We start from the raw sequence: 72,089 nt of genomic DNA on the forward strand, positions 1-72,089 counted from the left end.
AGCCTGTCCCGATACAAGCTCTTAACCTTTAGCTTCCAATCGTACTTTGTGATTTAAATTGTACATTTCACAGCGCACGTCAACACAATTGTTCAATCACAAGTACACAACCTATTCGCATGCTCAGAAAGCAGCATAGACGCTATCTGTACTAATAACAAATTAAGTATTTTGTTTGAAAAACAAAAAATAATCCGTTTGGAGCGATCATTTTTAAAAAAATAAGTTTTTTATATATAATATTACAATAATACACAAACAAAAAAAACTAAAAAACATCAAAAGTATAAAAAATAAGTTCAAAAACATCAAAAAAAATAAAAAATTTTCACATATATTATTACAGTAAAATATTTTTAAAATACTTTCAAAAATAGTTAATTCAAATGGAGCAGTAAGAATTGTTTTATGTGACACTAGTTTTTAGTATTGGAATCATTTATGTGACATAAGTTAATATAGACGTCTTAAATTTTCATGTAGAGAAGATATGTCCCCTTAACTAATCTACTACTTCCTTCGTACTATTTTAATAGTTTTGATTTTTTCTTCACACAGTTTAAAAATAATTAGTTAATTTTATTGAAAAAGTAAATTTAACCGATTATTTTTCTGAAATGCTTTTACATAAATATTGGTGGTATATACCTTTACATTAATTGCAAGAAAAATATTGATGAAAAGTTGAGCAATTCAAGATATAAATCAATGCAATTAATGATTAAGGTGAGGAGTTATATTCACTAATAACAAAGTAAATTAAATAAGGACGTTTAAAAAAGTCGAAAGTAACCTATCAAAGTATTTGGGGTATCATTTTCGAGTATTGACGAGCAGTTAATGACACGTAAACTATGCAATAAAAACAGATTATTTGTGCATAATTAATACCTTGATTGGGATCAAGGACGGTCATTCGTCATTCGTACTTGATGAACATGAATGAACAGTCACCCTCCATGTATATAGATGGTCTAGACTCTAGACGCTCCCACTCCCTACGAGTTTTAGAGTACTGACATGTGTAACAAGGGATTTCTTTCCATTGGCTAGGCACTTAGTGAAATAAATGAATATCAAGGTCTCGAAACTTTCAACCCACAAAATTTGACAAAATATTAGAGCCAGTAGCATTAGGCTCAGCTAGGTTTTGGCACCATGTACATTTTTCTACCATTTTCAATTGCCAAATGCATCGCACGTATAATGACAGAGAGTATTTGCAAACTAAAATGGAATCTAATGGCTTCACAAAATACAGATTAATATAGCTTTCATTGCCACTTTAAGTGTGGAAAATGGATGATGGAAAAGAAGAAGGGGAGAAAGCGAAATCCACAGTGGAAGAGGCCCTAAAAAGATATTATTATTATTTCCCTTGTGTAGCTTCATGAGAAAAAGGAAAAAGAAATGTAACTTCATGAAGATTTCTTATTCAATTTTCCCAGAAATTTATAATTATAGATCATTCAGCTCCATGGAGATGTTTTAAACTAGCACCATTTTACTTGGACTTGATCAAATTTTGCGTTCAAATTGCGGTCAATAATCGAGAATTGCAAATGGTTTTTGATTCCACCTTTCCATAAACATATAGGGGGGAGAAGGAAGAGAGTAGGAATTTAATTTATTGACAAATCAAATTAGAATTCTGAGTTCTTAGGCCGCTTAGGTGTCCACCCTCTAGTGAATGTATATGTACCAACCTACCTTTTTTTTTTCCCTCTTGTTTTCTATACTAAACGTACACGCAAAAACACAATGGACACATTTTCTCCAAAGAATAAAATGAGTTTAGAAGGAAAATGGAATTGACGAAAATCACTTTGACATTACATGCAACCAACAAAATGAAAATCAGTTTGATATCCAAAATTTATTGGCTTATTAGTTAATTTTGCAATCATGAGTTTGTTGGCTCATATTCAACCATTTTTAAAAAGAATAAAAGGGAAATGGTGTTAGAAAAATGAGTTTTCTTGCATAATCCTCACAAATCAGAAACGAGTTTTTGCAATTTAAATCTTTGTTCTTAGGGTTTTAATCAATTTTGTTTCATTTAAAAAGCTAAGAGAGAGTCTTTAAACTTATCTATTGCAATTTAGGCATTCAAATACCCTCCAAATAATCATCAAAATTAAATAAAATAAATAAAAGTTTAAAATAAATAAAATGAGTAAATAAATAAAAGAAAAAGCACTGTCAGCCCTGGCTCAATTTTCTTTTTTTTTTTTGCAAAAATTTTTTCTTTTCTTGCCTTCTCTCTCTCTCTCTCTCAGGTACTGCCGAATTTCCAACACCCTTTCCCTTTTATTCTTTTTAAAAATGGGCCACTACAAGTAGGAGTATATATCCGTTAACATCCAAAGCATAAAAAGGTTGGTTCAGTTTTTGAGTGAAGAAAACAAAGTTCTGTCCAATTGGTATCAAATGAAATTTGCTCCGTGGATATGTCAAACTGACATGTTCCTAGACTTTCCAAATCCTCTAATTCCAAAGTATTCCTTCATTTGTCGTGTACGGCTCTCGTATCCATTCAGTCCAGGTTACCTGACACTTTTTCTTTCCTTGAGGAGAAGATATACATAAATTGAAACCAAATTTGTTGTCAAAAAGAATTGTTTTGACACCAAATTTGTCCCCAGCTTGGTCCTGATGGTGGAGTTCCTCTTGCTCGGGAGTCCCATGATGGTCAAGTAGTAACTGACAATTTACTCGTCTCAATACATTATTTGAATTCAGCTCTATCCCCCACACATTTTTTTTTTCCTCAAGTTAATTAGCCTGTCAAGTGTTCCAATTGTTTCATCTAAAAATTTGTTGCATAAACCTAGACCAAGTTTAACAAAAGAAAGAGAGACTAACAAATGGTTTGGATTTAAAATTTTTTCATCACCTGTAAGTATTTATTACTATCACGTAAAAAAGTGTTGAGATAACATCACAAAAAATACTACAGTAATTATCTCAAATAAATCATCCAAATAAACTCCTGTCCAAACAAACTCATTAGCTTTAGATCCCTATGCAACTGAATTTCAATAGTCTTAAGGTCTTTTCCTTTTCTCCTTTGAAATTGAAATTGCAAATGGGCATCTTCTCTTTCACTTTTAACTACTATCATAGATGACAGATTGTTGTCGATTGCAACGGTTTTCTAACTTGTTCTACAAAGGAATCACGCATGGAGTGGCAGCCGACAAAAATAGAGTCCACTAGGCCCCAATGATCGAGTTTAGATATATAATTCAATCACGTTTTAGAAGTAGCTTCCGTAAACTTCATCACTTCATGGTTCCTTCTCCTCCCCGCAGGCCAATTCCATGATTATATATCAGAGATAATAGCAGTGATTATGACAACCAAAAGACAAAGGAGTAGAATGTTCAGACAAAATGCTAATTGTATTGCCAAGGGTCAAAAGCAAAATTGGGTTAACTCCAATTTGCACTAATTCAACTATACCTAGATTTTAAAGTGCAGCACTTTAATTTCTGAAGTATAAAATCTGTCTCAGATTAAATAGACTGCTCTTCTTACCTTGATTAAAAGAAGATTTAATCGCAAATTGTCCCCTTATAATGAGGGCTGAGTGGCAAATCACCCTTTGTAATGAGAAATCATACGAATTGTTTCCTGTTGACAAAATGTCAAACTCGCGGGTTAGGTTTTTTTTTTTGTTTGTATGAGAAGTGTAAAAGACAAACATACCCTTCATACATAGTACTTTGATAGTCTTATTATTGTGAAATAGTAGTGTTATTATAATTTTTTTTAATTAAAGAATACTGTCATGTCCAGAAAATGGTGACACAATTGTAGATGTAAATAATCAGAAAATTACAAAAAAAATGTTACTATATAAATTTTTTAGTTGCTTATGATAATTTATGCAATATAAATATTTTTCATAATAAAATACCAATATATACTTAAACATTGAAAGGACATATCAATTAAGACAACGAAATAAGGGTGAAAGTGAAGTGCTTTTCATGTATATTCAATCTCCATTTTCTACAAGGAATTATATATATATATATAACTATTGAATTATACCAAAGTTTTACATATATTTCACTTTTCATTTTCTGTCTTTGACAATGTGTCAGCAAGGCTAACATATGTTTTTCCTAATTGTAGGGGGCAATTGCTACTAAACCAAAATTAGGGAGGGGGGGGGGGACTTGCTATTAAACCTTAAAAGAAGGGGTAATTTTAAAAACCTCTCTGGAGGTTTTTGACAAATTCACTAAGCTCCCTTGAGACATTAAAAATTACACCTACCTCCTTTTGTTTATCTAAAATGATAATACCAGTTTTAACATTTCAATAAAACCCTCTTGTTGGGTATACTTATACACAAAATGAGTTTTATAACTATATTTTATTTCCTTTTGTCTCCTTATTCCTCTTTCTTTATATTTTTCCAGTAAAACAACAACCATAATATTGACCTTAGTCCTATCATTTCTAAACGTTGAATTAGTGACAATTTTTGTTTTTTACAACTTTGAATGTGACCCAATTTTTTATGGATTTTTTTTAATATCAAGAGCAACAATAACTCAAAAAGAAATGGCCCAAAACTATGATAGTTTTATCAATTTAAAAATCCAAAAATTCTAAAAAAATTATAATGACACTTTCTTCTCTCACTTAAAAAGAATATGTATTGCCTATAAAACACTATGAAATGTAGCCTATCATAGTGATTTGTCAAAATTACTTATCAAAGAATAAATCTATGTATTGAAAACCACACTCTTTCCTTATATTTGTGCTAAACATTGTGCAATTGTTTTGCAAAGTAATTTAAACATTATAAGATAAGGGTGTTTTGGGGCATTTATTTAAAATTTTGACTGAATCTAAGATTTGGTTACCAAAAATGTTAACTTAGAGGGGGTAGTCGTAATTTTTAAAATCTCAAAAGAACTCAGTGAAATAGTCAAAAACCGCAGAAGAGATCTTTTTTTTTTTTTCTTAGGAGAGGTTTATGAAATTGTCACTTAAAAGAGTATAAACTATACACATATATGCCATTATCATATTAATCTTTTGCAACCAATACTCATAGTTCTTCCATACGATCAACAATGCAAAAACTTAATCAAATCTTTTCTTTTTATTTTTTATCATGTCTCAAAATTGAAAAACTTTTTTGTATTTTTGCAGGAAAAAAGGAAGAAAATCTCAATTGACCTATGGGGGCTAAAGCTAACGGAGCCTTCAAAACTCATAGATAAGAGATCAATTCAAATTGTGGTAAAGCAAATTGGAAATCTAAAAGCATTTAGGATTGCTTACCAAAAATTTACTAATTATATAACAACAATTTTTTAATAAGAAACTGAACTGTTATACAAAACTTTCTAAAACAATTATTTTGTACGTAACTTGTTCCTTTTTTTTTTTTGGTTCATGTCGCACATAAACTAATGAAGATGTACAAACTACGTTGTACTATTTGTTTTTATTTAAAAAATGTGAGAGACACAAAAGAATTTTTGTGGATAATTGATGATGTAGTGGAAAAGAGGAAACTTAATATAAAGTGGCTGTTGGAAGCTGTGGGAAGTTTACTTACACCGGGGAACTAAAGAAAAATAGAAAAAGAGTTAAATCTACGTGCTACCCCTCCCTTTTTAAGTGCCTAGTCTATTCAAGGCCGTCACTAGTCTGCTTCAAAGTTTATGCACAATTACAAAGGAATTGTTTCCGATTATCCAAACAACTACCCAAAAAAAAAAAAAAGAAAAAAAAGTTACAAAGGATATTATAGGATTTAATTGTGATTGGCCCATGGGTATATTGTAAGGTTTATAGCCACCTTTGTAACAGGGTAACAAATATTAAAATTTTGGATAAAAAATTTACTAATGCTTTATTAAAGTAACCGTACATGGTAACAATAGTAGTAGTGCCATAAAAAGTAAAGAAGGATGATAATTAACTAAAATCATCAAAACCAGACACTTTTTTGACTTCCTTGAGTATGGAAAAACATATACATAGTGTTAGTGCATACAAGATAAGGATAGAAATAGAAACTGTGTAATAATATTTTTTTTTGACAAGTTAAAAGTCTTGAATCAAGAATTTTTTATTTACAATTCTTTATTTTCAAAACTCAACCCAACCCTCCCCGTATAATAGTAATTTATATCATCATACACGAATAGAATAGAAATTTTATGATAATAATTCATCATAGATCAGAAATTTTCTACTTTTTTGTTTTATTTTTCTTTGTCAATAGGTTGAAAATTTCAAAATGTAAAGCATCTATTATTCAAGTCAATATTTTTCCAAATCCAATTGAGATGGTTAGAGAATAGATGGGGCTACATATAAATCATATACCTCTTCCTTTTTAAATATCTAAGTCAAATAAAAATAAACAAACCAACCTATTGCCAAGTGGAACAAAAACAAACTCAAAAGTAAATTACACTGCACTAAAGGAGAACTAGATGTTTATGCTTTCCTTAAGTATTTACACAAAAATCCTTTGGTACCATGAATCTACCCCTAATCTAATCTTTGTCTTTACGTTTTCGGTTGGGCGGCTTACGTGTCTGATTGACTACGACATCTGTTGCAAAACTCCCCCGACAACGTTAAAATCTCGTAACGCCTAAGTCAAGTCTCTCAAAACCTCTCTTCTACAGTTCTTCCACCTCCCCTCCGCCGTTCACCTCCTCCTGGTTGCTCAGCTCATTCCCTGCTCTTTTTTTCCTACATCAACTGGTGGGATTTCAACAGAATATTTCGTAGATGGGCAGAGATTATGATGCATTACAAAATTGATCAGAGAACCGAAGTATCTTTTGGCCTGAACTTCAACCTTGCTGCCGTTGAAGACCAAAAGGTGCACAGGAGTTTGATGTCTAGATACTTCAACGCCAAAGGGATAGGGATAATGGTTGTTTCGACGTTGGCTCTCTTGTTGTTGCCGCTGGTGTTGCCGCCACTTCCTCCGCCTCCAGTGTTGGTTTTGTTTGTCCCAGTTTTGTTACTGGCCCTTCTTCTTTACTTCGCTTTTTTGCCTTCTAAAGTACCTACTCTGGAGATTAACTCGGGTAATGATCCTTAGAAGATAGAAGAAAGAAATTGATCCATGGAGGGTGCACCCGTACATTAGTTCATCTGCATTTGCAGGTTGAATACTAGTATTAGTCTTTGCTGGAAATGCCTTTCTTGGTTTCAGTTTTTTGGTTAATCAAATTTTGTTGACAAAAACAAGATCATGATTCAGTATGTGAAGTTTCTTGTTTTGAGTTTAACTCTAGGATGATGACTTGCAAGGTTGTTGATAAGAACGGCTTTTTTTTTTTTTTTTAGATTGCTCTTTTAGCTGGATTTTAATTGAATTTGGTGAAGTTTACGCTTGCCCTTTACTCTACTCTATTGCCTTTCTAGATCAATTAATTCGTTTTACAATATTACACTTTCAAGAAATGTGCAAATTCGTTTATGAAAACACTTTTTCCCCTCCTAATGTACGACAAAGTTGGCCATTCACTGAAACTTTTGACAGAGGCAGGAGAGAAAGAAAGAAAGGAAGATGGTGGCTATGTAGTTTCCCAAGTCAAAGGCCTGATGCCTCTATGCAGCTGCAGCAATCAATCTATTATATTATGCTTTGACCTTGTAGCTTCTGAAATTTTGTGCTTTTAAACTTTAAAGTCTTTTTTTTTACTTTTTCCTTTCTCCCAAAGAGTGTAACAGGAGCAATCTAGGACAGAATTTTCCCAGGTGAGACGCTTAGAATTTTAAACGGTTGTTAGTCAACTCAAACGCGTTTGGCCCAGGTAGAGAAGAGGTGAGAAAGCAAAATACTTGCTAAATGCAATGAATGTTTAACAATGTCAATGTCTGGAGGAATATAGACAATATAGGAAATTCCAGAGGTAAGTGAGGTGGACGGAGTACACGAGGCAAGACATTTGGCATCAATAGCTGGTGTGTGTTTGTGTGTGTGTGTGTGCATTTTTTTTTTTTTCTTTTTCTCCCCTTTGGTTGGGGTTTTTGGTTGGGGGGGGGGGGGGTGGTGGGTTGTGGACCTTTTGGTGGGTTATTTTGACCACTGCATTTGCATGCTAAAAATAGGGAGACACGTGAGAGACGAATTTTCTAGGTAGGGTGATGTTTTTCAAGAAAAAAGAAAAAGTAGGTTTTTTTTTCCTTTACTTGTTTTTGGGGGATTGGGGTTGTATTTTTTTTTTTTTGGGGTTGTTGAGGGGGGGGGGGGGTGTTGTTCTGTGGGCTATAGATGCATCTGTATTTGGCCAAGCAATTCATCTTTACTAGGTGGTTTTAGGAAACAACCCTCTAGTGTTTATGACTTTGCTGCTGCTGATGTTAATTTATCCTCGAGTCTTGATCAAATAGATTCATGCATGAAATTTTAGGAGGTTTTGACTTGGGAGACACTTCTACATTTGTACGGCTGTACACTACCTGGATTTGCATCTCCACACGTACGGCAGCAAAATCTAACGAGCTTTGTTGTTCGAGCTTTCTTTACCTTGGATCTTATAGCATGTGAATTAGATTAATTATTCGTATTGGAGGGATAGATTCATCATTATTTATTGAATGATGAGGAATTGTAAAATCTGCTATTTTGGCTGTTTCTGAAGCACTAAGTCCTTTGAACTTGCATTTTCAATTTCATGAGCATCAGAAATCAAAATTGTAAAGTGTTCATGAACGTCATGGATAAATAAATGCTTCGAACCTTTTTAAATTTATGTAGACTTTGACTAAGAAGCTAGACCAAGAATATGGATGTTGATGTATGCATATTGATCTAAGGAAAGGAGCAAAACAATTGCTACAATTGAATTGAGTCAAGCGTTTCTTTAATTAAGCCTACTAGCTGCTACACACTGATCTTCTTGGTTTGTCCGTATGAAATGGCTAGCTGTATTTATTTTTTTTTTCTTTACTTCTTTTTTGAGGGTATTATTTTCTTTACTTTTAAAAGCAGTTATTGTAACTGGTATTAGGCTAGCTAAATACTCTTTGTCTTGTTCAGTTGCTCACTTTGTGGAAGTTATGCTAGATAACTAGGATGAACCACTCTTCACACTTCCGTTAATCACGCTTATAACTTTAGGCAACTAATAGTGAATAAAGTCAGGGTTAAGATCGAAGAGTGAATCCGAAAACCTTTCAGTTTGTGGTTCAGTCGGTTCAATTCCGGTTTAAAGGTTTAATAATTTCTTATTTATATTATTAGTATTAAAAATTTTGAATAAAGCTAAAATATTTATTTTAGAAAAATAAAAACTAGTTGAACCTTCTAAATTTTATTGATTTTTACCGGTTCATTGTTTGGGTTTGACTGGTTTAATTAATTCTTTGGATTTTTTATTAAACTGGACCGGAAGTATGGTCGATTTGCGGTTCAATCGATCGAACCAATCTATCCGATCCGATTTTCAAAAAATTGATTACAATTTATCCTCCAAAAGTATATCTTAATTCTTACTTTATTCTCTAACCTTTATTTTGTGTCATTTAATCCACTAAGAGACACATATATCCCCCTATTCTACTAATTTTTTATTTCTAAATTTTCTACTTTCTTTCTCCAATGAATTTTAACAATTCAATTTTGACCACTCTAGTTGATGGTGGTGAAGTTTGACATAATAGAAATATAAATATATTAGAAATTATCCTAATACTCTCTCTGTCCCATTTTGATAGTTCTAGTTTTTTTTTTTTTACACAGTTTAAGAAAAAATAGTTAACTTTGTTGGAAAAACAAATTTAGATTGTTATTTTTCTAAAATACCCTTCATTAAATAAAGTTGGCTTTTCATATATCAATATGTTTTGGAAAATCTAAATGCATTAAATGGGGTAGGTTATATTCAATACTAACAATCTATATTAAATAAGGTAGTTTATAGTAATAACAACTTACATTGAATAAGGGTATTTTAGAGAATTTAAAAGACAACTACAATCTTCAATTAGAAAGTGGATTACAATTTGGAACAGATGAAAAAGGAAAACAGGACTATCAAAGTAGGACGAAGGGAGTAATTAATTATTCTTAAAAAATTACCAAGAAAATATCCTAATAAGCAACAATCTATTGCAAGAAAAAATAGAAAAAAAAATCTAAATAACAAACATGTGAATGTGTGATTGTAGATCTAATTACAAGGAAATATAATACAAATTTTTTCTTAATCTCTTAAATCGGAGAATAGATGAAATCAACATGTAATTAAGCTACTTATGCAGAAAAATGATATAGTTCTTCAATTCTATAAATTAGAGAAATGAATATCCTAAATTTTTTGTTAGGCAAATTTTTTATTTACTTAAAAATAAAATTCAAAGAAAGAAAACTAACTTGGAATGAACAAAAAAAAGAGAAGAAAAAAGTCAGCATAATAGAGGGGTATTTTTGGCTCTCAGAAGGTTAAGTTATCCAAAATAAATATTAGGGGATAAATGAGAATTAGAATATACCTTAGGGGGATAGGATAAAGTGTAATTAACCCATAAAGTAACAATGAACAATAGAACACATATAGGATTTTGACTAATTAACCATACATCTGAGAGCAAGACCCAAAGCATGCTAGTAGTGACCTAAATGACTTATATGTTGAAGGAATTCTGCAGTGGAACTATGGCCAAAATCAATGCAATTAGACTTGGATATGATGAGAAAACAAGAATTTTGCTATATTTTTCCAAATAATGTTGTCCATCCTAATTTCTGGAAACATTAACAGTTTTTCTAAATTTTCTCTTTTTTGGATAAATAACCTACATTCAACCTTATGCCTGAGGAACCATATTTTTCGGCAGATCATTCTGAAGAAAAAGTGAAGTTCTTTAATTAAATGACCTGTTCTAATGCTAACGTCATCTTCTAACCAGCTTTCCAAGAAACTTTAATCTGAAATACCCCACTATCCACTATTAATACTAAATTTCTATATCCGTTATTGGACACTAAAACAGATTCAACAACGCCTCAAAAACTGCTTATCTCAAATAGTAAATTCCAAAGGTCACGGCCAATTTGTAACTGCAATTAATCATTATGACTCTTGAATTTGTAATAGAATAATGTCTAATAAATCTCACTTTTTTCCGTTAGCCTACCTTAATTTATTACAAATTAAATGTCTTATAAATCCTGCTTACGTGCCTTAAATGCTGTTCGAAACTGCCAATGGACAGGAATAAAAATTTGGACCCTTAATTTCGTACAGAGTCTAAACAAAATTTAAACCTAAGTTGCCACTTATAATCTCTTAAGGATTGCAAGTGCTTCCTTTACTGATGTATTGTGCACATCTCTTCCTCAAGGTATTGGACATGCATCTAAAGAAACAGCTTTTTTCGTAAATTTCATGTTTGGATTTGCTCTCATCTCATGTCTGCATTTCAATCCTCAACCCTGTCTGGATTCTAGTTTAGTGTTCATTACTTTCATATCTCAAGAGGTGCCAACTTGTTTTCTTGCTTGAGCATATTAACAGGCTAGAATAACATCAAGTTTACTGATGAATTTCGGGTATAATGTTTTTTTGAAAATTAATGTATAAACGGAAAGTGGACATAGTTGCTTAATGAATCATGAATTACTGATAAACGTTACTTCCTATTAAACCATGCAAAAGCAAATTTACGTCTGGTTAATAGATAAACTTTTAAAGCACTAAACGGCTAATAATTATCTTCTGTCTTCTCCTATTCCAAATTGAAGCGATTTTTGATTTAGCAAAAGTAACTACAGGAGACTTTGACGTTACAATAGAGAAAATTGGTTTTTCCCGGTCGGCCAGCATAACAGAAACAATATAAATTGAAGGTTATGCTGCTTCTTGGTGTTCCCCTATCTTGGTGGGGGAAGACTTGAAATCAAAGTATTTGCTTGACCGTTCAAAGTGGTATCCATAGTTAAATTATAGGAAGGAAAATATGCTTATGATGTATGTAATTTCATATATGAGATTCTTTGATTGATAACCTCAAAAGTCCAGTAGGTGCAAACTTCTTCCTTGTAAACTTTTTTTTTTATAGCAAATTTAACAATTTTATTGATATGCAGTAAAGCTTTACACTGGAGAGTTCCTCATCCTACTGCATCACAACTATCATGAGTGAATCAAGCGCTGTATAACACTAGACCGTGACCTACATTACTGAATGATCAAATATATCAACCCCTTACTCCTGCAAACAGTCCATATTCATCCCCCACCTCAAAGCTAAGCGCCTATTCCTTTCAGTCCTAGGAGCTTTCTGTTGTAAAAAATAGGAGTATTTTAAAATTTTGTCCCACATCGGAAAGCTAAAGAGATTCTTCATCATTTATAATACTTACTCATTTATTGGGTTTGTGTTAAGTTGGCAACTGGTGTGGGCTCATGTGCATGTAAGAGGGCTTGAGTTGGGCCATTTTTGTACAAACTAATGGATTTGAGCCTCCTATGTGCGTGGATTAAACATGGTCCAAGTTGGTTTTGCTATGAGTAAAAATAAAATTTATTTTTTTTACTTTTACATCTTACAGATCAAAGTTAGGGCACGTAATCTAATAACAATTTCTGCTACTAGAAATTAGCCCACATTTTTGTTATGTTATTAGATGTTATCCTCTCCAACGTATATTTTCTAATACCTATAAATAGTAGCTATTCTCCTTTTGAAAAATTACACCATTTTCTCCCTCTGACAGTGGATACCTTCCTGTCAGCTTTCTTCTTCTACTTCTACTCCTTCTTCTCTTCTACTGGATTTACGTTACATTTAACTAGTTCTGATCCTTCTTGTTTATAATAGGAAAAAGGCTTGTTTAATTTTGGAAAAATATTTCAACCTCATGAAATAGTTTTTTAGAATAGTGCTATAAAGCACGACTCAAGCTACATTATATTAATTTCAGTTAAAAACTATTTTTTTTTTGCTATTTTCTCCTACAATCTAAGAAACTATGGCCTCCGGCAATGTTAACACTTCACAACTTGCATTCACATCAGTTGTTGTTGCACTACCGTTGGCTAAACCTTTTCCAGACGTCTCCAAAATTGAAGTTTTTGCCAATAAAAACTTCAAAAGATGGCAAGAACGTGTGCATTCTCCACTCGACATTCATGGAGTGGCCTATGCACCGACAGATGCACAACCAATTGCGACTACAGATATCAAGACGCAAGAGTCCTGGCAATATGCCAATGAGATATGTCGGCATACTATTTTACAAACACTTTCAAATGTTTGATGTGTATTGTACCTGCAAGGAAGCTAAGAAAATTTGGGAAGCATTGATAACAAAATTTACCGCCGAAAAAGCCACCAAACAAAAATTCATCGTGGGAAAGTACAACCAATGACAGATGATAGAAGACAAAGAAATGAAGGTACAAATCACGGAGTACCAAATGCTGCTCGAGGATCTAAAAAATGAAGACATAAATTTGCCTGAAAAATTTGCTGCTGGCATGCTAATTGAAAAGCTGCCCGAATCATGGACAGACTACAAAAATAACCTGAAACACAAGTAGAAAAATTACACCATTGATAAGCTCGTGAAACATATTTTGATTGAAGACTCCAACAGAAAGGAGTTAAAGACTGTCAAAACTAAGGAGATGACTTTCAAAGATAACCTAGTTCAAAACAACAATAAAAGGTACGCCAATAAATTCCAAAATTACAAGCCCAAAAATCCCAACTTTAAGAAAAAGAAAGGCATTTGCTATGTTTGTGGAAAACTAGGACACTATGCTGCCAAATGCAGGCACACAAAGAAAGATGACAAAGCAAATGGCAATCCTCCTAAGGTTAATTTAGCTGAAGGAGATGACATAATTGCTGCAGTAATCTCTCAAGTTAACATTGCAGCAAATATGAAAGAGTGGGTAGTAGATTCTGGGGCTACTCGGCACATATGTGCAAATCGAGAAGCATTTTCCTTCTATACTCCAATAGGGGATGATGAAGAAATGATCTATCTTGAAGACTCATGAACTGCTAAAGTTCTAGGTAAGGGCAAAGTTCTCCTGAAACTTACATTTGAAAAGACTTTGGCCCTCAATGATGTGCTGCATGTGCCGAATATTCGGGCAAATCTGGTTTCTGTAGCATTGCTATGAAAAATTGAGGTGAAAGTGTCATTTGAATATGACAAAAAATAATGTATTTGTGGGCAAGGGCTACTGTAATCAGGGACTCTTTGTACTCAACACTTCAAATGTGATCAATGAAAATGCATCTTCTTCTGCTTATATTGTTGATTCAATTTCTTTATAGCATGCTAGATTATGACATATTAATGTTAGCTACATAAAGAAAATGCAATCAGTTGGGTTACTTTCTAGTATTAATAATAATAATATGGAAAAATGTCAAATATGTGTAGAAACTAAAATAACAAAGAAAAGTTGCATAATTGTTCAAAGAGAAACTGAACTACTAAATCTAATTCACACAGATTTAGGTGATTTAAAACAAACTATGACTAGAGGAGGAAAAAGATACTATGTTACTTTTATAGATCATTATTCTAGATACACTAAACTTTATTTACTTAGAAATAAAGATAATACTCATAATGCCTTTTTATCTTATAAGTTTAGGTAAAAAATCAACTCAATAAAAAGATAAAAAGAATTAGATCAGATAGAGTAGGTGAATATTTAGTTTTAGATAAGTTTTGTGAACATGAAGGCATAATACATGAAATAACACCTCCTTACTCACCATAATCCAATGGAGTAACTGAAAGAAAAAATAAAACACTAAAAGAAATGATGAATTCTGCGTTAGTTAATTCTCATACTCCAGATAACTTATGAGAAGAAGTTATATTATCTGCTTGTCATTTACAAAATAGAATTCCACATAAAAAAACTGGCAAAACACCTTATGAGTTGTGAAAAAATTATAAACCAAATTTAAAATATTTAAAAGTATGAGGGTGTCTTGCTAAAGTGTTATTACCTGAATCTAAGAAAAAAAATTAGGTGCTAAAACTTCTGATTATATGTTTATTGGATATGCTGAACATAGTGTCGCATATAAATTTCTTGTTTTAAGAAGTGACGTACTTGATTGTAATACAATTATTGAAACAAAGAATGCTGAATTTTTTGAACACATTTTTCCAGTGTCCAATAAAATTTCTCATACACCTGTTGAGAAAAATAAAGAGATAACCTTTAATGAGGAATTGAGAATGAGTAAAAGGCCGAGAAAAGAATTTGCCTATAGAAATGATTTTCAAACCTTTCTTGTTGACAATGATCCTTTAACTTATTCTGATGCAATTTCTTCTTCTGATTGCAAGTTTTGGAAAGAAGCAACTAAATCTGAAATTGATTCTATGCTGAAAAATAAAACATGAATTTTGGTAGATTCTTAGAAAGTTTGAAAATTATCATGTGACACCTGTAAGTACTCCTTATGATGCTAACACTAAATTAAAGAAAAATAATGGCGACCCAATTGCTCAATCCAAATATGCTCAGATTATTGGGAGTCTGATGTATTTGCTGAATTTCGCAAGATCTGACATAGCTTATGCTGTGTGTACACTGAGTAGATATACTCACAATCCCAATAGTGAGCATTGGTTTGCATTAGTCAGACTAATGAAATATTTGAGAGGTACCATGAATTATGGTATCGTATATTGTGAATTTTTCACTGTATTAGAAGGGTACAGTGATACTAATTGGATCTCGAATTCAAATGAGACAAAATCCACTAATGATTATGTATTCACCCTTGGTGGTGGTGCAGTAGCTTGGAAATCAGCTAGATAGAAAATCACTACTAGGTCAACTATGGAATCAGAGTTTATAGCTCTGGAGTTGATTGGATCTGAGGCTGATTGGTTAACAAACTTCTTAGCCAATATTCCTCCGACTAAGGATCTATTGCCTCCTGTATCCATACATTGTGATTGTCAATCGGCAATTACTATTGCTAAAAATAAATCATATAATCGTAAAAGTCGACACATGAAATTAAGGCATGATGTCGTAAAGCAGTTGCATAGAGATGGAATTATTTCCATTGATTTTGTGAAGTCAGATTTGAATTTGGCCGATCCTCTGACTAAACCTGTAGGAAGGAAATTAATTCTTCAAACTACAAGGAAAATGACACTGAGGCCAACAAGTTGTCAATTGAGACAATAACCCAACCTATGTGATTGGTGATCCCATGAAATAGGTTTATATGGGTAATAACAAATCAATATTGACAGTAAAGCACTTTCAATTTTAAGTCCATTTGGAGATAAGTGCTTTGATTGCTAGTAATTGTGAGGGTGAGTTAAAACTCTTAATGAATTCATATTCCTTTAGGGAGGTGTATTTAAAGCAGTATACACTTGATGAATTCACCTATATGAGAGTGGAGTGGAGCCACTTCTATAAGATTCATTGGCCGAATCTTTGGAGCTCTCATGAATAACCAGGCAAGTGCACAGCCTAAAATTGCAAAACCACGTTAACAGTAAATCATGGGTTGCAATGTGATTGATAAAATCTCTATCATACATCAAGAGTTATTTGTTCATAAAAATTTATATTTCACCAATAATTATGTAGGTCATGTTTTATCAATCTAAGTTTGGTTCATAGTCCAAAAGACACCAAACTAATTACATTTCACACAAATAAATCCAGTAGATTATTTTCTTATATTTTGTCCAAAATCTTTTGAAATAGGAAGGAGATTGTTGTAAAAAAATAGGAGTATTTCAAAAGTTTTGTTCCACATCAGAAAGCTAAAGAGGTTCTTCATCATTTATAATACTTACTCATTTATTGGGCTTGTGTTAAATTGGTAACTAGTGTGGACTCGTGCGCATGTGAGGGGGCTTGAGTTGCGCAATTTTAGTACAAATTGATGGATTTGCGCCCCTCCCGCTTGTGGATTAAACACGGCCCAAGTCGGTTTTGCTATGAGTAAAAATAAATTTTACTTTTTACTTTTTCATCTTATAGATCAAATTTTGACTCTTTCTATCGAAAGTTAGGGCGCGTAATCTGATAACAGTTTCTGATACAAGAAATTAGCCCACGTTTTTGATATGTTATCAGATGTTATCCTCTTCAACGTATACTTTCTGATGCCTATAAATAGTAGCTATTCACCTTTTGAAAAATCACACAATTTTCTCCCCCTGACAGTGGATGCCTTCCTGTTAGTTTTCTTCTTCTATTTCTACTCCTTTTTCTTCTCCCTCTGCTGGATTTACGTTACATTTCCTAGTTATGATCCTTTTGTTTATGATAAAAAGAAGACTTGTTTAATTTTGGAAAAACATGTTAATCTCATGAAATAGTTTCTTAGACCAGTGCTATAATGCACGACTGAAACTACATTATATTAATTTCAGTTAACACTTTTTTTGCAGCTGTTTTCTCCTAAAATCTAAGAAACTATGGTTTCCGACAATGTTAACACTTCACAACCTGCATCTGCATTAGTTGCTGTTGCACTACCGTTGACTAAACCTTTTCCAGACGTCTCCAAAATTGAAGTTTTTGCCAATGAAAACTTCAAAAAATTGCAAGAACGTATGCACTCTCCACTCGATATTCATGGAGTGGCCTATGCACTAACAGATGCATAACCAATTGCTACTATGGATGTCAAGACGCAAGACGCAAGAATCCTGACAATATGCCAATGAGATATGTCGGCATACTATTTTACAAACACTTTTAAATGAACTGTTTGATGTGTACTGTACCTGTAAGGAATCAAAAAAAATTTGGGAAGCCTTGATAACAAAATTTATAGCCTAATACGCCACCAAACAAAAATTCGTTGTGGGAAAGTACAAGCAATGACAGATGACAGAAGACAAAGAAATGAAGGTACAAATCACAAAGTATCAGATACTGCTCGAGGATCTAAAAAATGAAAACATAAATTTGCCTGAAAATTTTGCTGCTGGCATGCTAATTGAAAAATTGCCCGAATCATGGACGGACTACAAAAATAACTTGAAGCACAAGTAAAAAAATTACACCATTGATGACCTCATCAAACATATTTTGATTGAAGACTCCAACAGGAAGGAGTTAAGGACTGTCAAAGCTAAGGAGATGGCTTTCAAAGCTAACCTGGTTCAAAACAACGGTAAAAGGTACGTCAATAAATTCTAAAATTACAAGCCAAAAAATCCCAACTTTAAGAAAAAGAAAGGCATTTGCTATATTTGTGGAAAACTAGGATACCATGCTGCCGAATGCAGGCACAGAAAGAAAGGTAACAAAGCAAATGACAATCCTCCCAAGATTAATTTAGCCGAAGGAGATAACATAATTGCTACAGTCATCTCTCAAGTCAACATTGCAGCAAATATGAAAGAGTGAGTAGTAGACTCTGGGGCTATTCGACACATATGTGCAAATCGAGAAGCATTTTCTTCCTATATTCCAATAGAGAATGATGAAGAGGTGATCTACCTTGGAGACTCACGAACTACTAAAGTTCTGGGTAAGGGCAAAGTTCTCTTGAAACTTACATCTGAAAAATCTTTGACCCTCAATGATGTGCTAAGTATCAAGCGGCAATTGCTATTGCTAAAAATAAATCATATAATTGTAAAAGTCGACATATGAAATTAAAAAATGATATCGTGTAGCAGCTGCTTATAGATGGAATTATTTCTATTGATTTTGTGAAGTCAGAGTTGAATTTGGTTGATCCTCTAACTAAACCTATAGGAAGGAAATTAATTCTTCAAACTACAAAGGAAATGGGACTGAGACTAACAAGTTGTCAATAGAGACAGTAACCCAACATATGTGATTGGTGATCCCATGAAATAAGTTTTCATGGGTAATAACAAGTCAATATTGACGGTAAAGCATTTTCAATTTTAAGTCCCTTTGGAGATAAATGCTTTGATTGCTAGTAATTGTGAGGGTGAGTTAAAACTCTTAATGAATTCCTAAAGGGAGGTGTATTTAAAGTAGTATACATTTGATAAATTCACCTATATGAGAGTGGAGTGGAGCCGCTTTTATAAGATTCATTGGTCGAATCTTTGGAGCTCTCATGAATAACCGGGCAAGCGCACGGCCTAAAAGAGTAAAATCGCGTTAACAGCAAATCATGTGTTGCAATGTGATTGATAAAATCTCTATTATACATCAAGAGTTATTGGTTCATAGAAATCCATATTTCACCAATATTTCTGTAGGTCATGTTTTATCAATCTAAGTTTGGTTCATAGTCGAAAAGACACCAAACTAATTACATTTCACCCAAATAAATCCAGCAGACTATTTTCTTATCTTCTGTCCAAAATCTTTTGAAATAGAAAGGAAATTGTTGTAAAAAAATATGAGTATTTCAAAAGTTTTGTCCCATATCGGAAAGCTAAAGAGGTTCTTCATCATTTATAATACTTACTCATTTATTGTTGTTGTGTTAAATTGGCAACTAGTGTGGGCTCACGCGCATGTGAGGGGGCTTGAGCTGGGCCATTTCAGTACAAACTGATGGATTTGCACCCCCTGCGCGTGGGTTAAACACGGCCTAAGTCGGTTTTGCTATGAGTAAAAATAAATTTTACTTTTTTACTTTTACATCTTACAGATCAAAGTTTGACTCTTTCTACTGAAAGTCAGGGCACGTAATCTAATAACAGTTTCTGTTACAAGAAATTAGCCCACGTTTTTGTTATTTTATCAGATGTTATCCTCTCCAATGTATACTTTCTGATGCCTATAAATAGTAGCTATTCCCCCTTCAAAAAATCACACCATTTTCTTCCCCTGACAGTGGATATCTTCCTGTCAGCTTTCTTCTTCTACTTCTACTCCTTCTTCTTCTCCCTCTGCTGGATTTACGTTGCATTTGCTAGTTCTGATTCTTCTTATTTATGATAAGAAGAAGGCTTATTTAATCCTGGAGAAACATTTCAACCTCCTGAAATAGTTTCTTAGTACAGTGCTATAAAACACAACTCAAGTTACATTATATTAATTTCAATTCACATTGTTTTTTTTTTTGTTGTTTTCTCCTACACTTTCAGCCATGTTGTCCCAGTATTCTGCACAACTTTAACTATGAGTTCCATAACTTTGGCACTAGATAGAGCCATAGATTGAAGGATTCTTCTATTCCTTTCGTGCCATATATGCCACATCGAAGAAGCAAGAGCCAATCTTCTTACTTTATCTGAAAATGTTCCAGCACCAGCATGTTGGCACCACTGCAATACTTCTTGTTCCCAGGGTAACACTCATCTATACAAGAGGCACAATCTCTGAATTTTTTCCTAAATAGATCTAGAAAACTCACATTGGAAAAATAAGTGCTTTGTCGACTCATTCCCCTGATCGCATAACACATGCCTAGGAGATATATTCACCATTCCTCATTTAAATAATCTATCCTTAGTCATTTTCTTCTGCATTATCAATCACAAGATGAAAACATTTTTAGAGACATAACCTTTACCACAAACCAAAGGAAACCCTGCCACAGTTTCTCCTGAACCAAATAACTCTTTAATATTTGATTCAACAGAAAATTTGCCAACCCCTGCTACATTCCATTGTGCACAGTCAGCTCTATGCAACTATTGCAACAAGCTATCAAGGGTAACAAACTGGAACTCCTTAACCATGGCAGTATATCTTCTGCCACTAGGCCAGCACCATCCATCATTACTAATAAAATCCCCCACTTTCGAAGTTATAGTCAATCCGAAAGCTTTAAGCAAAGATTCTGGATAATTCAAATATAAAGGACCAAGAGGATGCCAATTATCCAACCAAAAAAAAGTACTATGACCATTTCCAATCAAAGGTTTGATTAATGGTTGAACAAGTGGTCTTAATTGAAGTAATTTCCTCCATATCCAGGAACTATCAACTGGTATATTTACTTCCCAAATACTATGGCCTTTTAACATCACAGAATGCACCCATCTTACTCACAAAGAATCCTTTTTCTTGCAGATATTTCATATAAGTTTCAGCAGCAAGAACTTATTCCACTGAGAAAAGATTATAGACTCCAAATATTTTAAAAAGGAAAAAAAACGTCAAATGTGGAGTCATGGTATAATTTTTTTATTACTACATTCATCCAGGGGATCTCAGATGATAATCAAATCCAGCTAGCATATTGCTTGACTACTAAATCGTGACAAACAAATGCCTAGCATTTTGAAGGAAAAACATATACATCTTAATCATGCATGAAAGAAAATTTTCTAGGCAATGCTTTTGGTAACTAAGATGTTACAATTATTTTTTAAAAAAAGAAGTAACTAATAAAAAAACTAACATGTCGTGATTAGGGCACGAATCAAGTGCACTAGGAGCCTTCTTCCCTTCCCTCCTTCTCCCACCTCTAGGGTAGAGTAATTTAAAGGGTCATAGCGCTTTCTATTCTTTTGTCAATCTTATACAGTTATACTTTACGATGACTCTTAGTTTATACTGTATTTAGTTTGTGTTAGCAAAGTAAACTAAGATTTGGGCTCTACAGTTTGACTTGTGATTGCCTTCAAAGTAAAGAGAATAAAAATAAATCTCAACAAACTGACATAATTGATACTGAACTTCTTAAAAGTTAGATATGTTAGGTTCATGAGTAAAGGATTATGTCCCATATTGATCCAAGAGATAGAAAACGAGCGATTAATATGTAAGTAAGGGCCCAAGACCAAATGGTTTAAGCTTTTGGATCAGAGTTCGGTTCATGACTTATATATTGGACTCTTTGGTGGATTCTTTTGAGATATTTTTCCCTATTAAATTAGTATCAGAGCTTTAGGTTGGGAGACTGGATTACTCATGGGCAAGTGAATTCTTCACGGAGTTGAACCAGTGAAAATTCTCTTCTTGATGGTGGACCAAAGTGCCACAAGTGCTACGGAGTTTGGGTAGTGTTGCATCAAGTGTGCCATGGATTTGGCAGGGGGTCTGGTTGGTGTTAGACCAAGGAGCCAAAGGTTGGTGATAAGGTAGACTTGCATTAAGTATGAAAGTGGGCTTGAAGAAGGGTTTGTAAATTTGGATTTAGGGGTTACTCATAAAGGGGAAAGTTTGTTAGACTCATGAATAAAGAATTATATCCCACATTGATCCGAGAGATAGAAAACGAGCAGTTAATATGTAAATAAGGACCCGAGACCAAATGGCTTAAGTTTTTGAGTCAAAGTTAGATTTCTGACTTATATATTGGGCTATATGATGGACTCTCTCGAGGTGTTCCACCCTATCAAGATGCTTTCCATTTTTGAATTAGAAGTTTTTGCTATAGTAAAGTTCCAATAATTTTGTTCAAGATATGGAACAATGATAGTTTCTCGTCTTAGTTATTTTTGTTAACCAAGCACTATGGGTTATATATAAGATGTTATGTTGTTGTATTTAGTTGAGAAGAATGATAGAATTAACAATAGAGTCTTTGTATCTTGGTAGGGCTGTAAATCGAACCAAGCAACTTGGTACTTGACTTGAACTCGCTTTGAACCAGACTCATTTAAACTTGTTTGTTCAAGTATCAATCTAAACCCGTACATAATTTCAATCTCGAAAATATTAACAAACCAATCACGATATTCACGTTGTCTGGCTCGATATGTTTAGAAACATATAAGATAAGTAAATTTCATAAAAAAAATATATCTAAAAGTTCCTTCCTTAACTCTACTCCTTTCCTTCCTGTATATTGCTTATTTTATAAAATAGCAAACATATAATATTCTTATCTTTTGAATAGGTATAATTGATTTTAATTACATCCATAATTTATCGTAATAGATTTCTTAAATATGCGTAATTGACTTTAATTACATCCCTAATTCATCATAATAGATTTCTTGAATATTAGAGAGTAAAAAGTAAGGGAAAAAAGTAACAAATTAGGGTGAAAATCTCTATATAATACAACATGAAATTTCAAACCAAACCAAGCCAAGTTTTGATTCTATGTGCTTGAACTTGATACTAAGACAAGCCAAGCTAAACTTTTCATGAACATACATCAAAAATTTCAAGCCGAACTCGATCAATTTCTTTTAAAAAATTATCAAACACAAGTCAATTTCAAACATTCCTTTGAATTTTGAAACCAATTCTGAACATACTTCTGTCTAATTGGTTGAGGTTTGTTTTCAATCATATATCTTGGTTGTTAGAAAGGGTCGATTCCAATATGAGAGTCGCATGTACTTTATAATTGTTTAATTAATATACTACTCTGTTTTCAAATATTTTTATACATTTTAGATATCCTGCTGTGTTGTTTTATATATTTATAAGTGGCATCGAAGACCTAAATTGTTTTAAATATTTACAAGCGTTACTAAAAGCCTAAATTTTGATCTTACGGTGTTTGTCAAAATTAGAGTAACAAAGTGGACACTGATAGGATTTTGAAGAGTGACTTTTTGAAGAGTAAGAGTCCTCAAACGTCAAATAAAATTGGGCTACTACGTTGATCTTGGGTACTCAATTGTTTGGCAAATATAGAGGAAAAATTAGTCATAATTGTGATAGAGATCTAAAAAGAAGGACCTTATCGTATTATTGTATTGGTGATTGGAGAGTGATCAATAAAAATGGAATCAATCAGAAGATTTATACAAAAAAAAAAAAAAATTCCTGTCAAGTTTCATTGTGATTCATAATTGAAAATTTTGATATACATTGCCATCAAGAAAGGCTAATAAGTTGAACATGAAGTGAACGGCAACAATCGGTTTATTAAATTTCATGGATTGATATGATAAATAGATATTTTAAGAGAGTAACTTTTTTTTTTTTTTAAATTTCAAATGGGTAACAGTTGAGCCAAAGTTTGGTTTAATAGAAGCGTTATTGACATAATTACAACCAAACCTAATAAGGGTTAGATCATCCGTAGTTTTGAATTAACCGTTTTTCCTATAGTCAAAATTTACTAATATGTTTATTTATGGTATAAAATGATTACTTGATACTTTCCTGTCTTAGTTTTTGCGGTATTGTATTTAGTTGAGCAAAGTTAAGAGAAAAAAAAAATTGGACAGTCTTGGTCATTATAATTTATAAAGGCAATTTTACCTAGTTTTGAATAAAGGCAAGTTTTAATAGCTCCTCTTCTCCCGCATATTTTTATATCCTATTGTTTTACATGCTTACAAGAACAAGCAAGAGTTGCATGTGATCAAAACAGCACTTAGTCACAATACACTCCAGTTTTGACATTTTCCAAACCTAACGAAGTTTCAGGGATTGAAGACTACTAAACCAAATTCTATTGCCATATATATAACAAGTATTAATTAGGCCTGTCAATCGGGCCTAATGAGCCAGGCTTTGATGAGCTCAAACTCAGCTCATTTAATTTGAAACATTTTCGGGCTTCGGGTTATGAGTTTCGAGTTCGTAAATGTAAAGCTCATACTCAACTCACAAAATATTCGGGTTGTGAGCCTTAATCGGGCTTAGTCCAAGCTCACTTCTTACTCCTTAATTTTCTTAATATAATTACTATAACTATTAAGTTGTAAAACTAACTTAACATTTACAAGACTATAATATTAAAACTAAACATGAACAAATAATAGTTCTTAAAAAGTATATAAACCAAAAAATTTTTCAACAATATTTATATTTAATCCGTTCAAAATACATGAAAAATAGTAATAAAACATGCGATCATAAGCAAATACATCTTTAAAAGTTGAAACTTTTTTTTATAATCTTGTGATTTAAATCCAAATATGCTTGATGATTTTTGTGTTTGTGGACCAAAAAAAATCAACCAATATTATGCCAATACAAAAATTTATTCAACCAATAAGAAAAATTAGAGATTTAGTTATGCATTACTAAAATTGGCTCTCAAGAAAGCTCATGAAAGAATCTTTAGATGTATTTTTGTGTTTTGTAATTTATATATATATTTAGTATTTAGTAATAATATATTTGGATATATAATTATACATAATATCAAAATATAAATATTATACATATAGGTAATTAAAGGGCCAGGCCTATATTGGGTTTGAGCCTAATAAGGCCCAAGCTCGGCTCACATTTAATTCGGGCCTAATTTTTAGACTCAAACTCAGACCGGCTCACTAAATGATCGGGCTCATCGGACTTTCTGTCCGGCCGAACGAGCCGAGCTCGGGCTAGCCCAGCCCCATTGACACTCCTAGTAGTAATAGATTTTGTGGCGGAAAAGGCAAGAAAAGGAAAAGGAAATCAAGCAAGGAAAATATAGCCAACAACAAGAATAGGAAGAGATATTTCAGATAACAAAAATATTTTTCACTTTTAGCAGAAGTAGAAGATTCTTTTTAAAGAAGATGAACACCTTAGAGACATGAACAAGAATTGAAGATGTCAAATAGGTCCAATGCATCATCTGTACAAACCTAGGTTCTTACTCCATGTTTTGTTATCATTGTGTTAAAAATTTGTTTAGATTTTGATGCTACGTGAAGATAGAAGCGTTGCTGATATAAGTTAACAATAATCACAAAATTCTGCGAATATTATGTAAATTTCTTAGCTCACTCCAAAATAATTTGCTAGGTGATATAAATAATCACATTTTATAGATGACTCTAGATTAACATGAAATTATAACCGAGGTAGGAGACAACCTTATTAATAATTGATTTTACCGTAATTTATACTAAATAGGTGAAAATAGATTTTTTTTTTTTAACTTTTTTGGGATAAATAGGAGGTCTTGGATTATCCAAGAACTCTTACTTTGAATTCTTCCCACATTACCACCCAACCCAACCAAACCCAATAGATGAATATAGTTTAACTAACCTTTGGCCTAATTGAAAGAAGGTTAGATATACTTCACCTATTATTTCAAATTACGGAAAATCTCGTTTCAGAGCAAAACATTCAAATCAGACTACCCAATGTATTCAAACGGATAATACAGGCTCCATCATCCCAACTTAACTTGAAGACGGTGGAATGCCCCGTTCAATAAGTGCATTATTTTGTGCGTTGTCTTTTGTGGGATTCTTGTCCTTAAAGAGCCGGTGAAAGTCTAAAAGTTAGGAAAATTAAATTTTTCAAAGGTATTTAGTTCTCTAAATCAAATTGACAAACCCATCTTTGAGTATGAGGTTTGCAAGTTTTTTAGCAATTAACCATGTTACATTCTCGTGGATACCATTGATATAACAATAATTGTCAAGGGTACTCATCTGGTGCGAACATCTCAAAGTTCCATTTTAGGAACCTATACATCGTATTTTCCCCCTCAAGCCCCTTCTTTTTTTTTTTTTTTTTTTTTTCTAACAATCCCGCATAATGGTCACTCTCGTATACAACAAAATAGATTTTCATTTAAAAAGGGTTGAAAGTATTAAACCGTCCTAAACTTTATTCATAGTTGCACTTTATTTCTCTCAACCCAATAAATAGGTACTTTGCCCCTTCTGCTTTATGTTTTAGGACAAAAGTGTCCGTTCCATATTAATTATTACTTTATTTCTTTTTTTGCCATTTTTCTACTTACATAAGAAAAAAAAAAAACTTACATAAGAAATTAAAGATACAGACTTTGCACTCTTACATTATACAACACGAACGTATACGATATAATAAAACTTCAGATTATGTACCATAAACTAAAAGAAATATCAATATAAGAAATGAGAGAGACAAATCTTGCAATTTACATATTGTTAGTCAAGTCTCTTAAGTTTATTCTAACAATTCTTTATTTCAATATTTGTTACTTTTTATTTGTAATGTCATAAAGTTGCAAGTATGCATAAATTTTAGTGGGTTTCTTGTATTGATATCAAAAAAATAACATCACCCAGGTCTATTTAATCCATACTCAAATGCATTCATACCTAAATCATGTTTATTTTCTTAGGTACACTCATGAATGTTAACCCTAATTTTCAATGTTTTGAAAAACAAATCAAACCAACTGGTTCAACTAGTCAAACCACAAACTGGCCATGCCACTTGTTTATTTAATGATTAACCCAAAATTGCAATTAAACTGATCGAACTCTATCAAAAACCGATTGGACCAATAAAAATCAAACAAAATTGAAAGATTCAATCAAAGTTCACTCTTTTTTAAATATATTTTAACAAAAAATATTTCACTTTCATTTATAATTCTTAATACCAAAACATACAAAAAAAAAAGGATTAAATCATTGAGCCGAGATGAAACCGATTAAACAGCAAACCGAAGTCTCTTTCACTTCAATCCTCAATCCAGGTTTAAAAACATTGCAGACTTTATAGAGCTTTAGAGCACTCCATTTTGTTTCTTTTTAACGTCAAAATAGTTATGTTTTCTTACCTACCTTTTGTTTGTTTTTTTTTTGGGCCGGGGGGGGGGGGGGGGGTGTTGGTATGACCAACTCAAGCGTCGACGACAGAAAATTGTAGAATGTTGATTTAGTGAAATTTTGCGTCCAAGGAATATGTTTAATATTTATAGTCTTGATCATAAATTACATGATAGAAGACAATATTTACAACTTATTGGGAAGACATGGAATATCAGAGAAAGCCAGAAAGGGGCAGCAAAAGGGGCTTTTTAAAGCCATATTTACATTTGCTGTTTCAAATTCCAAAATTTCCAGTCACAGGCACCAGTCCAGACAACCACCGTAAGATTCAGAAAAACCAGCATCTAACATCTGAAGTATGCGCAGCATCGCTATAGAGCTGCTGAAGCATGTTATGAAACACCGGTTGCTCGATGAAGATCAAGGCCTCCAGCTTCAGGCGATGATGACAGTTAACGTTCGAAATCTTTTTCCATCTCTAGGAATCTGATGCCAGAAGACATAAACAATCTCCCTATACAATTCGACGATTGGTTGCAACAGGCCACAGATTTGAACTTAACTCCACTGTTGCCTATGCTGACTGCAACGTCACCTGTCCAGTGGCTGCTTGTTCGTACTCTGCACAAGCCTCAGGAGTGTCTTCTTCACTAGGTGGAACTAGCTGCCAAAAGAGTGGCAAATATTTGTCCCACTCCTTGAGAATGGAGGAGCCCTTGCTACTCCCAGTTTTCTCCTACGTAGAGTATTGGTTAGGTGCATTAGACAGGCAAGAGGACGCTAGTTCTCCAGCAAGTGTAAGTTAAGATTCTGGAGACAAACTAGCAATCAAATTGAAGCGTCATATGGAAGTACTGACAGAAGCAGTGTCCATTAAAAACCTTTTTAAGGGTAACAAATGAAGGGAAGTGCACTATGTTCCTATTTTGAACACAAACTTTGCAGGAAAACTGAAAATGTTATAGTGGATACTGGCAATAGTTTAAACTTTTACCAAAGGAAGGATAGCAATATGTATCGACTACATCTCTTAGCCAAAAGAAAGACAGTGAACCAAAGGAACAATTCCAAGCATTCTTAAACCATACAATTTATTTTTAGGAGTCCAGAACATTCTCTCTCTTCTTCTCGTGAACAAGTATTCATGCAAGAAATAACGTGATTGATTATGTCTAACTTACAACATGGGCCTGAATAAGACTCTTAAGCTGCATCTGGCCAACAGGAGCAAGCACTCTCTGGATCTTCACAATTTCTTTGTTCACCTGTTATAAATAACATTGAATAATTCACAAGCTAGGAATCATTAAACTTAGAAAAGATACAGCAGGTATGACATTCATTAAGAGGGAAAGCATTTTTGACGCCAGACATCAACTTTATGAGTCCATGTCATAATGACACCACAAATGTGGGAAGATCAACACATGCCATTGCATAGCAAGAGCTCATGAGTTGAAGAGAAAGTAAGATCAACAATAGCAGTTGACTATCTCGTATAGTTGAAGAGAAAGTAACAAGACTACTGATGCCTCAGTTAAGAAGGGAAATGGCCTATATTTTGATATAGCTTTGTTTGTAAACCCTCTGGAAAGCTCGTACTTATGCACTTCGGAATATCATGAGTATCACTACCAAGAGATCGGCACCATGTTGGCTTGCATGTGACAGACAAACATTAATGAAATCAATAAAAAAATTTGATATAGGGCCAAAGCTGTCTCAGACTGATCCTATATAAATCAACTTACAATTCCTAACTATCCTAATCAAAGATTATGTTTTCATCTGTAACTTAAGTCATCTTCTTTCTACGTCCAGATCAAAGAAGACTGCTTACATCTGTTAGCATATAAATCATTCTCTGTGGTTTCAATTGTCTTCTTACAAGCAGTTTTTACATTATCACATTCTGCTGTTAATTTGCAACCAAACAACTTCGCACATTGAATTCACAAAAATTCAAAATTATCATTATTAACAATTTAGATTTTCCAATTGTCTCAACATTCCTCAGAAGAGAGAGCATCAGGGGCAAGCTAAATCAAAATTCTCAGTTTCTATTCAAAGATCAGCCCCTGGCTCTGTGAATATATTTTTTCCTCCATAAAAAACATTATTGAGCTCATGAAAAATGACTTATATTGGATCTCATTGTAAAACTTGTGTAGGAGAGTGTCAGAGCAGACCTTCCTGCAAATACAAATACATTCATGTTCATTGCCTTAGTGCACCTTATTCCATCTCCTAAGGATCTCAATAGATAAATAGAAGATTAAACATAAAATAAAGATGTCTACTAATAATCGAGTGCTCTAACTGGACACGCATGTTCTTATGCATACAAGAAGTAGGCTGTAAATTGTCAAAACATCTAAAGGATCAAAGTTGGTCTCAATATTCTCTATTAAATTTAACCACAGCAGTGTCCCCACTCTGTATTTGCAATAACCACAAAGAATTTCTTTATGCAGTTTCTTAAGTACTTTCACTGTAGTAGAAAGTTGAAAATGTGGATGCCATCTACAAATGTGGCAGATATGTCAGACAACTTCCGTGACTCTGGAATCAGATAACATAAAGGAAAGAACCAAAGATGGTGTTTCAAGCTATATTTGTAAGAGGGAGAACTTTGATTTGGGAAATTCACCTCCTATTAAACGTGCCCTGGATTAGCTTTCCCTTTTTCTTTTTCTATTTTTTCTTCCTAGAGGGTCCCAGGTTGTAAAGGAGACGAGGTAGTTGGTGATCCATTTAATTAGTGTAACATAAGAATTAACATATGCATGCAGAACGTAAACATACACCTCTATTGTTCATACATCTCATATCACAAACCTTGGGGATAAGAGTATCATCCTCATCTAGAATATAAGCTAGACCTCCAGTCATACCAGCCGCAACATTTCTACCAACCCTACCAAAAAAGCAAGATACAACGTTTTTATCTGAAGAAGGACAAAGTACGTAATTGCATTCTTCTTTTCAACAATGAACAGAACATGATAAGAGAAGATACTCACTTGCCAAGCACCACCACACAACCCCCAGTCATGTATTCACAACAATGATCGCCAGTGCCTTCTACAACAGCTTGAGCAAGTGAGTTTCTCACAGCGAAACGCTCCCCAGCTTTTCCTCTTACAAAGACTTGACCTCCTGTGGCCCCATACAAACAGGTATTTCCTACAATTGTAGCATCCTCTGGGCAAAATCCAGTACTCTCAGCAGGAGTTACAACTAATTCACCACCAGCCATACCCTGAAAATGAAAGCTCATCTTAGATGGCTACATAAATTAAATGCATGACGATCGTATACCTACTGGGCAGTGGGAGCATGGGATGACAAGAAATATATATCATACCCTTTTTTTCCTTTCAGTTTAGTTGTAAGTTAGCTTTATGACATAATTACGATCCATAAAGTGGACAAAAGGTGTCAGACATTAAAAAGAATAGGCCATTCAAATGAAGTGACTACCAAATCACCCAAGCAAATATTTACTTGAAAATTCTAAACATGACCCAATAACTTTTAGAAATAATAATCAAGTTCCATGATTTGGGCTACAGAATTATCTAACATATAAGAATTTCATTGACAAACCTTTCCGACATAATCATTAGCTTCTCCAGCAAGTCGGATGTTCATTCCAGGTGTGAGAAAACATCCAAATGATTGGCCAGCACTCCCTGTAAACCTGTAGAAAAGAAACAAATATGCATCCATTATTTGCAAGAACAAGTTTATGCCCTGAGAAGAAGAAACATGAAATATGAAAGGTAAATGCATCTTGCATGTAGAGGATCACTATAACATGAGAAAACGCTATAATTTCCTTCTAAACTCAATGTTCAAATCACTAAGCCATATTTACGTTATATTGAGCTGCCCAGCGAATCCAGTGTCACCATATTTCTTTGCAACTACTCCTGCAATACGGCCACAAACAGCACGGTCCACATTGTAAATTGTGACGGTTTTGTGGACCACCTTTTCATTCTGAATCGCATCTGATATCTGTATACAAAGGAAAAGAAGAAAAAGAGCATTTGAGAAACAAGAAATTCATCAAAACAATATGAAAAAGCAGTTTGCAGAATTTAATTATACAGGAGGTAAACTAACAAGATTCCCTATATCCTTTCGTAAAACAAACTTTCAGTAATTGCAAGCCTGTAAAATCCAGTACATGACAATGACGTAATGAATGCTCGCTGTTGTATTCTTGTTGTTTACCAGTGCTTTACATAAAAGCATAAAATTATTCATGATACCAAATAGCGTTCACATTTTTATCGCTTACTTCCACATAAAAGTATCAAATACTTGCTTGTACAGGTGCCAGCAATCTCCAGCATGATTAGAAGAGAGACAGGAACGAAAGGGAGAGACACAGAAAACAGAGGCCCGCCGGGGGTGGGAGGTGGGGGAGTGCAACTTTCCTTTATTGTTCTGTTATTACTTGTAAACCCTATCCTAACAAGAATGTGAATCATCCTGAAGCCCTCCAAGTTAGCTGGTAAAATCAACAATCAAAGATTCACGCTTGCCACCATTCAATTGATTCAAATTGGCTGTTCTGAACAACAAAATGGATATCACTCAAATTGACACCCCTTCAACCAAACCAATCACAGGCCAAAAAGGCAAATGTTTCTTTAAAAGATGTGACAAGCATTTTTCTCAATCTACCAGATGAATTTGAGGGTTCAGTGTTTAACAATCCAATAGTTAAATAACCAACTCAAAGTCTGTATATTAAAATTGACACGTAAAGTGAAACCCATATAAAGCCATTACAGCCAAAAGGCTCATTAGATTCTTTCAGTAAGAGTGTTCTTGAAGTATTATACTACCTCTGAATCTGATAGCAAATTATCATCCAGAACAGGACCATTACTGTGAACATCTTGATTCCTAATGGTAGTGCTGCTCCACTTTGGTAGTCCAACATTCTAAAAAGCAAAACAGAATATCATGGCCAAAGAAACAATCTGCAGGGTGCAAATGATCAACAAACGATTTCTAGGAGTCATACAGAAAGAATATAGCTTAGATCAAGATGTTGTGTCTTCACTAATGAAATATCTCGAGATCTTAGTAGATCCGTGCGCCCAATAACATCATCCAGTTTCTCATAACCCAGTTGTGCCAACATGCCTCTTACCTGTCAAAATATTTCCAAGAATGGCCAGCACATTAGAGAAAAGGGAGAAGCAGGTTTAACTGAAACATTTTCAGAGACTACAAGTGGAAGAGAGAGAGAGAGAGAGAGGACAAAATATATACAAGAAAATTAAATTGCTTGCTTTGTGATCCATTTTATCTGTTGTCTAAATTATAGGCTATACATTCAAATGCTGATCGACAGGAATCACTGAACCATTATGTTTTCACCAACAGTCTATACAACAGTGACGCATTTATTGGACCTACCCGCTAAGAGCCGCAATGTGTTTCCTCATCTCTCATCATACTCTGTCCAAATCATCATTCTTGTTGAAGCTAGAATCTAGACTAACTGAAAAATATAATTTTAATCAAGGTATTCCATTTCTCAAATTCCAGAGTTCTGGTATTGCACCCTTAATACATATTAGCTTCCCCAATCCACAGATCTTGGATGAAGAAACCAAAACGATATATAAGTGTTTAAGCACCAGTTTTGCATAATGAAAAGCCCAAAATGGGCAAAGCATCTCCAATATCCAAGACCAGTTGCTATGTGAACTTTGATTTTTGTGGATTTACAACTCAGTGTTCAACATAGAGAGAAGCAATCACTGTAGCACCATACTGTGATATGTTTTAAGTCGTGCAATCAGCCAATCCCAACATGAAAGACCTGTGGTCATTGGCAAGCTAGGAAATGTATATGTTCTAATAGAGTGCTCCTAAACCTTTTTTACCCATAAATGTTTTTATGATCTCCCCACATGGAAGGGAGCAGACATATTGGCTTCAAACCTAACTATCTCCTAAGTACTGCTTAGAAAATGCATAATGTCATGTTACTAAGGAGGAGAAGATGCATTCATTCTAAACTAGACATGAAAGAAGGCCTCTAGTTTTGTCAAAGGCATGTCCAAATACTACGCTAAAGCTGGAAATCTCCTTAGCATGTTCAACTGCTAAGACTGCTAATGACTAAATAGGCCCTTTCAAGTAAAGCTGAAAAATGCATGATCTTTGCAACAGAAGTATTACCTCTTCAGCAACATAGATAAAGTAGTTAACGAGGTCACCAGGCACACCAGGGAAACGAGCTCGTAGTTCTTCCCTCTAAAGAAAAATGGATCACCAGCAAAAAGTCATAAACACCAAGCATTGATAAATGCTATAGAAATATTTACTAAAGAATAATCTATACCTGGCTAGCAACGCCAACAGGACAATTGTTTGTGTGGCAAATACGAGCCATTACACAGCCAGTTGCAATCATAGCCACAGAACCAAATCCATACTCATCAGCTCCCATAGCTGCAGCCATAAGAACATCAAATCCACTTTTGAAGCCACCATCAACTCTGAGTATGACCCGTTCTCTAAGCCCATTTTCAATAAGGGTCTATAACAGAATTAACCCCAAAAGATCAATAGGAAAACATGAGATCATCATACAAAATAGGATACAGTATTATGACAATTCATTCTAACATATATTCTACAAACCTGGTGTGTTTCAGTCAGTCCAAGTTCCCAAGGACCACCTGCATGCTTAATTGAGCTTACAGGGCTAGCTCCTGTTCCACCATCATGCCCTGATATCTGATAAATCAAATTGTCAATAGAGGATTGCAGCAGCTATGGTGGATTATTGTTTATGTTTTTGTTGTTGTTTTTTCTTTGGTGGGTGGGTTTTGGGGGTGGGGGGGGGGTGCAACCAAATACTGACAACTAGAAGGAAAAACCATAGTCATAGTTAAGCCAATTGTTTTCTCTTTTTGTTTTTCCTCCTTGGATGTTCTTTGCTTAAGTGGTGATGGAGACAGTTATATACAAGGTCTGATTTAGTTTTCCTTTGATAGTTAGTTTTTGTCCCATGGTTACCACCCTGAACTAAAAAAGTTATCCATACTTGACAAAAGACCAAAGAATACTACTTAATGAAATATTGTATTCATAGATCTTGTAGATGCAAAATGAGAAGGCACTCATGAGAAAGGAAAAAAGCACAAAACGCCAATAAATTATTGTGTTCATTGATGACCAGAAATTCTCAATCATGCAAAAGTAAAGCTGTGTTCTAAGAAAGAAGCAAACTTGATCACTGAAGTAGAACAGGAAGAAAGAACAAGAACTGCAATTTTCAATCACGGCTCCAGGATCACATATATGGAAATGAATTTTCTGTTCTCAGACTCTAGCAATGTCCAAACCTCTTCCTTAAAATCCAATAGCCCCAAAAAAAAAAAATGGTAATTGCACAACTACAAGATGATAAAACTCTAACATCCCAATGTTATTATGAATTATTAGAATCTTCACCATTCTACTTCATATGAGTGAAATCCTAGAGGAATTCTGTACAACTATTCCTATCCAAGAAAAAAGCAATCGCCGTTACCTTGTTTCTTTGACAGACAAGCCATCACCAAAATGTTGGATTAGAGTTAATTAACGATTATCATTTACCCTTGCCTTTTTCTAATTTGGAATCAACCAAAGGAAGGGCAAAGTTGTTCTAGGCTTTCTGTCACAAATATCCTAAAGCTGACAATTTTGAGCAAAAAGTGCAATATACACGCAGGCACACGAACACATGCAGATGCTGAATCCTCAAAAGAGCATATAGACAATTAGTCACATCTTGATACCTGTATAATATCAGCATTACCCTTCGCAACTCCTGAAGCAACTGTGCCAATGCCAGCTTCTGCTACTAGCTTTACTGACACTTTAGCCTTCGGGTTAACCTAGTTTTAGATAGAGTCTTATAAATTACTTTTCTTGTTTGAATTGACATTTGTATTAAGCATTACAAAAAAGAATTGCATACTTAAATTTCAACCTGATGGAGGTCAAAAATCAACTGAGCAAGATCCTCAATGGAATAGATATCATGGTGTGGAGGAGGAGATATAAGGGGTACACCAGGTTTAGAATTTCTTAATCGTGCGATGTAAGCACTAACTTTTTTTCCTGGCAATTGCCCACCTTCACCAGGTTTTGCACCCTGAGCAATTTTGATCTCTATTTGATCAGCATTGACTAAAAATGTTGGAGTAACACCAAAGCGTCCGGAAGCAACCTGCAAAATAAAAATGGTAAATCCAACTATTCCCCATATTACAATATAAATGCTCTTCAATTGACACAGATAAAGGCGACATGCAAAATCTTTGAAGCTAAGTATAACATATTGACCTGCTTGATAGCACTTGTAGCAGTATCACCATTTTGAAGACCTTTAAGGTGTGGCAATGTTGGAGAATACCCATCAACGACATCCGTAAGTGGCTTCCAGCGAATTGGATCCTGTATGATTTCGAATATAACAACCATAACTTGCAAATGTTTCCAAGTTGATGAAATGAAACTAGCACAATCTTCCATTGAGGCGTCTGGCATAAAAACCAGTCGATTACCTCACCACCTTCTCCTGAATTTGATTTTCCACCCAATCTATTCATAGCAATTGCAATTGCCTCATGAGTTTCCCTAGAAATAGCTCCAAGTGACATTCCGCCAGTACAAAAGCGCAGCACAATTGAGGAAGCAGGCTCAACCCTTCCAACTGGAATAGGGGGACGATCACTTTTAAATTCAAGAAGATCCCGGAGAACCTACAAATGAAAATATGCTATATAGTTAGAGAAGCCTTATAATCTCATCCATAAAGTTACATAAATGAGTAAAACGGTGGTAAAACTCTATCTATTATCATCTTCTCTGTTAACCATGTTAATAACTTAGACGATGCTAAAAGATCAACAAGGAACGAAACAAATATTAGCCAGAGCAACTCACATTCACAGGTCGGGTAACTAAGTGCTGCTGATAAACTGAATATGCACTTTCATTTTTTTGTCGGACAGCTTTATGAAGCAGTTTTGACATCTCAGGGTTGTTGCCATGATACTCCCCTTTGGTTAAATACAATAAAAACTTTAGCACTTAAGCTTACATAAGGAATATGGTGAAGTTTCAAGCAAAATCTGAAACTAAAGGTAAAATATGTTTATATGTAAGATAAGCATGTACAGTAGTAATACCTCCTGGTCTGAATTGAATAAACCCAAAATTTTCAAGTCTTTTCGCTGTATCCTCAGAGAAAGCCTTCACCCAAAATGACAATGTCTCTCTTGCTAGCTGCATGAAATGAAAAAAATCCATTTGAAGATGAGAGGAAGACTTTTTCAAGGACTGTAAGTTATGTGGCATCTCTGATGGATATTTCCACCCAATAGCACAAGTTTTGAGTTTGACACTTGGTGTTGCATATGTGCAGAACACGGACATCAAAGCCAACTATATGCAAGGAGATTATATCCTAAAACACCAAGTTATTTTGAGTCAGATTTCCAAGTATACTCTATCACAACCTCTAGATTTACTTGATCCAAGATTCTCAACGACTAAGCAACAATTTCATCCACCAAGATTATAACCATCAGTTGTTTAAGTACATTTGAGACATTGTTATTAGGTAATTCCACCTAAAATAAACATTTAAAGTCAACCTCAAAGCACAAAAATGAGTCAAGCTTACCTAACATGTCAGTCAAAATAGTTATACTCCTTGAATAGTGAATGCAATGGAAGAGTCAGAATTTAATATACTTCATTTACAAAATGGTTCATAACTTACAACCTCTGTAATTTAGTCAAGTTACAGCCAAGACCACCAGAGATTTTGGGAACTATACAAAGAGCCCCATCAATTAGACATCCTACAGAGATTTGTAGCTGTTAAAAATGTCAAACATTTGCCTGACTTGTGTAATGATTATGTGTTATAAAAACTAAAGAGAAGAAAAAGATGCCCACTCTTTCTTCTTTGTAAAAGAAAAACAAAAAACAACAGGCAAAAACTTAAATCAAAATACAAACCCCATCACTCCAAATGCACCTTTTTCCTTCTGTTTCTTCCACCTAGCTCCCTCTTTCATTCCCGAGCATTCATCTGTCGCCCTTCCCTGTTTCCTCCAGCTTAACCATGGCTACTCCATCATGCCAACCCTTCTTTCCCCTGCCTCTTCCAAGACCCCTTCATATTCTTCCCCATCTCTTCACCAATTCCATCTTCCCCAGCCTGCTTTCTCTGATCTCTTCATTATGTAGCCAATAGCCTTACCATCCTTTGCTCAGTGCAATGTTTCATGATCACGGGAGGAAAAGGAAGAGGATGAGGATTACGAGAAAGGAGAGTTTTAATTTTCATTTTGTTTCGAAGTCAGAATTATAATTAATTCTTTAGGCGGAAGGTATCCAGGAAGTTTGAATCCAGACAGAAGCTTTATTTAGTAACATGAGTTATATGTCTACTAGTCAAGGGGTATTTCTCAGTGGACTCTCAAGTCAAAGAGTGCAATTGTTAGCTATCAACACCTCTAATTGAAGTTTTCAAGGGCTGTAATGACAGTAAATGGAGCTGCAAAGAGGGAAGCGAGGGTCACTGACCCCTATCCCCTTAAAGATTGAAAATTCCTTTGGTCTGTTTTCGGGCTGTTTTAGACAAACAAATTTTTTCAGAAAGCCAACTACAGCAGCTTGCTAAAAAACCTAAAATTTTATTAGAACAAACCACCCCTCCCTCCCCCACAAAAAAAAAAAAAAAAAATCACCACCACCACCTGTACCCTTCCCTCTCCCACTCCCCCCACATGATTCCCCCACCAGCCAACCCCTCCTCCCTTTCCCTCTTCTCCACCATGTTCTTCCTCACCCTCCCCCTTTCCCGTCCCTGCTATTGCTCTCCCCTCCTTTCAACCAAATCTGGGGAGGAGAGGGGGAGACCGGGGCAGGGTGGGGGAGGAAAGTGGAGGAAATGGGAGATGGGTGGGGGGTAGAAGGTGGTGGGAGGGGGAAGGGGGTGGGAGGGTTGGGGTAGGAAAAGAAGAGGGGAAGAAGGAGGGAAGGGTGGAAAGGAGAAGCAAGAAGAGGAGGGAGTTTGAGAGTGGTGGTGGGTGTGAAAGAGAGGAGAGGGGTGCTGGTGGTGCTGGTGGTTGTGGGAAGGAGGGAGGGAGGGGAAGGGGGTGTTTTGGAAAAAATTGGTTGTCACAAAAAGCACCCAAAACAACTACATGAGCTACAGGAATGTATTGGACAAAAACCTAAATTGATATCCTATACGCCTGTGGTTATGCTGTAGAGAACCAACACTATTTTAGTCGTAAAACCTGAAGTGATCTTAGTTGTGAAGCTATTTGAACACAACAAATAACTATTACACCATCAAATGAAAAAATTAAAGCCAATTATGCAAGTGAATGTAGTCCACATCTATAATAAGGAAAAACCAACCTCCACATTGTTATACCAATAAGCAAGATATGGACAAGAAGACTTGATCTATCCAAGTAAAGACAAGCTTGTGACAACGTTGGAGGATTTCTGTTGTGTCAATAATTGACTGATTACAAAACATAAATTAATTAACCAATTAAAGTACTTAGCATACTATTTGTAACCTTTTTATTTGATATTACAAACCTGGCTATTATACGGAAAACTTCTATGTTTGGAAAGATTAGCATTTAAAACAAACAATTTTTCTCTACAAGTTATGGTACAGTGGCATATTTTACAAAAGTAATCTTGTATTACTTGTCACATGCCCCACCCTGCTAGTGGAGATCCCACTATTCTGGGGTCCCCAGCTCAACCAATGTGTGATGGCATTCTAGCCAAGAGCCACGGATATGAATACAGCTTATCCTTGATTTATCCCTACCAAACTCAAAATTCTAGGAAGTTATGCTAGCAAAAACAACAGTTGTACCACAAGCATATCCTTTCCTTTTTGACAGGCCTAATTGTTAGTAGTCATTCTTCCACTTAGAAGACAGTTCCATTTATTGTACTCCAAAATATTTTTCTTTACAACACAATATGAAATATGGGACAGTAAATAAGTGCTCAATGATTGAGTTTACTACCTCATCCAGGGTTAAGCCACCAATAGTCGATACACTCCCACAAAATGCTATATCAATAACATCTTTCCCCAGTCCATAGGCTTCAAATATCTGTGCACCACAATAACTAAAACCAAGTAACTTGTTAGCAGTTTCCCTCAAAGCAAGAAAATCCCAGAAGTATGATGAGTGAAAGACAAGTACATACTTGTTACCTAAAATCAGTATGGATCCCATGGTGCGAAAAATTAATCAAAATATCGACAAAGAAAAAATTACTAATAGCCCCCATTTCTTAAGGATGTTATTCCCCATATTATTGCTTTACTAAAGCAACCTTTAACCTCCTTACACTTTGTACTAAAGGTAAAATGAACTATAGAATACAGAGATAAAAATTAATTAATCACTACAAACACATGACATTAACACTCCATCGCGAGGATTTCTAGGATATGAAAACAAACATGTTACTTTTCATCTTTTTGAATTGATCCCAGAAGCACTTGGCACAACACCATATACCATGTTAATTAAAGAGTATACTATTGATTCGCATGCTTGCATATGAGCACTTAACATATAGAAAACTAGGAGTTTTGACATCCATATTTCCTTGAATGTAAGAGGATAAAACCCCAAGGAACTCATCAGTAAGTTTGAAAAAGCACAAACCTTGATAGCAATGAGATGCCCATTTTGGAGAGGATTTTGAGGAGACCAGCTTTAACAGCCTGAAAACAAAATTGAGCAATAAATATTTCTGCTCAGCATCTTAAGCATGCAGTACTTAGTAGTTTTCTACTTCACGAAGCAAATCATTTCCACGAAAGATTTTCTCCTGTGACTGAAGAGCTGGAAAACAAGAATTCTATATCGCGAACATTGACAAAATGAACTGTTTCCTTAACTTCACTCTTTTAAAATTGTCCTCATTAAAACTATAGTGAATCTTGCTTGGGAAGTAAGAAATCAGACCAAAGTGGAATGATATAATACAAACCCAGAACTAAATCAAACAATAGTATTATGCAAACATGAAGCTGATAATGCATAAAAACACAAATGGACAACAAGCCATTCCCTAATTATAATTTAAAAAAATTTAAGTGTAAAATCATACCATATTTTGGATTGTACCTGCAGATAGACTAAATTTTGGCCCAAGCAAAAATTGCAGAGGACACCAGAGTATAACTACATTCTTATGAGAAAAATTTGTTCATGGAAATGAAGGGTTATATTATGGATAAGACTCTAATCAAAGGAAAATTCTTAGCAGCAAGAAAATATCCAAGTATCCACAAAGCACAGAACCTTGTCTATGAGGAGGACACAAAAAAAGAGTGAAACATGGTTCACATTATTTCTATACTTCACATAAAGCATGTCATTATCCTTAAACATGATGTCACCTGAGTATTAGGCCTACTGTTTATTCAAAAAAGTAATATACAGGTAGGGCCTAAATAAGAGAATCCTCCTATACTTGTATGAGATAATTGTTGGTAAAAAATATTAATACAAAAAGATTGCAATTTACAAGAATGGTGGTAGTAGCTTGGTGGTTTTGGATTTGGCCTACTCAGCAGTGCTCGATGTAAAAATAAGTTGAAGTGCCTGTCACATCCCCTAAAGAGTTTATGAAGTGCGAATGTTGGATTGATATGTGAGAAACACTTGAGTCCTTCATAAACTAATTAAATGAAGTACTTAAGAAAAGAGAAATACTAATACAAAGTCAACAAGGTAGAATTAATATAGTTATACAAAATGGTATCCTCCATCTCATCAAGGATTTGAAAAGGGATCATCCCTCAGAAAAAATTGCTCATTTCAGCTAACAAGGACTTATCAGGCATATAGATTAGGTCAATCATGATTAAAAACATAATCACCAACCAATATTTGCGCTTAATGCATTGATCAAACCCAAAGTATTCTATTTTTCCTTACTCCTGATCATTGTATGCCTTACATGCTATGTTGCCAGCTTACATGCAATATGTAAGTAACAGGAAATTAAAAATGAACCATAGTTGACATAACCAATTAGAGCAGAATGCATAACAAATACTTTTCCACCAGAAATTTTCAGACCTTGCAGAAGTTCTTTTGTGCCTGTTCAATTGTTACTGTGGGCATCTTCCCATTCCTCATCAGATTCACCGTTTTATTACTCAAACGCCATTGTCGACATGTCTCTAATGCCAGGTATGGGCAGATAGCACTGGAATAATGAATTTTGGAAAATAAACGATGTGTGTTATTTAGGTAAGATACAAAAAGCTAATGAAGGAATGCAGTAGCACCAAAGAGATGAAGGAAAGGATGAAAATTTGCTACAAAAAACAAAGATGTCCAAAAAATTGCTTTGATACAATTGTTTTTGACCCAGATAGGAGACAGACTCAGCTGTAAGCCAACTTTCAGGGGTTTAAGCTAATATTTTCCTTCCCCCTTTCCTTTACCTTTCTTCTTCTTTTGCTTCTTCTTCCCTTTCTTTTTCCTAACTTTTTAGGTTTTTAACGTGGAGAGTTAAGGATAGGAATCAATTTAATCTGGACATGCAAAAAGTTTCAGGCAATTACTCAACACAAGGAAGAACTTGAAACAACACAAATAGTTGCAAGACAGAGTTTCTAACAAAAGTAACCTGAATAACGAATGAATATTATCTCAACAGTTGATGGATGTTATGGTGTAAATTCTTCATATTTTGCCTACTCTATAATCAGGTCACACCCCGTTGTATAGGTACTACAAGTAGAACAAAATTGATGAATTCCTGACCACTTTTGACTAAGAAAGGCAAATTTCCATTATCACTGAAACAATTCTGATGATTGTGAAATACAGCTGTCAGTAGAGCACTAAAGTGCTAAATCAATGAAGCTTATAGAAGACACAATATACAAGTAAAAATCTTAACAGGACTTCATTTGCTTCAAGTACTAGGCTAGCCAAAGAAAGGTTACCAGAATAACAGTGGGAGAACTAATTTGTGGCTGCCACAGAGTACCATTTGCAGTGTAAATTGCCAAGATAACTAGATGCAGGTAACATGGGCCACTTACCTTCTACAAATTCAGCAAGAAGACATTTGAGTTGTTAAATATTCTTTTCATCCTACGTTATATATTTCTGTTTTTTTAATTCAAGTAAACAAGGTCTATGTTACATGTGCAGGAGCAGTGATTTTTCCAAAGATACAATATTCAATATTATGATGCTTTAAGCTGATTCTGTATATTCCACAAACAATTTACAACTATATATGATTTAGATGTTAGTGTTGAAATACACTAAGCTTACATTAAGGTGAGAATCGGCCAGCATCCAATGGAATAGACTGATAGAGCATCTTTCCAGAGAAATCAATTTGAACTTTATACATGACGAATCGTTTTCTGAATTTTCAGATGATATGTCTAATAAAGAAAATAGATGCTTTATTAACTAAAAAATTCATAAATTCATAAAAGCACAGGTAATTAGACATAAATTTGCTGATCACCACAACTAGCAACCAAAAAAGGGATAGCACTACAGCATATCTTATTATAATTTGCTAGAACACAGGACAAAGAGGAGCAGCAGAATGGGATTGAGGGAAAAAAGATCTTTAATCAAAACTCGTGAAATTACAAATCAAAAGATAGATCAACAAATTGAAAGCATTCCATGACAACATTTTTTGCAGAACAACACAAAAAACATTACATCAATAGAAATTAAAAAATCGATAAAATCTTGGAAAACAAAACTGACCTTGCTCCATATCCAATTAAACAAGCAAAGTGGTGAGTACTGAAACACTGAGCAGTATTGGCAACAATAGAAGCCGACATCCGAAGACCATTTTGAATCAAATGTTGGTGAACAGCACCTACAGCAAGAAGAATTGGAATCGCAGGGCGGGTCGGCTCCTAATCAAGAGCAAAAGTAGAATTATGAAATAAGGATCTTAAACTCATGATTTAATAAACATGACATTACTAGAGAAGCCTCTTATGAATAATTGTAAATGTCCCACTCAAATGGAACCAAACACACATTTCAATTGAGCAGATCCCAGAAAAATCAATAAACTACTCATTCCAGAACAAATTCAGGACTGGGACATACTCATCTACTCTATATCAGAATCATAAAAAAAAAATTATAGTAATTCCCCTTTGTTTTCAATTAGTTAGACGGACTTCCATGCAGAAGCAGTAAAGTAAGCAAATGAGATTCAAGAAAGGCTTCTCGTAAAACACCGATATGCTGCTTCATCTACAAAAGGACATTGCCGAACGCAAATTCAAAGTAATTGCCATGCAAACATACCGGCTCATCAGATCTGTCAGAGAGAACAAGCAGCTGTGAACCATTTCTTACAGCTTCATCAGCAGCTTCACAGAGCTTGTATATTGTCTTCTCCAAGGAACCATCAACCCCTTTACTAATATCAAAAAAGGTTGGCAAAGCTTGTGCTTTCAAGATTGGATCTCTGAGCAAAGTGTCAAGCTCTCCTTCATTAAGTACAGGGCTTGACAGAATCATCTGCTTATAATCCAGGCAAATTAAGCACCAAAGAGAAGAAATTTTAAAAGAAACAATAAGGGAAAAAACAAACAGTAAACATGACTTACGTCATATCCAATATCAGAAAAGTAGCAAAAAATGAAATGCATTTGACTATCTTAGTTAAGAAAATAAAAAGCCAAGCAAAATAAACCTGAGAGGCATTCCCCGGTCCAACTTCAAGTATATTTCCACGCTTCCCAAGATTGACTTCTAGAGACATCACTAGACCTTCTCTAAGAGGATCAATTGCTGGATTTGTGACCTGAAACCAATACAAGTTTTAAGCCAAACATGTCAACCAATCCCCCCACAAAGGGTACAATCAATGGGGAAAAAAAAAACTTCATTAGCACCAAGATTGAGCAAAGATCATAAGATTTGACAAGATACCAAGTTGTTGAATCTCAACCAACTAATACATTATTAATTCTTCACAAACATCCAGAGAAACACATTTGACTTTAACCAAAGACTACTAATCATAAAGTATGTGCAGTACTGTGCTCAATTTAGGGCACTATTTGTGCATGATGAGATTACCTAGAGCTTTATATAGGACTGTTGCTAACCTGAGCAAACCGTTGTTTAAAGTAATCATAAAGCATATGAGGCTTCCTTGATAATACTGCTAATGGTATATCATCTCCCATACAGAAAGTGGGCTCCTTTCCTTGTGCAGCCATGGTTTCAATCACCATTTGGACATCCTCACTTGAATATCCATACGCCCTAAAGTCAACACATGTAAGAATCAGGGATCTTCAATATGATGACCACTCAAACGGTAACAAGAGAAAAATGAAAGGAACTGTCTTTAGTTGTTGATGACAACAACTGCTATAATGTTCTAAATGTTCTCAATGTTATTTTAATTTAATTCCCAGTTAAGAAAGTGTCATCAAAATTACACATTTCCTCAGGAAACTCCATCAATTGTAAAATAAAATTGCTGGCACTGGTTACTTAGAAGCAAAAAGAAGAACAAGCATCCCAATGTAGTCTGAAAAGTGATGGAGGACTGAAGAAATTGAGTTATATGAAACAGCAATACTGGAAATTTGAAAGGATGACCTGAAATCTTCATGGATGAATGGTAGCATTTTAAAGCATCTCAAGGCCACAAATAAAAAAAGTGAGATAGTTAGATACTGCAGGTGCTTACTGCTGACGCCTTAATATTGCTTCATTGTCCATAACCGTTGCAGAAAGAAAGTTTACAGGCTTCAAGGACCGCAGGTTCTCAGTAACCCATTTTCCATAAGGACTTGATAGTGCTGCTCGTTTTTTAACTTCTGTGTTTTCATATACCTGTTTAGATAATAAATGGTCAGAGAAAGTGTTGTAACAGTCACAATTTTGGAGCCTCAACAGATTATGGTAGAATAGAGAAATAACTATTTCAACTAATTTATTATAATCAATCTTATTCCTGAAACCACAAATTAGAAGTGAGAACAACAGCAAAAGCTTCAAAAAAAAGTCAATAAAAAGGAGTAGAAGAATTTCCACAGACCAATAAAAGGGAAAAAAAAGAAATAGCAAAAGGATATTGACAGTCAGCAATTCCTGAAAGAGTAGTTCATAGACGGGGCAATGAACAAGAACAGCTAACCCAACATTAGATGAAAATCAAAAAGCTCAAGAAAGTTTTTTTTCAATTATGTCATGATAAATCCAAAAGGTAACAGAACTATCAGGTAGTAAGTACCATTAGACCCATCCGAAATCTATCAATATACCAGTTTTATGTGCTTTTCCTCACTGTAGACGTCATCATACTCAATCAATACCAGTAAACACCATTGTTAATACTCGTTAACATGCATTTGTGTGGATATCTAGGTGAAACCGAAATGAAAACTAATGGCAAATTATTATGCACTGTCCATTCAAACATCATGAAAAGATAACTCTCTCTAAAGCCATTCAGCCCAAGACAGTTATGCCCCAGTTTATATGAAATGGAGAAAACAGCAAATGAATGTGATAGTTAGGGTAACGACAGTAAATGAATTGTCAAACCTGGCCACTTGTTAGATCAACAGCTATCATCATTCCTGGACCTAAACGGCCTTTCATCATGACTTTTGACTCGTCGATTGGAAGAACACCAACCTAGCCAACAATCAAAGGGATCACATTCAGTTCGTCACTCCCACGTGATGGTATTCCCTTTCTGTATCAGTCTTATGTAATCGTCCATGTTCACAACTGAGATTCCGCATAGAACTATTACCATTTTAAATCATTAGAAAATGTAGAAGATGCAAAAAAAGTTGACCGAAAGCTTCTTAACAAAGCATTAGAGAAAAAAGACTTGGATTTCCAATGTATATTCAGCGATTCGTGAAGGTATATTAGTTGCTCCATCTTAGAAAAGGGTTATTGCTCTAAAAAGTTGTCATTTCATGTACATGTTACCTGCTGTTTATAGAGCAAACTCTCAAACAGCATTGTGCATCCCCTCCACCACCTTTTTTCAAGAATAATCCCCAAAACTGAATGCTAATAACATGTGGAGCAGAATGTTTGAACAACGATCCACTACAGTGCACTTGCTATCACGTGCAAAATCCATGACCCTCTTCCTCATAAATAGTCCCAAAAGTTTTTTGAGTGCTAATGACACATGGAACAAAATGTTTGAAAATCCTTCCACTATAATGTCGTGCCTATACTTTGGAAAATATATGAACGCCTTTATTTAAAGTTACGGTTGGAAGAAATTGCATATTTTGGTGGTGTTTGAGAATCCAATTACGGACTAAATATTAATACGTCAAGTGCTTTTTCTAATAAGACAAAAATTTAAATCAAAGTTGTATCACTTAATTTGCTGGATTGTTGAACTAATAGATTAACATCCACTCAAAAAATACTAAGTTTCACAGGTATACATTCTCTCTGTTATATGCACATACACATTCTCCCTCTCTCTCTCTCTCTCTCTCTCTCTCTCTCTCTCAGACACACAAAAAATACATTTTTCATCTCTCAGACACATACAATTTCATGCAAACTCACAAGCCATGGTAATCTCATTTGTCTTTAGGTAGGTAATATATGTTTCTTCTTCACATTCCTCCACTAAACTATCCATTTGCAAGCATTACTTGATTTTTCCTCTGACCTCAGTTGTTTAGATGAAAAAAGAAATGGCCTATGAGGTAAATGGAAACTCATTAAGAGAAAATTAAGGTGCTACCCTAACATAGTACTAAATGAAATAGCAGGCAATCTAAGTGCAAAACTAAGAGTAGATCAACTACATGCTTCGAGAAGGGACTCAATATGTATAGCTTCAACCAGAAAGAAAATCAATCATGACTTTGAACCATGCCTACTGTAGGTCAAAAGGTTTTCTCGCATGGATAGCCTACACTTATACATACACAAATAGTGCAAGTATATGTACATATGTGTGTATTTCTACTTTTGTGTGAAACAGTGAAAGTATGGACATACAAGAGATAGTATCAAATACCATAGATATCTGTTTAAGAAGATTCATGAAATATCAAATTTACAATCAAACTTTAGCTTAGAACCACAACCAGAAGTTATTAACAGCTATACAAGATGAGTTCAAATCAAACGAAAGAGCAACAAATGATGATTTCAGATCAAACTATAATGATTCCAGCAAAGGAAAAAGATTGACACAATGGAGTAAACAACGCCATGCATGCTGCACACTCCTGGACTATTGTTACTGGCAAAAGGACACCAGGATATTTCCTAATTTCTGCATATAAACCGGTGAGTACAAATATTTGACTCTAGGCAAATATTTAAGTCTACTCAAGCGTCACTTCTCAATTTTCAACAGTAAATTGATTTGTGAAACCAGTTGCCTACCAGAATTCACTCGAATTTCATTAGCCGTTCTGCTAATAAAGATTGCATCCATGAGTTTAACAATTGCAACAGAAACTCTGTTGCAGAAAAATCTCGTAGATTTCCGAGTTGCGCAACCTCAATCATAGCTCATGAGTTGTGTATAGAGGAGAGAAGCACAGGGAACAAACGAGACGCACCTCAGATGCAACATAGACAACATTATCTTTTGTCCTCCAATACCTAGCTGGGCGAAGTCCATTACGATCAAGACAAGCTCCAACTGTTTTCCCATCACTGTGACATACAAAGGAGAAAAAAATTTATGAGATTATATTTGAGAGACTACAAAGAAACAAAAGGTGATCATTTCATCAAGTTCTTAGAACGTGCATGCACTGTATAATGTCACAGTGCACAAGAAATTTGAAAGTGCAAATACACAGCAAATCATGCATACATTCCTACAAGCAAGGTATAAAGGAGACTTGTTAACAGTTAAAAACTTCTTGTAAAGCTAAACTGAAATTTTGTCCTACAGAACTTTACTGAAACTAGGCTAAACAGTAGCCCAAAAATGTGATAAAAAACTGTATATGGCAACTATACATGCGCCTAATCTTTGGAATTGACAGTCATATCAGTGGTAAACTCGATGCCTATCAGTGGTAAGCTCAGTCATAGGAGGCTCTTAAAATACTAAACAACTCTGCAACTCCAAAGTCGTAACCATTGTCAAAAGCTGACTCTAATAACACACATTTGATTCTAATAACTACGTAAAAAGTAACAAAACCCAATGTGACCCTAATAATACCTCTCAGTGTGGTTTAAATGCACCAAGGGTAAAAAAAAAAAAAACTCCTAAGCAGATCAAACAAGCATGCAAATTTTGGATAGTGCAAGCTATTTAAATGAAATAGCATAGACAATTTCAACATACATGTATGGAATAAAATAATCATAGCATGCACAAATTGCAGCAAACATTCAGAGTGTCATTGGATATCAACAAGAAAAGGCATTTTCTGGATTATGTAGACAGCTATTAAGGAAGTAACAACAACATCAACACCTTAAAAGCAATTAATGAATTTATTTACAACAGAAAAATGCTAAGAAAAACTAAAGGCATTCCATCATACTTCCTACTTTTAGGAGCTTACTGTTTAGGGGCTCCTTGACATGAAACAAATGCATGGTGATTAAAATCATTAACATTTCATCATGATGAAGAACAACCACAATTACAATTGTATATCATGCCATCTGTGTATGTAGCAAACTTGCCAACATGCAGCACTAAAAATTGTTAGGTAACAAGATTTTCAAAATCACAATATTCTATGAAATACTATTGTAACAAACCGAATCTTCATAACAGCCAAACAGTGGGACTCTAAAATTACAAAATCTGAAAAAAAAAAAATGAAATGAGTCATTAATCTAAATGCTAAAACACATTTTACAACAAATTATGCATTGGAAACCATCACCTAAATAAAAGTAAAGCAGGTCCATCCCAAGCTTCCATTTGACCCTTGTAGTAGTCATAAAAATCAACAACCTAAACGAGAAAAGATAGAGTCAGACCCACTTGGATTATTCAGCCTTTAGCCTAAACCCCGCTGATTAAACATACAAAAGAAAACTATATTCAGATCATTCACATGAAAGGCTGCAAAATATGAAAATTAAAATGTTTCATAGAGACTATTCATGAATTTGCATCATAAGGATTCATTCGTTGTTTCAATTGTTACTATCCTTCTTATGAGTACCTCAGCATATTTTATAGACAATGTAGGATGGTTCTTGTATGCCTCTGGGACAAGAATCATTAGAGCTTCTTCAGGAGTACGACCACTTCTTATCAACAACTGTATACAAGAAACAGAAATGGAAATTAACCAATACAAGTGTAAGTTCTAAGAGAAATGAACCAACGTATATAATTTAGACTAGCAAGAAAGCACAGTTCAACACTATGTCAGAATAGGCAGTTGAATCCAATTTGATTATTCATAAAATCCACCAACATAGATCAACTAGGAATTATAGTCTCATTTTTTCGTTTTAGCAGCACATACTGATAAAGATACATGACAATAAATGCAGCATGATTGATTAATCTCAGCCGAATGCAATTTACGGTTCCAAGACATGTTGGTGTGTTGTTGCCTCTAGAACTTCACTCTGTATTAAGCACATTCCAGCAACAACCACGTAAACTATTTCCATAATGAAGCAGGCTAATACCTCTGCTGTACTATCAAGATTCGCGGAGTCAGATGCCTTTGGGTTCCCAAAAGGACGAATTTCATTCTCGCGACCACGCCAAACAGAAGACTTCAATGAGGCTTCCCGAGATCGCATCCAATTCAAATTTCCCTGTATAAAGCCTTTTGGATCAATAAAATGAACCACAAAGAAATCCATGAAAAAGGAATATAAATGGCTGAAAAGAAAAGCATATTGTTCAAGTTCAGTCAAGACCTGTATAGTGTTGATCTCTCCATTGTGACCAAGAAACCTCATTGGTTGAGCTAGAGGCCATCTAGGACTGGTGTTTGTACTGTATCTCCGGTGGTAAATAGCAAATGGTGATTTATAAAGATCATTCTGTAGGTCAAAATAAAATCTCCCAAGAACTTCTGACCGCAACATTCCCTTGTAAACTATGGTTTGGTTGGACAATGAGCAGAAGTAAAGCTCATTTCCCCAGATTTCAGAGTTCACTGCTCTTTCAATCAATTTACGACAGATGTAGAGTTCTCTTTCAATGTCATCAACGTTCTCTTCTTTACCAATTCTAACAAAAACCTGCTGTATGTTGGGCAAGGTTTGTCTAGCATAAAAGCCGACTATAGAAGTATCAACTGGGACTTGCCTCCATCCAAGCACTTCAAGACCCTCTTGTTTAAAAATATTCTCAACAACTACACAAGTGAAACAGAATCAAAATAGAGAATATGTGCACAAAATGCAAAACCGCAATCAAACATCATAGCTAACCACTAACTTGGTGATTAAACCAGCAGTGAATAGAAGATCAACAAGCCTTGACATAACGTAAGCCTATTTAACACCTTGGTTCTCATAAGGCTCACCCAAAACACCGGATTTTATCTATATGTAGGTGGATAGACATTTTTTCTCAACTATCAGAAGTAAGTTATGATGGAAAAGGAAAATTGAATGCTATATCTGTGTATCAAATACAAAAGTGCATAACCTTACACATTTCTTGCATTCTCTTTTATGACTTTGCATTGCGTGAAAGGGGCACTAATGGACATAAAAATATAAAATTAGAACCCAGTGAAACCTAACCTAACAAAAAGAGTGATAAAGAATTTATACTTTCAATTCAAGTAAAACTCTTCCTACCCAAAAGAGTTGTAATAAGGACTAGAATTCTGACAAAATCCACCTCACTTCAATAACAATTAAAAGACCAACTCCAATTCATCTTATATATACAACTTCACTTCATAGTCATGCTTATTTCTTCCTTCTAAGCAACAAGCTGAAGGTATAATGAGCAGAATTATACCTGATTCACATTGTTCAAGCACACAAAGAAACCAGGTAACTATAACAAAAATCAAGTCTTAAATGAAACAAAGAGGGCATTTTCCATTTTTGGTTCATGAAATGAACCCACTTTGCATTTTACTGCCAGAAGTCTGATGTTCAAGCTAAGCCAAAGCAACATATAATCTTCTTGCTTACAACACATTCCAAGCACTTGGCAGCCACACAGTATAGCTTCAACTATGGAAAACCTTGTAGCCTCCACATGTTACCTTAAGAAGCCTCTCAAGGAGACTGGTTAGGGGCCACTTTGTTATTTCATTAGGACATAGTTCTAACTACACTATCAATTAACTTAGCACACTGATAATTGCACCAACCTGTGGGAAGTGTTAGACTAAATTGAAGTTCAAGCAATTAAAAAAGTACATGATTGCAAATCATTCAAGAGGAATTCACTATAGAGAATCCTCCTGGTCCCTAGTAAATATGAGGATGGCTTGGAGCTGCAACACTAGACAGAAAGTATTTAATTTGGTTTTGATTTGCAAAGCTATTCACGATACTTGTCTAAACATAGGGCAAGTTACATTAAAAACAAGGCAGACTATCAATGCTTTAGTTGGGCAATTTCAGATTGAAAGATAACAATGCTGCATTAAAACATGAAAATAAAAGAAATATGATAGATAACCTTCTTCCATCCCCCATCTTTTCCTTTCTCTACATGTCTATGTGTGCTGAGTGTGTGAGTTGCAGGCATCAATTCAATATAACTGAAATGGAATTTGGGTCGGTAAATTTGATTATTGGAAGGCTCAAAAATTTTGAAGTCTAAGATACTCCTAAATGCTATGCAAAAAGTTTCCAATGTGAAACAATTTTGGGGAGAATATCTGAAGTCCATCAGTCCAAACTTAAGAAGAATGGCAATCGATTTCAAATGCAGCAACATAACATCACTGTCAAAACTTTTAGTCTGGGAACAAGGACTTGGTCACAGCAACTTGTTTGTTCACAGTGTTCTATCAATAAATGAAATCAACAAACATGTTTAATGGGATAGCAAAACAACCAATGAGTAAGTATAAATATTGTTCATCAAGATGAAAGGTCACTTCCATGGTCACTGTATCTTCTCAAACTAAATATTACTACAAAGAAGCAAAAGGTTCCATGAGCTTATGAAAGAAATTACTTGTTTTCTAAATTTAATTTCTTTAACTGTTCATTCTTTAACAAAGTTTTAGTTCTTTACGAATTTGGTTCTCATCAATAAGATTTTAAAGCATTGTTCAACAATTGCAGCAAAAAAAATCAAATCAAATAAAACTGTTACTACTCAAATAAGGTTGAAAATTTTAAAAACATTGCATAATCACGTAAATCCACCATATTTTCGCCTAAATAATTGTATTTGTACTATTTTATACACCTTCCAAACTTTTTGTAATAATGTTAATACATATTAAGTATTTGTCTAATAATAAATTCAGTGACATAATTATGTATCTTCTTATCAGTAATGTCTGTTTCACGAGTATTAATGGTGTAATTCTTCTATATGAAGAAATTACTTTCTGTTTTTTACTCTTACTGCTTAAATTAAACACTATAGATTGACTAAGCTCATTGAAACTGATAGAATCCTGCACCTAAACATCACCTCAACTTTGTATGCTTCAGTCATATACAGATAATTCTAGTACAGTGATGAATGTACTTCTTCATAGTTCACTACCGCCTTTGATCTTTCACTTGATTATTTAATTACATCTATCAAGAATATGCTATATAGTGTTACCTAATTTTTTTGGTAGCAGCTCTATAAAAGATATTTTGGTAAAAGGATGTATGTGATTTGTGAAAGAAACTCCAGCAACTAATTAAAAGTGATGAATGTAATTCTTCATAGTTCACTACCACCTTTGATCTTTCACTTGATTATTTAATTACATCTATCAAGGATATGCTATATAGTGTTACCTAATTTTTTTGGTAGCAGCTCTATAAAAGATATTTTGGTAAAAGGATGCATGTGATTTGTGAAAGAAACTCTAGCAACTAATTAAATCTCTATCACATAATTATTCAATTAAAACATATCAATGTTTATACTATACATGCAGTGTCCTCACAAGATTTGTATGGCAAACTGAGCACCATTATCAAAGTCATTGGCCAGAATAAATGACGTGTAGTAAAAGGATGCACTTGGTTTCTGAAAGAAACTTAAGAACTAAATTAACTTGACACAAAAGTAAAATTAAAAAATGGGAAAGTCAAATGTGAGAGATCCAATCTTGATTCTTGAGCAATTACCCTTGAATTTTAGGACTAAAAATCAAAAGGCAATACTTAGTATTTGGCTTTCTTTTTTGATAACTAAAGTTTGTTCACTCTTTTCAGATCTTCACTATTGCATCAAAAAAATGAAATTAGCATAAAGTGGTATAACGAACTAACTTGATTATCTGCATCATAATATTTATGCATTTGAATTTCATGATTTGAGGTCATGAAGTCATATTAGAACCAACGTGGACATAAAAAGTACTTATTAGGTACTTATTCATAAAATCAACAACTTTAATGTATCTCTACCTGAGATCAAGTATGTTCAGAATAAGGAACATTAACATAGAGGGCTCCATTTCGATGGGGTGTTTTTAGAAAGCTTTACTGTAGATGGGCTTGTCAGAAACATCTTTGAGCGAAGTTCCGTAAGTTTTAATTAGAGTGTGCCAGTGTCAGAAATATTATCTTGCTTAATACTAGATGTTGCTTTAGCTAGAATAGTCTTTTCCCATTTGTGACCCCCCCAAGACAAAAATGACTTGATCTATTAAATTAAAAGATGTTTGTGAATTTGTTTTCCCATATCTTACATCTATTTTTATCAAAAAAATTACTGATAAACTTTTTAAAAGTGGACAAGATTGATTGAACTCTAAAGGAAAGGCCATTGAATATTGTTCTAAGCACAAAGATATTTGAAGAAAGATATAATTTATCATGCTTGAGCCAAAGTAAAAACTGTGGAGAATAAAGGACAAACGAAATTTGCTTGAGGAAGCATTATTAGTTTGGCTCTATGTGATTTATCATGGAGAAATAAAAAAGAAAACTTTCATGTAATTAAGAGTGCCTGGCGGAAGTGGCTACCTATGTGAAAATGACAAATTTCAATATTCAAAATTTGGACTCTTCTCTTACAGACAACCATATACTCATGGAAATCTCAAGAGAGCTCAAGTTTTTTCAATCATAAGGTGTTAGTTCCCTTAAAAGACTGCACTTATCCCTTTTTCCTGCAGGCAAGTACACATAAATACTTTTATGCTCCCAACATTTTGCCTTAGCTGTTACAGCAGTCAACTCGAATTGTCCTCATAAGAATTCCTATTCATTAAGTGCACATCAATATATAGACTACTGTACCACTAACATCAATCAAACACCCAAGGACCTAGAAATCCTACATAAACCTGAATTCCTGGATATGTAGTCAACTTATTAAATAGAATGCAAACCTCTAGCATGACTGACCTGTTTTAGCTTCTTTCATTAATTCATCATCCTGGGGAAGAAAAATCATTCCAACACCTGTGTGCAACGTATCAAATGCAGCAATCCCCTGCTTGACAGCCCAATCATTAAAAAAATCCCAAGGAATAGATGTCATCACTCCAGAACCATCACCGGAATCATTATCTGCTCCACAACCTCCACGATGTTCCATACAGCCGAGGGCAGTAAGAGCATCCTTAATTATGTCGTGTGATGCTTTATTTTCCAAATTTGCAATAAATCCAACTCCACATGCCCCTCTTTCTGATATTATATCCTCCAAATTTGCAACCTTCAAACAAGAAAATACAATCAAAATACCTGTGAAGTATTTTTATGTGAAATAGATAATAAAAAGGACAAAGACCCATAGTGTATCTGCATATATCTTTATTCCATATATGGTAGACACATAAGACTTCATAGTTCTAATGAATTTAACTAAACAACTTCATATGACTTTTTAAGGAGCATAAGACAGCACAAAAGTAGTTACCAATAAAAAATTCGCAGTTACATCTAAAAATACTTGGGGATGGAACTTGACAGCTTGAAATCATGTGATTATAGCTTTATTTTTATGCTAAAAGCTATTTTCTAGTGTTCTTAATTGCTTTTTATCTTATTTTAAGCTGTGAAAAGCTGGCTCCAAGAAACAGCTCTTGAGGTGCTCCAAAAACAGTGTTTAACTATTCAAAATTTACAAAAAAAAATGTGCTTCTATTTACTTAACAGATTTTAAATAATCAAAACTTTCTTAGCCAACTTAAAAAAAAAGCACCAAAAAAAATAGCTGTTCTTTGAATAAGCTGTTAATTAATTTGTGGCACGTGATTCAGCTTTTCAAATTCACAAGGAAAAATGTGTTTTTCTTCATTCAACAGATATTCTACAACCAACTTCTTCATAACTGACTAAAGAGAACAAAAGCTGTTTCTAAAATAAGTACTTAGTTAAATAATGGCATGTGAAATTGAGTCACCCGCGTGACATGCCAACCAAACTCAACAACAAAGACAGTGTCTTTTATCACAACTTCAATGAAGCTTAAACTAAAAATATTATTAGAAATCTATGCAAACAAACATTTGTAAATGAACTAAATACAAAGTAACGAAAAAAATAACCCCCTTTTTAATCTGAAATTATGAAAAGGTAGTGGGAGGTTATCAACATATCTGCAGGCAGAATAAATGGTCTTGTTATTTCAAACATGAATTAAATTCCTGTACCACTGTCTGCTTGTAGTTTCAGTTTCTCCCTAGTAAAGCAGTCAAACTAGAATGAGAAATGCATGTTTATTGTTTTTCTTGGTTTGCCTCTTAACCTCAGTCACGCTCAGATCAGCATTTAGGATGATCATAGACTCTATGCAGATGATCATAGTCAAGTGAGTACTCCTGCAGATGATCTATAATTTGTTTAGAATGATCAGAACATTCTGTTGACTGATATAACGTCCTAAGATGAGCTTGACCTTAAATGCGACTTGTGGTCACTAGTTATGATTGCTACAGAGGAGGCATTCTTATAGAAATGGTTCTGGCGTTATCTAAACAATGCAAGAACTAGCTTGCCCTTTTGCTCCACTTATCTCAACAAAATTCCAGAAACAGAATTTCATGTAGATATGCTATTGCCTGGATGTTGAAGTATTCTCTTTCTTCCTTAAAATGTCATAGGAGCTGATAAACCATCTTATTCAATGGAGTTCAAAACACCTAACCAGAGTCACCTTCCAAGAAATGTCAAATTCCAGAGAAATAAAATTTACTGTAAAATGGTCATGCAAGATGAGGGCATTATCCATCCTACAGATCATTCACAATGTACCCCAAACTGTTGCAAAAGCATCAAGATTCTCTCGTTGAAGACCAAGAAGTAACCTCTTGGGAAATTCCATGCTCCTTATTAAAAAGCATTCAAGTTGTCCCTTCACTAATGGATTCCAATAATGAGAAGCTGCAATTCACCACTAAAAGAAGTATCATGCTGCACAAAGGTGCATAAATTCTAATATAAAATTTGATCATAGTGCAGAAAAAATAAAAGAACCCCTTTGATGCTAACAGTAAATCAACTTCCTCTCGAGAAGTTGAAGGTTGATCCTGACAAACCCCACTCAACTCCTCAGACAAATCCAATCCACATGATTTCATCAACTGGTATGGGCTTGCCTTAGACGAAAGAAAGCTCAGTTCATTAAGTAAAGCAACAGTCTAGTTCACTCTGTTTTCGATTGATTATCAAGAAAAACATTGCTGCTTCTCAATGTACTGATTCTAATTAACCCCAATTTTTCGAACAACTAGTCATAAGAGCAATGTTTCTCCTCCATATCCTGCTCCTAATAACTAAACCAGAAAATCACCATCAATTTTCAAAACATATTAGTAAGCATCAATTTTCAAAACATATTAGTAAGCACACATTTTAATTAGCTATTGGAAAATATCCATTCAACCCCTTCAATCAAGCAAGATATCATTCATCACACCATTTAGGGGACACTTTCCCTGGCACTATACCATTTCCCAAAAGCACTAAGCAGCATGTTTCTAGTAACAGTACAAACAGAAAAACTGCTTGAAATCACATAAAGCAAACCTACAAATCTATCACCCCAAAATCTCAGGCCTCTGTCGGCTGACTCATTAAAATGCTGCTACCAATATCAATGAAAGGCCACCAAAATACAACACTGTTTGATATATGTAATCACATCTAAATTGGGTTTTCAATGTGCTAAATGAACAGCTGGACAAGAGAAAGATAAAAGACAAAACTTTCAAAAGGTAACAATTCTATCAACCTACTGCTCCATTGTTCTATTTGCTAGTCCAATGATCATTAACCTGCCTAAACTAATCCCTACACAAACGACAACGCCAAATCCATATTTAAACAAAAACAAGAACGACCAATTATTAAGCTGTAATAAATTTAAGCTAATGCTGCTCCGAAAACAATTCAACAGAAAGCTCAGAACAGAGAGCTTAGAAACAAACCTTGGGCTTTGAATCATCATCAGAATGGGAGGGTACTTTAGAAGAGGAAGTACCAATGCGTTCAAGATCAAGAACAGCCCGGATAGAAGACGAAGACCAATTATTTCGTCCTAACAGACCACGTGCCGAAGGGGTAGTGGACGAAACTCCAAGTTTCCGGCGAGACCTTCTGAACTTACACCCCAGTCCAACAAAATCAACAAAAACCAAGTCCCTTGCATTAGAACTGGAGTAAAGCAGTCGTGGGACGACGTCAGGTCGCCCCACAACTGACTGCACTGAAGACATCAGCTCTTCTTCTCAATATTCACAACCAACGAACCCAAGAATGCTGGCTGTAAATGGCAAAGGGGGATGTGGGGAGAAATGGGATTGTGGGGATGAGGAAAATGTGTGGAGTGAAGGGAGGATGTGGGGATAAAAAGGACGAGAGGTCGAATTGGGAGGCTCTGGTTTTTTTCTGTATGGAAAAAAAAAAAAATCGAAGGATACGGTCTGCGTCAGTGTGGAGTTCACTTCCGACTTTCGTCTGCTGACGACGATGATGGATTTGATTTGTGCTGTTTTTTGTCTTGTTGTAGTGTTTGTTAGAGGGCGGTGAGGAGTGAGGTGTAGCTTGGCTGCTTCGACTTGGCGACTGTCTGTTGGAGCCAAGGGTCAGGTTTATGATCCATCGAACGTGTGGAGAAGAGAAGAATGAAATGTCAGCCGTTTTTGGTGCAAACTTCTGTCTTCAACAGGATGCCGTGGCTCTTCTCAACTTCTATTCTATGTCAGGCAAAAATCAGCTTCGTGTTTAACTATTCTGTATTTATTAATAGCACCGTCTGTTCCATTTCTGTTTAACTATATGCATTTATTAATAACTCTTAAGATTTTGTCTATATTCGGTGGTCCCTGTTTAAGTATCACGTGTATTTATTAATAACTTTTAAGATTCTATTAGAGGTTAAGTCCAACGGTAGAGTACACGTTGAAATTAAATAAAAATGGGACAGACGAAACAGAGACAAAATCTGGGGACATGTGATTTGTTAGCGAGCAAAATCAGCTATTTAAATTTGTCCGATTTCATATGGATTAGATTTTTTTAGAAATATTTTTTTTAAAAATTTATTGTAATTTTGTATATTGAAAACTTAGGTCAATTACATCGACCTTTCATGAGATTAAGCCAAACTACAAAATGAATTTTGAAATTTGATCAAATTACGAAATAATCCTTTGATCTTCGAAACCAAAACAAAAGAGTCGCTGCTGCTGTCAATCTCCCACCCCCTTTGGCTTTGTCTACAACAAGTTTTAACTTGAAAATTTCAAGATAGGAACAAAATAGTATTCAAATGGAGCCAATTGTGACTCCATAATCACATCTGGGAAACCATTTCATTTCATCAAATGCAATGAAAAGACTTCAACAAATATCAAACAAGTATTTAAAATATGTCAAATGTTGCTATTTTTATACCCAATAAAAGATCTTCAATATGAAATTGTCCCACTCATCTTTTGCTGAATCCCTTGCGTTTTCGATCTTTTCTCTCCAAGTTCATGAATTGTAAATTCAACTGGATGCATTTTTGGACATTTATTTACTCGTTTGGGAAAGGTGGCTTAAGAGGAATAATAAACTAGGCGAGTACAATGGATTTTATGACACATTTTGGTCAAGTGGGAAATAGAGAATAACAAAAAGAAAACAATAGAGAATAGGGTAGTAGTAATCGCCGCCCGTGAGAGAGAGGATAAATATGCGAGCAAATCTTTTTCCTTTTGTGTTTTCTTTCTTGTTTTATGAGTCTTCAATTTCCTTCCTACCATTTATGATTTTATTTTTCTTTTTTTCTTATTGTTGAAGGATTTTTTTTTAAGTTTCTTTTGTAATTCTTTTTGCTTTCAATTTGTGATTCCATTTTTTTAACATTTGGTTTTCTTTTATCTATAGACCTTTCATATGGATTTGGAATTCTTTCCTTTCCTTAAATCTTTATGGATTTTACATATCTGTTGTTTTCTTCATATTTGTTGAAAATTTTGTGTATCCAATTTAAATTGAATTTCAATTTGACTCTTTCAAGTAAAGGGGTATGTTTGTCATTTCATGGCCTCCATGGATGGAGTTTAAATTACTAGCAAGGGAGATCAATATATTTGGCTAACCTCAAGGTAAATTTGATAGTCTGGCCTAACCTCAAACGAGGTAAATGTAGTTAACTCGAAAGACTTTTACTTACAAGGGTATCTTTAAATTTTAAAATTTTATTAGGATATTTTTAATATTTTCTCTTTCTTCCTTACCACAACTATGTATCACCTCCTCTCCACCTTCTCTCCGAACCACCACCACTAGGAAACAACAATATCGCTCTATTCCCACCTCTACTCCCCTTTTCCTCTCTCCTCCATCTTTCTCTTAGATTGGCTGGTCATCGCGACCAAATTTGGTCGCAAGTAGAGAGGGAAGAGGTGTGAGAGATGGGATGAGAGGAAGAAGGGAAAGAGGAAAAGAGAGAAGAGAGGAGACATAGGGAAGAGTAGATAGTGGTATAGGTGGTGGAGGTGGGGCTAGTAGAGGCATTAGCAGTGGTGTCGAAAAGAGGAGGAGGAAGGGATAGTAATAAGAAAAGAGGAGAGAAGAGGGAAGAGAAGAAGGGGAGAGATGATACTGGCGGTAGTGATAATGATGGTGGCTGGAGGAAGAAAGAGGTAGCAGATTTTTTTTTGAGTGCTTTGTAAGGTGTATTTAAAATTGTATGCAGAGTTTTTTTTTTCAATCAAAGGGTATTTAAAGTGTTATTGAGATGTATTGTTAGGGCTGCAAACGAGTCGAGTCGAGTTTTGAGCTAATCGAGTCGAGTCTCGACTAAATTTTACCAAGCTCGAGCTCGACGAGCTGGCAATTTTCGAGCTCGAGCTCGACTCGAATCAAGTCGAACCGAGCTCGAGCTCGAAAAAAATTAAAAAAAAATTATTTTATTTTTAAAAAAAATAAATAAAATAATATTTTTTTCTGAATAAATAATAAAATATTAAGGATATATACGTAATTTCACTATGAAAATAAAAAATAAAAAAAATATATATATAATATACGTAATTTTATTATTAAATAAAAATAAAAATAAAAAATATATATATATACTCAAGCTCGCGAGTCGGCTTGCTAGCTAACGAGCTTAATATTCTGAGCTCGAGTTCGACTCGAACTGGCTCGAGCCGCTCGCGAGCGGCTCGATTCGTTTGCAGCCCTAGTATTGTTGTGCTAGTATATGTGAAAAGCTCCTGATCCAAACAGACTCTCAGCTTAATTGGTAATCAGGATGTCGTAGCTTTTCTCTATTCTCTAGAGCAAGACTTAAATGTCGTAATAATATCATTCTTTTTTCCTCCACAACCTAACTTATTTGGTCGGTTCAATTAATATAGATTGAGTGGAACGGTTAATTTCAAATTTCTAACTTTATGTTCGAGCAGCCAAACTGAATTATTAATCATATTAGAAAAGATGTATAGTGTTATAAGGAGTTCCTTTTTTCTTTTCTTTTTTTTTTGTTTTAATCATTCCCATGGGGACAACATGTGGAAATTGGCATTACACACACAAACAAGTGAATCTGAAACCTTGGAAAGCTAAGGCCTGGTTTGGTTTGCAGTTTTTTTTTAAAAAAAAAAATTTACATTTTCTATAAAACATATTTCTCAATCAATTTTTTACTTTACATATATCAAATCGTTACAGTATATTTTTTAACAAAATTTTCAAAAAAATAGCAATCCAAACTAGCCTAAAAGACACTCCTTCCTCGAAGGGATACCAAAATATCACATAGTGCAAATGTGCATGGGGGAGTGAGCGTGCACTAGCTACTCTTTTTCACTTCAATTTCCAAGTCTTAGCTCCCCATTGTCGAGTCTTGTGGATGCCTCCAAATATTCGAAGATTGAGCGTGGATGGAATTGGAAACTCAAAACTTTGTGAGGTGGACAGCGGTATACTAGCCTGCTATCTCGTCAAAGTTAGGATCTAAGCCGCATGACCAGTATGAAAGTTGTGTCTACTTGCAAGTGTACGCATTACAAAGACAACAATAAATATAAAGTATAGGATTAGATCACAATTTGAATTTGGAGCTTTATAATACAATTTTTATTGTTCTTCAAATCTGGAGTATCCTTTCTTCATATCTTTTCTTTGATATCTATGTATGTTTGATGATGCAATTTCTGCCATTAGTGCAGATTTTAATGAAATTATGATATTTTATATATATATAACAAAAAGGAGTAAATCACAATTAGGCCAATCACAAAGCAACAAATATCGTGGTCGGGTACCACCTTCTCGTATATGATAATTGTCAAATTGTAATATGATTTCAGCTAAAAATCAATAAAATTTAGCAAGCTTATATGTCTTTTAACTTTCCTTTGTTGTTATGAGGAATTGATTTTGCACAATGAACTTTTCTTGATTAGCAGTTATATCGCGTGAAATCATAGAACTGATGACAAATAAAATCAAGACTGGTGAAGAAAGCAACAAAAAAAGAATCATATTCATGATACAGTAGATAGTTTTGGACCAGAAAAAATCAAGATAATGATGATATACTACCAAGGATTTACCAAGCAAATTTAGAAATCTAGGCAGGAAAGTCCGTGTCATGCTGAAAGATTACCTTACGTTGTAATTGATGTATCAAGCCATATAATCCAACTGGATGAGTCATAGACAGAGATCGTTTAAGGTGAATTATTTTACTGGCATGCACATTTTGATATCTATACATACAGAACTTCGAAAATTCCATGTTAGGGTGGCTGAAAATTTTCCAAACATGAATTGACTGATTAAACTTTAAACACGTCATTAAAAGGCACATTCTACTAATTAATACAGACCATGAAAGTGTTTTAGGCTTTTAGCTAGCTTTTCATACAGACTTTTTGGTTCTACATATTAGAGATGATGCCACTAAAAATGGAAGGCTTAAATTGCCTGCAGGCCAATTACAAAGTATCAGCACGTCTATATATTAAGGTGTGGAAATAAAATGGTCTTCACTCTACACCAGTTAAACTTGTCCATCTCCATTGTTTCGAACTTTGATGGTGACGTTTAAGCGGCCATATTTGACCCCAAATCAGATACAATATATATATATATATATATATATATATATATATATATATAGTTGCATACTAAAATACTCTATGCCAATTCGAGTTTATTTTTGGCAAGTGTGATAGATACAGCTTTTGTAACATTGTGAATTTTGTTGTCAAAGTAGAACACTAAATTTGGTAGTCACCTCATGCATGTTGTATCTTCCTTAAGAAACCCAATATTTTATGTTGTGTGATTTCAGAAACCATGCATCATGATGTCGAGTGTTTATATTCATATTCATGACAAAAAAAGAAAAGAAGAAATACACTTATTAATCAACATTAGTAGTTTAAGGTGTTAGAGGTTAATCAAGCGTGTCCTAATGCAGCCTCGCAAATGCATGTTTAGCTATAGATGTCATTTTGCATTTACATCATCACTATAATAAAGTCTCTCCAAAAATTTCTTAGTGAGAGTTCTCTATTTCTCCTAAGAGTCACTAGTGAGAATTTTTTGTTCTTCTAAGAGCTCCTAGTGAGATTTTTCTTATTTTATTGTTAGATCTGAATTTATTTTTGACTAGTTATCAGAGTTGGAATTTTTCTTTTGGATCTTATATCTATATCAGCAGATCTCATCATTGGTTAATGTAGTTAATAGTAGATCTGACGATTGCAACATTTGTAGCAATTTATCTTATTAGAAGTCCTTTTAAAATTTCTTGTATTTTTCAGATCTGTTTATAGATTTTGGAATCTTCGTATATTTTAAATTGCAAATCTATTATTTCTATGGTGCATATCTCTATATTAATGTAAATCAACGTGCTAGGTGGTTTTCAGCAATTTTATTAATGAAATTCACTTTTTATCAAAAAAAAAAAGTTTATGGTTTTTTCTCTTTCAAAATTATCTTTAAAAAAATTTTAAATCACACTTCTAATTTTCTTTCTACCACATTTATTCTTACACAACAAATACCATGCTAACACAGTAATACTTTTTTGGAAATCACTAAAACTTTAGATGGAGCTAATCGCTTATTATTTTTGCTAGTATTGAGAGGCACACCCTGTGAGTGTATAAACTGAAAAAAAGTTTTTGCTCAATAAATGGATGGGGATTTATTTTTTAAATAGCAAAGCAGAAGTTATTAGAAGTTTGATCTGTCCAATGAAAAAGGAATTTATTGGAATCTTTTTGAAAGGAAGTTATTGGGAGTTAAAATAAAAGAAGTTAACGAAAGTTGTTAAAATTGAATAAGTATTATTAGTTTGTGGTGGTTATATACAAATTCTTACATATTTAGGGATAAAACTGAAATAATAAATAATTATAAAAAGTTTTAACATCAAAGGCAAATGTCATGCTTTATAATTTATATATAGAAAGATGTCGACTAATATGAGTAAGGATGGCAATGGGGGAGGGTGCCCGCGAGCACCCACACCGTGGGGGTAGAAATGGGGCGGGGGTGAGGAAACATACACCCGCCCCGTCCCCCGCATACAATAAAATATATATATAAATATATAATACAATCCTCAATTCCCCAAAATTGCACCTTTACTTACAAGTACAACGCTAGTCAGTATCAACGGATACCGCAACAACTGAAGAAATTTTTTGGACTATTGTTGATTTGTTTCTAACACCCCCCAAGACTAAGCTATCTAATTCCAACTTGCGTTGCTCCTAACCTTTTTTATTTCAATCGGTTCTCTTCCTCCGCATTGAATGTAACTTGATTTGTTATGCTTTATTTCTATATTGACAGTTTTTTAATCTTATTTAACATTGTTTACAATTGTATTATTATAAATGAACATTTATGATAAGTTGATTTCTTTCTCCGCAAGGGACCACGGGGAAAACAGGACGGGGGGCAAGGGGCAGGGGATAGGGATAGGGACGGGGACGGGAGGAGTTATTTGACAACGAGGCGGGGTGGGGGAAGGATCCCCCGCCCCATTGCCACCCCTAAATATGAGAGATTCACTCTCAACATATTATAACTAACAAGACTAATATGATCACCATTTTCTAAAGTTGATGCCTAAACTCGATCTATTTATATTCCCTATCAGCACAAATTTAACTAACTACAAACTTTTTTGTAAAATGTTCAAAACTTAATCAAAGCTCCTGCAATAAACATAATAGACAATACATACGGGCATAATATGAATCATAGTGTAGTGATTTTTTTTACACTAGTAACTTTCGATGTATGCTACGTATGCATGATTTGAATTTTAAATTTGAATTCATGTTATGTGATGTGATCTAAACTTACTTGTATAAAAAAGTCTTTACATTAACAGTGTATAAAAAAAAAAGTTATCATATATCATATAGTTACATGTGCGCACATATTTACATGTGTGTATGAATGTACTTTTGAAATAGTTGAGATTTTAATTCTATAATCATGATTAAGGCCTCAAATTTTACTAATCTACCCATGATTTTGGATTCTATGCTCTTAAGTCTCATTAAAAAAAACTCAAAAACTCAGAAAATTTTTAAAAGCTATAAAATTTGATAGCTATCAACAATTAATATTTAATTACTTTAAGATGTTTAATTTAGTAAATGACTAGAAAACTTAAGTGACTGCATGAATTGTAGTCTAACTTGTCTATTACATGCTATATATCAATTATACAAATGTCATTCTATTAACTCTCAATTGAAAAAAAAAGGGTCTGTCTAGCGGGTGCCCAAAATATATTTCAACTGTCATACTTTTGAAAATGTAAGATGAATTAGGAAAAATAAATAAATAAATACAAGAGAGGGTAAATAAGATTAAATAAGGAAAGTATATAAACACGAGGGAGGATAATAATTATTAACATGTATATGTACATGGTAGGTCAAGTGAACTATAGGTATTAACTGGTGCACCTGTTAGAAACACTCAATAAAAAAAAAAAAAAAAACACAAAAGAGACAGATGAACTGAATTGCAGTACATTTCTCTATTTCTCTTCTCCATGATGATTTTCCTTATTCCCATCTGTTCCTTTAAACGTTTTGGTTATGGACCTTATGGTTTACTCATCTCACACAACCACTCTTCCAATGGTGAACTACTTGGAAGTGCCCACACATATTCTAATGGGGTGGTGGGCATTAGAAGTGTTTTTTTTTTTTTTTGAAGGAGTGGGCATTAGAAGTTGAAGGTCAAAGATTGACTATGAAATTAATTAAAGCTTGGTGCAATGTATAGCTTGCTAGTTGCAAATGATAACAATAATGCTACTTATAAAATAGAGCCAAGAAGATTTTAGTAACTTGTCCACCCAACCATTGACAGTGAAAGCTGCGGCAAGCCTAGTAGATTCAATAATTTATGCAAGATTCTACTTCAAGTGGACTTCATATTCTAATGAAATCTCTCAGCCTCCTGGCTTTTCTCCTTGTTCCATTGACCTGCTGGCAATTGCTGCTTCGTCAAACAGATTTTTTCAGTTGTGCGATGCACGGTAAGTTGAAAGCAGGTTAGAAAATTAAGGGAAATCAAAATGGAATATTTAATGGATTAGGTTGCCGCATAAGCCAGCCATATCTGATCTTATCTTACTATAAGATAAACAAAAGGTCATAGTTACGGTGGCTGTCTCTTTTGCTAACACGTGGCACTTTGCGTGAATTTTGAGCTTTCTCTTTTGCTTTTTTTATGGACTTGGCATTGCTTTAAACGCGCTCAATTACCGAAATTAGATTGCATTTACCATTTCTTTATAAGATTGAATTATTTTTAGTAGACTTTTCAATCTCTACATTTTGAACAGATATAATTCAATTAGAATTTATATTTATTTCTAGTTACATTAACATTTCAACTTATATTTGACAAATTAACTTAAGATTTAATTATTTCTATTCGAGTTTTCAACCATATCATTTAAATTTATATTTGTCAAAATAAGTTATCATTTGAAGTTAATGTAAAGCAAAAGATTATTTAAAATTTATTCTATCCTATTATAAAGAACAAGATTATTATTTTTGCTTAATGCAATGTACATTTTTCTGTGTCAATTTTATTTTGATTTGTTCATGTTCAAATATTTAGTAACATTTGACTTTATCTTTAGTCATGTTTTTATTGTCATTTAAAGTTATAAAAGATAAACAAAAGGTCATAGTCACGGTAGCTGTCTCTTTTGCTGACACGTGGCACTTTGCGTGAATTTTGAGCTTTCTCTTTTGCTTGTTTTACGGACTTGGCATTGCTTTAAACGCGCTCAATTACCGAAATTAGATTGCATTTACCATTTCTTTATAAGATTGAATTATTTTTAGTAGACTTTTCAATCTCTACATTTTGAACAGATATAATTCAATTAGAATTTATATTTATTTCTAGTTACATTAACATTTCAACTTATATTTGACAAATTAACTTAAGATTTAATTATTTCTATTCGAGTTTTCAACCATATCATTTAAATTTATATTTGTCAAAATAAGTTATCATTTGAAGTTAATGTAAAGCAAAAGATTATTTAAAATTTATTCTATCCTATTATAAAGAACAAGATTATTATTTTTGCTTAATGCAATGTACATTTTTCTGTGTCAATTTTATTTTGATTTGTTCATGTTCAAATATTTAGTAACATTTGACTTTATCTTTAGTCATGTTTTTATTGTCATTTAAAGTTATAAAAGATAAACAAAAGGTCATAGTCACGGTAGCTGTCTCTTTTGCTGACACGTGGCACTTTGCGTGAATTTTGAGCTTTCTCTTTTGCTTGTTTTACGGACTTGGCATTGCTTTAAACGCGCTCAATTACCGAAATTAGATTGCATTTACCATTTCTTTATAAGATTGAATTATTTTTAGTAGACTTTTCAATCTCTACATTTTGAACAGATATAATTCAATTAGAATTTATATTTATTTCTAGTTACATTAACATTTCAACTTATATTTGACAAATTAACTTAAGATTTAATTATTTCTATTCGAGTTTTCAACCATATCATTTAAATTTATATTTGTCAAAATAAGTTATCATTTGAAGTTAATGTAAAGCAAAAGATTATTTAAAATTTATTCTATCCTATTATAAAGAACAAGATTATTATTTTTGCTTAATGCAATGTACATTTTTCTGTGTCAATTTTATTTTGATTTGTTCATGTTCAAATATTTAGTAACATTTGACTTTATCTTTAGTCATGTTTTTATTGTCATTTAAAGTTATAAAAGATAAACAAAAGGTCATAGTCACGGTAGCTGTCTCTTTTGCTGACACGTGGCACTTTGCGTGAATTTTGAGCTTTCTCTTTTGCTTGTTTTACGGACTTGGCATTGCTTTAAACGCGCTCAATTACCGAAATTAGATTGCATTTACCATTTCTTTATAAGATTGAATTATTTTTAGTAGACTTTTCAATCTCTACATTTTGAACAGATATAATTCAATTAGAATTTATATTTATTTCTAGTTACATTAACATTTCAACTTATATTTGACAAATTAACTTAAGATTTAATTATTTCTATTCGAGTTTTCAACCATATCATTTAAATTTATATTTGTCAAAATAAGTTATCATTTGAAGTTAATGTAAAGCAAAAGATTATTTAAAATTTATTCTATCCTATTATAAAGAACAAGATTATTATTTTTGCTTAATGCAATGTACATTTTTCTGTGTCAATTTTATTTTGATTTGTTCATGTTCAAATATTTAGTAACATTTGACTTTATCTTTAGTCATGTTTTTATTGTCATTTAAAGTTATAAAAGATAAACAAAAGGTCGTAGTCACGGTAGCTGTCTCTTTTGCTGACACGTGGCACTTTGCGTGAATTTTGAGCTTTCTCTTTTGCTTGTTTTACGGACTTGGCATTGCTTTAAACGCGCTCAATTACCGAAATTAGATTGCATTTACCATTTCTTTATAAGATTGAATTATTTTTAGTAGACTTTTCAATCTCTACATTTTGAACAGATATAATTCAATTAGAATTTATATTTATTTCTAGTTACATTAACATTTCAACTTATATTTGACAAATTAACTTAAGATTTAATTATTTCTATTCGAGTTTTCAACCATATCATTTAAATTTATATTTGTCAAAATAAGTTATCATTTGAAGTTAATGTAAAGCAAAAGATTATTTAAAATTTATTCTATCCTATTATAAAGAACAAGATTATTATTTTTGCTTAATGCAATGTACATTTTTCTGTGTCAATTTTATTTTGATTTGTTCATGTTCAAATATTTAGTAACATTTGACTTTATCTTTAGTCATGTTTTTATTGTCATTTAAAGTTATAAAAGATAAACAAAAGGTCATAGTCACGGTAGCTGTCTCTTTTGCTGACACGTGGCACTTTGCGTGAATTTTGAGCTTTCTCTTTTGCTTTTTTTATGGACTTGGCATTGCTTTAAACGCGCTAAATTACCGAAATTAGATTGCATTTACCATTTCTTTATAAGATTGAATTATTTTTAGTAGACTTTTCAATCTCTACATTTTGAACAGATATAATTCAATTAGAATTTATATTTATTTCTAGTTACATTAACATTTCAACTTATATTTGACAAATTAACTTAAGATTTAATTATTTCTATTCGAGTTTTCAACCATATCATTTAAATTTATATTTGTCAAAATAAGTTATCATTTGAAGTTAATGTAAAGCAAAAGATTATTTAAAATTTATTCTATCCTATTATAAAGAACAAGATTATTATTTTTGCTTAATGCAATGTACATTTTTCTGTGTCAATTTTATTTTGATTTGTTCGTGTTCAAATAGTTAGTAACATTTGACTTTATCTTTAGTCATGTTTTTATTGTCATTTAAAGTTATACAATTGAACTAACATTGCCACTTAATATATTCCAAGGAAAGAGACTCCTATGCTTTGTTAAAAAAGCAACTCCAAGAGAAAAAGCAATCAAAGGAACAACTTTTACCATTGTCACAAGCTATGAAGTTGAACAAGTTCCAACTGGCCAGCAGACTTAAATGAACATTCACAATGATTATGCATAGAATTAGTTTCCAACAATATAATGCTTATGTGCTTCATAACTGAACTACTTGTGTCTTAATTTAATTACCTTGTATCTATTTATCGTTTGTGTTAATGTACTTCGACATAGCTGCTTTGACTTACTACCTAAGTATGTTTTAATTTTGTTATCTTGTATTTGTCTATCCTTTATGTTAATGTACTTGAATTTAATCTCTTTTGCCTTGAAAAGCAAATTTACTGATAAGCTATAAATCCAATTCATATATAGATGTCTCTCTATCAAACACAAAAAACTTCTGCAAAAATGCTAACCATTATTAATCCTATTGTTTTTCAATTCTCTGCGTATATTTGCTGACCAAATTATACATATAATTTTAAAACAAAAAAGTATATAAGTATATTATTAATTTGTACACTGAATTAAATTTGTTAAATGAAAAATGTAGACAATTATAAAACCAGTGACAATGACAAAAAAAAAATTGTATATTTGAAAGCTATCATTAAAAGATGAAAAAAAAGCATCTTAATGAAATGTAATAAAGACATATATATTTTTCTCATCAAATTTGCATGCTATACTTGGTGGTAATTTCAGTTTGCATTAATGACTCATATTTTAACTAAATATTAATGTATTAATGACTCAAAAGAAAATTGACAAAAAAATGACAAAGTTCATTTGTTCAAATTTAAATACTAATAATCCAATTTCTCTTCATTTCAGTAATATACATACTTTACGTATACTTTCACACATGACACTCTACTGACAAACATTCCACCAAATTTTGCTAACCTTAAACGCTTCAAGGCGGGCTCTGGCTGTGCTACCTTGACAAGTAATAATGGAAGGCGATATTGCCATAGCGCTTTTTATCACAACAATTTTTATTTAACTATCAATATTACTCGTAACTAATTTAACTCATATATTTTTATTGATTTTGTTGGGATCCATTATTCACTGATTACTTTTTGGGTTAAAAACAAAAAAGCCCCCTTGTGGTATATCTAATACACAGAAAAGTCCTCCGTGGTTTCAAAACATACAAAATAACACCTCATATTTTGAACTAAATTGTTAACTAACAGAATTAGTTAAATTTAACGAAATTATTTTTTATTATTTTTTATTTTTCTAAACTCGACCTCCAGTTCGAGCTCAACTTGAATTTGAGTCAAGTTCAAATTCGAGATTCACATTGAGAGTTCGTCGAACTTGAGTTCAAGTTCAAACTTCATAAAACTAAGTTGAGACTCAACTCGATTATATCAAAACTCGACTCAACTCGACTCATTTGCATCCCTACCTACAACTGAACAAAAAGTTTTTCTCACAAATTCTATAGTAAATTAGAGTAAAATTTTATGCCAAAATAAATAAAAAAACTAGCCTTCCAAGCAGCCCACTAGTTGTTAGTAAAGCCTGCATGATAGTATTACAATCATTTAAAATGGGAGAGTGAGTGTGAGTTTAACATAAACCATCACAAAGCATGCCATCTATCACTTTTGCACCCATTAAGGGTTTACCCATCTGAAGCCCATCTATATCCACATTCAGCAAGAGTATCCGTAGCCCAGCCCAAGCTTCTACTAAAACCACTTATCCATTGCCATCGCATCAAGATGATTTCGAACGATTCATCCTGCTCCTGCTGGTCCAGGATTCCAATTTCCCATACGAGGCTTCTGAGCATGGCATGAAGGAAAATGGAGGAGGGGGTTCCCAAGACACTTGCTCTTTGCGTCTAAGCCTAAGGTTCCTTCCGCTAATAGCACCCTAGTTTAGGTAACGTTTTCTCTTTAGCATGTTTTACCTTTTTCTTCCCCGAAAGTATAGTGTTCATAAGTATACGGTTTAATATTTAGAGGATTAATTTTCGGTTGCGTCTCATTGTTGTTATCATCTGTCCTTTCTTTTAGCTTTTTAATGTAAATTGTTATTGTAAATTTGATTGGGGGCTGTGTATTTATTGAAGAGGAAATTGGATGGATTAGGAATATAATTTGTGA

The 72,089-nt window shown here is 33.8% G+C and overlaps 2 protein-coding genes and 1 long non-coding RNA gene across 4 annotated transcripts in view; 1 reads left to right on the forward strand and 2 right to left on the reverse strand.

Moving 5' to 3' along the window:
• Window positions 1-27,440: 27,440 nt before the first annotated feature.
• Window positions 27,441-58,713, reverse strand: LOC113694059 (ferredoxin-dependent glutamate synthase, chloroplastic). The gene is made up of 33 exons (XM_027212914.2): window positions 57,936-58,713; window positions 54,907-55,219; window positions 50,317-50,759; window positions 50,080-50,211; window positions 49,602-49,700; window positions 49,317-49,387; window positions 48,021-48,117; window positions 46,006-46,098; window positions 45,146-45,291; window positions 44,553-44,712; window positions 44,135-44,245; window positions 43,744-43,959; window positions 43,183-43,340; window positions 41,512-41,641; window positions 40,087-40,145; window positions 39,433-39,538; window positions 36,547-36,643; window positions 36,302-36,417; window positions 35,920-36,117; window positions 35,699-35,809; window positions 35,343-35,582; window positions 35,149-35,247; window positions 34,004-34,099; window positions 33,702-33,899; window positions 33,539-33,613; window positions 32,370-32,498; window positions 32,188-32,286; window positions 31,206-31,348; window positions 30,935-31,028; window positions 30,349-30,587; window positions 30,164-30,242; window positions 28,507-28,590; window positions 27,441-28,061 (listed from the first exon to the last, which is right to left on the reverse strand). Exons 1-33 carry the CDS (start codon window positions 58,221-58,223, stop codon window positions 27,900-27,902), a joined length of 4,881 nt encoding a protein of 1,626 aa, XP_027068715.2. The 5' UTR covers window positions 58,224-58,713; the 3' UTR covers window positions 27,441-27,899.
• Window positions 47,600-47,936, reverse strand: LOC140008546 (uncharacterized). Its single transcript, XR_011815972.1, has 2 exons — window positions 47,842-47,936; window positions 47,600-47,728 (listed from the first exon to the last, which is right to left on the reverse strand). It is a non-coding gene; the product is annotated as an uncharacterized lncRNA (long non-coding RNA).
• Window positions 58,714-71,687: 12,974 nt separating the features above from the next.
• LOC140008547 (transcription termination factor MTEF1, chloroplastic-like) overlaps window positions 71,688-72,089 on the forward strand; it is a 3,577-nt gene continuing 3,175 nt past the window's right edge. For both annotated transcript variants that reach the window (XM_072053268.1, XM_072053270.1), the window contains exon 1: window positions 71,688-71,865. The gene's annotated coding sequence lies outside the window, so the exon portion shown is untranslated. The remainder of the gene's footprint in view (window positions 71,866-72,089) is intronic.

Source organism: Coffea arabica, chromosome 6c, assembly GCF_036785885.1.
Source record: "Coffea arabica cultivar ET-39 chromosome 6c, Coffea Arabica ET-39 HiFi, whole genome shotgun sequence".
NCBI classification, from domain to species: domain Eukaryota; kingdom Viridiplantae; phylum Streptophyta; class Magnoliopsida; order Gentianales; family Rubiaceae; genus Coffea; species Coffea arabica.

Excerpts from the sequence above, each read along its gene's own strand:
- LOC113694059 (XM_027212914.2), bottom strand. The coding sequence starts at position 58,223 with ATGTCTTCAGTGCAGTCAGTTGTGGGGCGACCTGACGTCGTCCCACGA. Across the intron at positions 46,099-48,020 it reads TTGTCTATGTTGCATCTGAG|GTTGGTGTTCTTCCAATCGA; the intron begins GTGCGTCTCGTT and ends ATTGTTGGCTAG. Across the intron at positions 43,960-44,134 it reads GACCGGGGAATGCCTCTCAG|ATGATTCTGTCAAGCCCTGT; the intron begins GTTTATTTTGCT and ends GATTATAAGCAG.